A 72,089-nucleotide genomic window follows, 5' to 3' on the forward strand; every position below is an offset into this window, starting at 1 on the left:
GCTATCTTGACTCCTGCTCTATCTTTCTTAATAGAAAGTGTCAACATCTATTATACCAAATAGATTACATTTCTCAGCTTATTGTGTGAATCCCTTTTCTATAATTTAAACTATAAAGGCAGGGATTTGGGTTGTTTGTGCTCCCTGGATCTTCAGTACCCATGATGGTGTCTGGTACACTGCAAGCACTCAATAAACACACGCATTAAATGAATGGAAGCACTTCCATGGATTCCTTTTTCCTGAATTCACTTTTACCCTAGCAGACACAAGCTAAAGTTGCCTTCAAGTCTAAACCAAAGTAATGACTACTGTAAATCCCCTACATACGAACAAGCTCCATTTCAAAAGTGCATTCGTAAGTCCAATCTGTTCATAAGTCCAACAAAGTTAGCCTAGGTACCCAACTAACACAGTCACCTATATAGTACTGTATTATAATAGGTTTGTAATAATTTTCACACAAATAATACATAACACACAAACACAAAAAATAAAGAAAACATTTTTAATCATACAGTCCCTTGAAAAGGACAGTGGTCCAGTACAACAGCCAGCATACAGGGGCTGGCATCAAGTGAATAGGCAAGAAGAATTACTTACTGTAGGATGGAGAAGAGGTAGAAGCTCAAGGGTCATCACCAGTAGAAGATGAAGGGCAAGCCACAGTTTCACCCACACCTGGCATTGCTGGCACAGGTTCTGGTTCTTTATGGGTTTAGTTCTATCTGCCCTCTGGAAAAAGTGACCCAGTGATGTTTGGGCAGAAGCTCTTTTTTGTCATCATAGATGACACAGTAGCACTGGAATGTGTTCTGAGCAGGTGCTGCAAACATTGTGTACCATTCTGTGTTCAGATTCTGTGCCACCGAAATTAACAGTGCCTCCGCAAATAAAGAAAGTTTACCCTTGTCATTTCCACGTAGTGAATCTCTTTGACTCTTCAGTCGCTTTTTCTTCCTTTTGTCCTTGTTTAGCTTCTCTCTGGGCCTCGAATGTCATCCTTATCACCTGGTGCTTCTTAGCAGTACCAGCTCCTCACCGCTGCTTTAACACTTGCTTCCAGACATGCTGGACTTGAAATAAAGATACTGTACTGTCCTCTATACAGTAAGCACACAAAAGCACAGCCACTCGTAGAGGATGGACACATGTGAAAATGTACACCAGACATGTGAATAACTTATGTGGATTGGACATGAAAACCGTGTTTGAATCTTGGTAGGTTCGCGTGTAGGGGACTTATTGTACTGAAGTCTCAGAGACAAATGACTTTACTTTGAAACAAAGTATCGAAGTTATCAGCTGGCCTCTGTAAGTTATTTTATTTATGCCCTTATAATGACTGTAATATATCACCAGAAAAATTGTAAGATTACAACTAACATGTCACAGGCTTTCTTGGTCAGCTCAAGGTGCCATAATACAATACTAGAGATGGGATTACTTTAACAACAGGAGCTTACTTTCTCACGGTCCTAGAGGCTAGAAGTCTAAGATCAAGGTGCCAGAATAAGCAGGTGCTAGTGAGAGCTCTCACTTGCTTACAGATAGTCAGCCATCTTCTTGCTGTGTTCTCACATAGTAGGTAGACAGCAAGCTCTCTGGTGTCTCTCCTTATAAGTACACTGATACCATCATGAGTTTCTGACCATCCTGACCTAATCTAAAATCTTAAAGGTCCCATCACCAAACACCATCACTTCCTGGGCTTCAACAAATGAATTTTCAACAAATGAATCTTCCCTGGTGGCTCAGAGGGTAAAGCATCTGCCTGCAAGGTGGGAGACCTGGGTTCAATCCCTGGGTTGGGAAGATCCCCTGGAGAAGGAAATGGCAACCCACTCCAGAACTCTTGCCTGGAGAATTCCATGGACAGAAGAGCCTGGTAGGCTACAGTCCATGGGGTCGCAAAGAGTCAGACACGACTGAGCAACTTCACTTTCACACAACTCAGTTCCTAGCATTTACACACATAGAGTAAGGAAGATGGTGCAAAACATTTCCTAACTTCTTTCATCAAATTGTCCTTCACAGTTGGCTTCAGACGAGTGTCCTTTTCTCTTTTCCTTCCATTTCTTCTGTCTTTCCATTCCCCAGGTGCCACACAAAGTTACTTTGTTTTTGTTTTCTAATCAACTATCCTGTTCCCATACATTTTGGCTTCTTTCTCTAAAGTTAAGATTATTAAGATCTTTATGGTTTCATCTATTTATTTATGGTGACATGAATCCATACACTTCTTAGATTTTCACTATCTTTGCAGTGATAGACCCTTAAACAAAGGCTTTGGGGACTCATGTTGACCACGTCTAACAGCTGAACATAATGAATTTTCAAGCTAAATTGACAGTCATATTTTACTCAATTTTATTTTACAAATTTTACTCATCTTGTTAAGAGAGAATGAATGTGGGAGATAGGGGACAGAACAATTTATCCTGATAAATGGTTTTGATTTCCTATTCATAGACCTTAAATCAAAAAGTAAGAACATAAAAAATGTAATTGAAGTCACTAAAAATAAGAATCTATGAAGAAAAAAAGAAACGAGGACAAGTTAGAAAACCTCTGAGTCAACAGTAAGAGTACTGACATTCACATTGTAGATGTCCCAGAAGAGAGAAAGGGTCAGAGAACATATTTGAAAATACAATATCTAAAAACTTACCTAATCTGGGAAAGCAAATAGACATATAAGTACAAGGAGCATAGAGAGTCCCAACTAGAATCAACCCAAAGAGTAACCACAAAAAGAGATGCTGTAATTAAAATGGCAAAAATTTTAAGATAAGGAGAGAATAGTGAAAGCAACAAGGGAAAAGCAACAAGGAAAACCCTATGAGGTTATCAGGTGCCTTTTTTCAGCAGAAATCCTGCAGAGCAGATGGGATAGGCATGATAATTTAAAGAGACAAAAGGGAAAAATCCTACCAGCAATAATACTCTTCCTGACAAGGCTTTCATTTAATGGAGAGATCAAAAGATTTACAGACAAGCAAAAGCTAAAAGAATTCAGCACCACCATCCAGCCTTACAAGAAATGTTAAAAGGGACTTCACTAAGAAGTCAGGACTAGAAATATGAAAATTACAGAAAGAAAAATCATGAACATGTAGAGCTAAAGAATATGCCTCTAAACAAACAATGGATCACTGGAGAAACCAAATATGGAATAAAAATAACTGAACACAACTGAAAACATAAACATAATGATCCAAAATATATGGAATGCTCCAAAGTAGTTCTAGGAGGGAAGTTTAAAGCAATACAAGCCAACTCAGGCAACAAAACAAAACAAAATCTCAGATAAACAACCTACCCTAGCACCTAAAGAAACTAGAAAAGAAGAAAAAAAAAAAACCTCAAAGTTAGTAGAAGGAAAGAAATTATAAAGAACAGAGTTGAAATCAATGAAATAGAGATTAATAAAGTAATAGAAGAAATCAAGAAATCTAAGAAGTGTTTCTTTGAAAAATAAACATTTAGCAAGCCTCATCAAGAAAAAGGAGCTCAAATTAATAAAATCAGAAATGAAAAAGGAGAAGTTACAACCAACATCACAGAAATATAAAGGCTCATAAAAGATTACCAGCCATATGCCAATAAAATGGACAACCTAGAAGAAATAAACAATTCTTACAAGAAATTAACAATTCCTAGAAATGGACAATCTCCCAACTCAGCCAGAAAAAAAATAACGATAAAAAAAAACAGAAAATATGAAGAGACCAATTATCAGTAATGAAATTGAATTGGTAATAAGAAAAACTCCTAGCAAATGAAACTGAAGGACCAGATGGCTTTGTGTATGAATGCTATCATGCATTTAAAGAATAGTGAACAATAATCCAAGTACTATTCCAAAAAGCTGAACAGGAAGAAACCATTGCAAACTGATTTTATAAGTCCACTATCACCCTGATACTAAAGCCAATTAAAGATATTACAAATAAAGATATAAAGATAAAGATATATCTTTATATAAAGATATAGAGAGGCAAGAATATACAGAGGAAAAGATAGCCTCTAAATAATGTTATTGGAAAAAACTGGACACCTACATGCAAAAGAATTAAGTTGGAATTCTCTCTCACAAGATACACAAAAACAAAGACAAAATGGATTGAGACATAAATGTAAGATCAGAAACCATATGTCTTAGAAGAACACCTAGGCAGTATGTACTTTGACATCACCCTTAGTAATATTTTTTGTATGTCTCCTTAGGCAAAGGAAAAACCAAAATCAGCATATGGGACTATATCAAATTAAAAAGTTTGGTTCAGAAAAGCAGATCATCAACAAAGCAAAAAAGATCACATATTGAATAGGAGAAGCTATTGACAAATTATACATCTGATAAGGAGTTAATATCTAAAATAAACAAAGAACTCCTACATCTTAATATGAATTTTTTTTTAAATGGGCAGTGGATCTGAATAAATGTTTTCCAAAGACGCAGATGACCAATAGACACATGAAAAGATGCCCAGCATCACTAATCATCAGGGAAATGCAAATCAAAGCCACAGAAAAATTTTATCTCATACCTGTCAGAATAGCTATTATGTAAAGATGATAGTCTTTTGTTGTTTTCCTGACACGTGTTGGAGAGGATGTGGGAAAACAGGGAAAACTCAAGCACTGTTGAGGAAATGTATTTTGGTGTAGCCACTACGGGAAGGAAAACTGTATGGATATTTCTCAAAAAATTAAAAATAGGACTACTGTACAATTCAGCAATTCTAATCCTTGATATTTGCCTGAAGAAAATGAAAATGCTAATTAAAAAAGGATATACATCCCTACATTCATTGAAGCATTATTTACAAAAGCTAAGACATGAAAGCAACCTAAGAGCCCATCAATAAATGAATGGATAAAGAAGATGAGGTATATGTATGTATAAATGAATCTTAACTTTAAAAAATGAGTGAAATTTTTCATTTGCAACAATATACATTGACCTGGAGAGTATTATCTTAAGTGCAATAAATCAGACAGTGAAACGCAAATATTATGAGACTTCACTTACATATGAAATCCACAATACAAAATAAATGAACAAACGTAACAAAACAGAAACAGAGTTATAGGTACAGAGAGTTAAAGGTCTGAGGGGAGAGGAGTAGGGGGAGAAGCAGGTGAGGGAGATTAAGAAATGCAAACTTCCAGTTGCAGAATAAAAGAAGTGCCAGTATCAAATGTAAAATGAGGAAGACATAGTAATTATGTACTATCTCTGTATGGTGAGATATTTTAACTAGACTTCTTGAAGCGATCATTTTCAAATGCATAGAAATATTGAACACTTCATTTTGTTACAGGAACTAACCTAGTGTTGTACACCAATTATATTCCAAAAACAAATAAACAAACTCATAGAAAAAGAGATCATATTTGTGGTTACCAGAGGTTGGGGCTGGGGAGAGGGGGAGTTAGATAAAATCAGCCAAAAGGTACAAACTTCCATTTATAAGATAAATAAGTAATATGGATGTAATGTATAATATACTAAAAATAATTAACATTACTATATGTTACATATGAATGTTGTTAAAAGTAAATCCTAAGAGTTCTTATTATAAGTACAAACTTCCAGTTATAAGATAAATAAGTAATATGGATGTAATGTATAGTATACTAAAAATAATTAACACTACTATATATTATATATGAAAGTTGTTAAAAGTAAATCCTAAGAGTTCTTATTACAAGGAAATTTTTTTTTCTCTTTCTTTACCTTTGTATCTATATAAGATGAACATTCACTAAACTTATGATAATTATTCAATGATGTATGTAAGCCAAGTCATTATGCTATACACCTGAAACTTATATAGTGCTCTATGTCAATTATACCTCAATAAAGCTGGAAGAAAAATAAATTAGAACACATGGCCCCAGTTCTATTTACCCAATCTCTCTATGGAAATCTATAAAATCATATACAGTCATTTAGCTTTCTTTCCCTGCTCTTCATTTCTACCTTGGCAAGATACAATCATAAATTTCACATTATTTTATAACAACGGACCTGTTCCAAAGAATTGGAAAAAGTAACAATAAGTTGGAAGACTATTATGTGAGTTTGAATTTTTAGGTTCTTATCAGTCTTGCTTATCTAAGATAGAAATAGTTTTGTTTTTATTGCTACCAGAGACTAATTCATGAAGCAAGTAACTCAGTTTTTACAAAATTTGCTATTGCTTTGATTTAGTCATTAAGCAGGGATTATAGGAAAAAAGAAAAAGACCATCAGATAATTGTATTGTGTTTCCTAAGATGACTACATTTTAAATTTTTTATGTCATTTTTGAGGTCCACATCAAGTCAAAATTTTCTATTCATAATAACATCTATTTTAAATGAAAAGTATGAGTAATGAATACTACAAAATGAGTTTCTTAGGAGGCCTATCTTTGCACTGTAACCTGGAGTCTGTTATTGCTAAAATTGCTTAATACTATATTAAGAGAAGAGTAGAATTTAAGGTAATTCAAAAAATTAAACATAATTCAAAAAAGTATTTTCAGATAGCGTGTTAGCATTAGGGTTTCTAACTAATTGTTGATTGTGAGAATGGGATTTAAATTTATAACACAAGATAAAGGTTCTTGGGAATTCATTATTTTTTATTAAAAAATAAAAATAATATATAAGGGAACAGGATGAAACAGAAATCACACACAGAAATTATACATAATTATTATGTAAAATTAGTCTATTTTTTTCCTCCAAGTTTTCCACTGGTGTCAAACTGTTTTAATAATACGTTGCTAAATATATCAGTAACAGATCATTAACAACTCTAAATATAGAAACAAAAACAAAGACCATTCCTCCTTTTTTCCTTCATTAGTAAACTCTCCTGTTGATAAATCATAGTTAAAATAGTTGAAATTAAGACGTTTTGTTTATAAAGATGGCTGATCATTGTAAATATCTCTAGAGTTAAGACCCATTATAAGAATTAGAGACCATAGTTCCACCTAGTATCTTTCATTGTTTAGAAGGATTGATTTCCCAGTTGTTTTTTCAGTTCAGTTTAATTCAGTCACTCAGTCGTGTCCGATTCTTTGTGACCCCATAGACTGCAGCACGCCAGGCCTCCTTGTCCATCACCAACTCCCAGAGTCTACCCAAACCCATGTCCATTGAGTCGGTGATGCCATCCAACCATCTCATGCTCTGTCGTCCCCTTCTCCTCCTGCCCCCAATCTTTCCCAGCATCAGGGTCTTTTCCAATGAGTCAGTTCTTCCCATCAGGTGGCCAAAGTATTGGAGTTTCAGCTTCAGTATCAGTCCTTCCAATGAACATCCAGGACTGATTTCCTCTGGGATGGACTGGCTGGATCTCCTTGAAGTCCAAGGGACTCTCAAGAGTCTTCTCCAATACCACAGTTCAAAAGCATCAATTCTTCAGTGCTCAGCTTTCTTCACAGTCCAACTCTCACATCCATACATGACCACTGGAAAAACCATAGCTTTGACTAGACAGACCTTTGTTGCTAAAGTAATGTCTCTGCTTTTTAATATGCTGTCTAGGTTGGTCATAACTTGCCTTCCAAGGAGTAAGCATCTTTCAATTTCATGGCCTGCAATCACCATCTGCAGTGATTTTGGAGCCCCCAAAAATAAAGTCTTACACTGTTTCCACTGTCTCCCCATTTATTTGCCATGAAGTGATGGGACCGGATGCCATGATCTTCGTTTTCTGAATGTTGAGCTTTAAGCCAACTTTTTCAGTCTCCTCTTTCACTTTCATCAAGAGGCTTTTTAATTCCTCTTCACTTTCTGCCATAAGGGTGGTGTCATCTGCATATGTGACGTTATTGATATTTCTCCCAGCAATCCTGATACCAGCTTGTGCTTCCTCCAGCCCAGCGTTTCTCATGATGTACTCTGCATGTAAGTTAAATGAGCAGGGTGACAATATACAGCCTTGACATACTCCTTTTCCTATTTGGAACCAGTCTGTTGTTTCATGTCCAGTTCTAACTGTTGCTTTCTGACCCACATACAGATTTCTCAAGAGACAGGTCAGATGGTCTGGTATTCCCATCTCTTTCAAAATTTTCCACAGTCTGTGGTGATCCACATGGTCAAAGGTTTGGGCATAGTCAGTAAAGCAGAAATAGATGTTTTTCTAGAACTCTCTTGCTTTTTCAATGATCCAGAGGATGTTGGCAATTTGATCTCTGGTTCCTCTGCCTTTTCTAAAACCAGTTTGAACATCGGGAAGTTCATGGTTCATGTATTGTTGAAACCTGGCTTGGAGAATTTTGAGCATTACTCTGCTAGTGTGTGAGATGAGTACCATTGTGCAGTAGTTTGAACATTCTTTGGCATTGCCTTTCTTTGGGATTGGAATGAAAACTGGCCATTTCCAGTCCTGTGGCCATTGCTGAGTTTTCCAAATGTGTTGGCATATTGAGTGCAGCACTTTCACAGCATCATCTTTCAGATTTTCAAATAGCTCAACTGGAATTCCATCACCTCCACTATCTTTGTTCGTAGTGATGCTTCCTAAAGCCCACTTGACTTCACATTCTTGGATGTCTGGATCTAGGCAAGTGATCACACCATCGTGATTATCTGGGTCATGAAAATCTGTTTTGTACAGTTCTTCTGTGTATTCTTGCACCTCTTCTGCTTCTGTTAGGTCCATATGATTTCTGCCCTTTATCGAGCCCATCTTTGCATTAAATGTTCCTTTGGTATTTCTAATTTTCTTGAAGAGATCTCTAATCTTTCCCATTCTATTGTTTTCTTCTATTTCTTTGCACTGGTATTTGTTTTTTTTTTTTGGGGGGGGGCACTGAAAAAAATCTAAATGTTAAATAATTAAAAATGCTGCTTGAAACTTTCAGCATCTTTATTCATCCTAGGTTTTCATTGCAATTCAAGAATCATTGTAAGATTGATGAAAAGGGGTAAATGGCTGAATGGTACAGTAAATGTCATTGAGTTTATTCCACTTGGGGGTTTTAAGGTAATTAATCTTACATGGTTAATATCCACAGAGGAGTTGGACTGGTAAGTTTGGAGCTAAATGGGTAATAGAAGATGCAAAGATTTGGGAATCCAAAGGATAATTTGTTATGAAAATCACAATTTATCAAAAGTATTTGATTTGTTCCTAAAGCAACAGAGCCTAGTGGAATTCTTTGTTATAGATGATTTCTTTTTTTTCTCCTCTTCTCATTCTTTGAATTTATGGTGTTAGCCCATAATTAAATGTGCCTAAAATAAGCATAAAGGAAAACCTGACAGCATAACACAATAAGTAAAGGCTGTGAGAGAAATGCAAGAAAGAACAGAGTTGATCATTTCTCTCCCGAGAACAGGAGTGGTAGTAATATGCTCTGTACTACACATAGAGTCATCATAAGCCCCCAGAGTATACCAGTCTCTCCCTCTGCTTATTTTGCTCTCCTAATTACTAGGTAATCCCCTAATTACCTAGTTACTTCTTAGTTTATTGATGCCTTTGGCACTTACTCTATGATTTCCCCTTCTTTTACCCATACTTATAGTACTTTTTTTTTGCAACAATATAGATACAATTTCTGGATATTCTTGCCATCATCTCTGGTACTCACTTCCTTTGAAAAAAACCTACTCTTGCCACCACCACCAACTGCACCATTTCTGAAATCTCTATTCCAAGATTTTCTTCCTGCTTATTAACTGTATAAGTCTGACTACACACACACACACAAAGCTAACCTCATTAGATTCTCCAATCCATTGATTCCATCATTTGTTTTTCCACCAATAAGAAGAATTTTAATGTCAGAAGTTAACAGAGTAATAAAATTCAGGCTAATGGACTCATAAGTTATAAATTCTGGAAAATAAGTTAAATGACAAAAGAGTAGAGAAGGAGGGAGAATATTAAAAAATACATGCTTCTTAATTACTTTCTAGGGAATAGCAATCCCTAACTGGTACTTCTGAAAACATCTAAACAACATCAAAGAAAGTCTGATCATATAAATCTCATTTTAAATAGAGAAAATTACTTTCAAACACAATCTTGGAAGATGTAAAGGGAAAACATAGTGCAGATATGATTTTATGAGTAAAAAATAAAATAAGAATTAATGAAATATGTGGAGCTTCAATTTCAGTTTCATACTAAGATACAGGGGCAGTTTAGCTATCAATATTATCCTACTACAATCTGTTCTGATTAGCAGAAGAATAATTTTTGCAATCATGGCCACTTGTATCTACTTTTTAAATTATCATCCAACTGTAAGATTCACAGTCCTTTGAATCTCTGTCAGACAAAATTAACAGCTCTTTTGTTCAATCCACATTGTTAAATAGTTTGAAACTATTCTCATCATTTGGGATGGAACGGCAGTTAATTTTGCTAATGGGAGGCAAGAAGTGATGAATAATATAAGAAGTCATTGGTCATCCTAAGTGCTAATTCCAAAGGATGTAAATCTAGGTTCATTACAAATATTTTAGACAGATTAAGGCACTTTGATGAGCATTTGGTGGTATCAAGTCACAGAATGCAATGCCTGGGAACCTCTGTATTCAAATTATGAAGCTGTGCCATGAGACAAGCATTAAATCTAATGAAGCGCTATCTAATGAGGCTCTAGTTTGGATAGTCTTATATTTTATAGTTGACTGACTTGGCTCTGGGATTCCTTGCCATAGTGACTGGGTCACATTAATGACAGTTAACATTAATGACAGGACAAAAGCTATTATTATCACTCTTCAAGAGAAAATGTTAATGAACTTGAAGAGAAATCAGTGCACTGGAGAACTAATATCAAGTTGAAGGGAATTTAAACCACCTTTTAAATACAATCAGTTGGTCTCTATTTTTATAGTTTTGCCTTTTGTGCAAATTAAAAGCTGAAATTCATTTCTCAGATCAAGAATTATTAAAAAAGCAAATGTAGGCATGTCAATGATTTTTTAGCCTCCATCACAGAGAATTTAGACTAAGCATACATAGAAATGCTTCTCTCTTGACCCTAAAATATAGATTAGTTAATACAAATTTTTACACATTAGAAACCGAAGGGCTGGTCAATAGTTCATTGAGAATCTCCAAGTCATACTCTTGAAAGTGTAGTCATGTTGAAATAGAACACTTCCCTAGGGCTTTCTGACCTATAAATACATGTTGTTCAATTGAATTTAAGCAGATCAAGCACTGCATTTGTAGGAAGTGGCAAAAGCATTAGAAATACATTACACATTTTGTCCTCTATGAATTCATGCCACCACAAAGAAAAGGGTAAAAGAAAAATAGGTAAGAGATTTAGATAGGAAAATTTTGATGTTTATTTTAAACAATAAAACCATATACTTTTTAAAGAAACAAAATACTTTACTGCATCTACTTCAACATTTACCAAATGTGGGCTCATTTTAAATTTCTTCTTTCTACATGTAAGAAATCCAAGAGTCTTGAACAAATGTAGTAGAAAGCTTCTAACATGGCTTCATTTTAAATTTCTTCTTTCTGTATGTAAGAAATTCAAGAGTCTTAATCGAGTGTGGTAGAACGCTTCTAACAAGGCCTCTTACGATCCCCACTTCCTTGTATTCACAGATTTATGTAACCCTTTCCTGTAGAATATAAGCAAGACTTAGTAATTCTCTTCCTTATTTTAAAAATTAATTAATTATTGATTTGACCATGCCAAGTCTCAGTTGTGTCATGAGGGGTCATTCATCGAGGTACAGACTCTCTTGCTGCCCCTTGGCACGTGGGATCTTGGTTCTCAGACCAGGGATGGGACCTGCATTCCTTGCATTGCAAAGCAAATTCTTAACCACTGGACCACCAGGGAGATCGAAGTAATTCTTTTCTAATGAATAAGATATAGAAAACATAGATGTCACTTCCAAGAAGAAGTTATAAAATGATAGTGGCTTCCATTTTGCATTCCTCTCTTACATTCTTGTTTATTTGCTTTGATGTAGGTTACCTGTCATATTATAAGCTCACCTATAGGGAGACCCATGTAACAAGGGCTTTTGAAAGCCCTCTAGCCAACAGCAAGGAGGAATAGAGGCCCTTCGCCAAACGATCCTATATGAGGAACTAAATCCTGCCAACTACCACATGAAGGAGCTTAAAAATAGATTCTATCTCAGCCGGTCATTCAGATGAAAGCACAGCTCTGGTTAACAACTGAATTATGGGACTCTGAACCAGAAGTACTCAGCTAAGCTGTACTCAGATTCCTAATGCACAGAAACTATGAAATAATAATCTGTTGTTTTGGGCCCTTAAATTTGGAGTAATTTGCTATATGACAACAAATGACTAACAGAACAAACAAACAAAAATCTACTTGAAAGAGATTGTCATTTGTCCCAAGATATAGACTTTGATTTCAGCTACATGTCAAAGTAAATTAAAACGTTTAAAGTAAAATGCAATATGTTTTCCAAATTCCTTGAAAAAAGATTAGAAAATGAGTACCCATTAAAAATTCATCTTTAGTTAGTTAAACAGAATAATTCATAAAGGATTTATAACAATATAAGAAATCATATCCTTATAGCATTAAATGATATCTCTCACATCTTTAATCAGATTTGATAGGATTGCTTGAAGCTCAATATGTCTCTGAAAAGCAAGCAAAGATGCTTGCATTTTTTTTTGAAATATTACTTTGATTTTAATTTGTAAATGTGTTGAACTTTCTATTTTTATTACTGTGATATAGTATTCTGTAATACTTTTGCAAATACATAGTTATCATTTATGTAGCCCAACAAAGGTCCATCTAGTCAAAGCTGTGGTTTTTCCAGTGGTCATGTATGGATGTGAGAGTTGGATCATAATGAAAGCTGAGAGCCAATGAATTGATGCTTTTGAACTCTGGTGTTGGAGAAGACTCTTGAGAGTCCCTTGGACTTCAAGGAGATCCAACCAGTCCATCCTAAAGGAGATCAGTCCTGAGTGTTCACTGGAAGGGCTGATGTTGAAGCTGAAACTCCAATACTTTGGCCACCTGATGCAAAGAACTGACTCATTGGAAAAGACCTTGATGCTGGGAAAGATTAAAGGCAGGAGAAGACGGGGATGACAGAGGATAAGATGGTCCGCCTCAACGGACATGAGTTTGGGTGGACTCTGGGAGTTGGTGATGGACAGGGAGACCTGGCCTGCTGTGGTCCATGACATCACAAAAAGTCAGACACGATTGAGCAACTGAACTGAACTGAGCCATATATTTCATAAACATGAAAATTATGTCAAATATATATTTAAACTCTTTATAATAGATTTTTTAGAGGTTAAAAAGTAATGATTCTGAGGTTAATGCCTTACTTTGCAGTCCACATATATTACCCAGTGCTAGAACTTTTACATTTACAAACAAAGAGATTGATTCAGTATATTGTAATTATGATATTTTAATGTGTTATTTTTTAAAATTACATACTACCATATTTTTGTGTAAAAATCTAATTCATATCAACATTTCTGGAAACCTGAAAACTATAAACCATTTAAGTTTACAGAATTATATTAAAACTGGCAATTTCTTGAAAGCAAGAAGAAAAATGCTTCCATCAAATAATGATGAGGCACAAAGATATTTTATAACTTTTTCCCTAATGATGAAGAACTGATAATAAAGAACACCAAAAAGAATACAGGTAACAGAAGATGACATGTTTTAGAGACAAAAATCAGAGAATCAAAAAATCTTTTTAGAAAATCTTTAGGTAAAATTTGTCCTAACAGTCTTACATATTTCAAATATTTCAAAGTATATTGCCATTGATAAATTCAGGAAATGTAATTGGTAAGAGCTGTGCCCCATATCTGCATAGTAGAATATATATTTCATATGTTCTTTATTTCCATTTGAAAGTATACCTTTTGTGAGCAACTGAGAGATAGACTGACTTAAGCTGATCATCTAGAGCCTTTACATGGTTGACAGGATCTGTCTCTCCTTCACATGAGTGAATCCAACTGCTATGTGACATTTCATAATGGAGTGAAATGGTTCAACTCATTCAAGGGATAAACTGAGTTACCCAAAGTAAAATTAAAAGGTCCAGTAACTGGACTTCTTCCTATGGTGATATCTCTCATGACTTAAAAAATAAAAGACTATATAATAATGCTATGTGTGTATAACAAATGGGTCACAGTGCTAAATAGTAATAAAATCACTAGTTCTTTAAAAATATTTCTCAGGACTACACAGGTGTCTATCTCCTTTATTAGCACATTTTAACTTAGTCTTCCAAAGACAAACTATCATGCTTTCTAATAAAAACATCTTTTGCATCTGCTGCCAGAAGTAGAGTACTAAGTTAGAAAGATGTCTTCAAGTTCTGATGAAAAGTGAAAGTGAAGTCACTCACTCGTGTCCGACTCTTTGCCACCCCCTGGTGTGTATCCTATCAGGCTCCTCCTTCCATGGGATTTTCCAGGTAGGAATACTGGAGTGGGTTGCCATTTCCTTCTCCAGGTGATCTTCCCAACCCAGGTATTGAACCCAGGTCTCCCGCATTGCGGGCAGACTCTTTACTGTCTGAGCCACCAGGGGATCGCTAAGTTCAGATAAGTAAACACTGAAAATTATAAGAAAAAGTAATGTAGCTTATATAAATCCTAATAGATTATATTAACCAGTCTCAAAGTTTGATTCTGGAGTTCCCAGAGGACCCCAAGACAACTTTAGAGAATTTATAAGGTTAATAGTTCTAAAGGTAAATATAAAAATGCATATTTCTTATTTTTAGTCACTCTACAGTGTAGTGGATTGTTTATGTAAACAAATAGTAACAATATACTGAGTATTTTAAGAATGCATACAGCTAAAATGTATGAACAAAATGTGTTTTTGGTTTCCTATTATGCACATAATTTTTAAGAAATACATGTTATTTTAAAAACCATAAAAGAAAATCACAAAAAGTGAGAGGAAGGAATAGAGAGCAAATGGTTATAAGGTGCTTAGACTACATGTAAAGTTGTATTATCATTTGAAGATTGATTACAATTAGTTACATTTCTATTGTGCACTTTAGAGCAGCCACTAAAATGGAAACACAACTTTTTTAAAGAAGTGCTAATAAAAAGAAAATAGTAGACCTAAACTGGAATCATAAGGAATACTTAAATAATTCAACTGCAAGCAAGAAAAAAATTTAAGATGAGAGGAACAAATAACAAACAAAACAAATAGCAACTAGAAAAAAAGAATGTAGACTTTAATCCAACTTTAATCCAAATATTTAATCAATATTTACATTAAATATAAATACTCTGAACATGTCAATTAAAGACAGACTGGATAAAAAGTAAGACAAGTATCTGTGATCTATTAAGAATCTCATTTTAAATAGAAAGCAATAAATACATTAAAAGGATGAAAAGAAATATATTATGAAAACAGTAATCAAAAGAAAACCTAGGTGGTTATATTAACATCAAAGTAAACTTCAAGAAGGATGGCATCACTGAGTCAATGGACATGAACTTGGGCGAACTCTGGGAGATGGTGAGAGACAGGGAGGCCAGGTGTGCTTCAGTCCATAGGGTTGCAAAGAGTCGGATACAACTTAGCGATTGAACAACAACAACAAATTTCAAAAAAAGAGTATTATTGAAAATAAAAGGAGACATTTTTTAATGGTAAAGTGATAATACACCAAAAAGCCATAATAATCCTAAACATATATGTATAAAACAATAGAAATTCAAAATACATAAATCAAAAACTGATAGAACTAAAAATAGAAATGGACAAGTCTACAATTATGGCTGGAGATTTTAACACTTCTTTCTCAGTAATAGATAAAGCAAATAGAAAATCAATACAACATAGAGGGCCAGGCCAACATCATCAACCTATATTTCTAACTGATACTTATTGACATGTGTAGAATAATTCACATAACAACAATAGAATATATAATCTTTTCAGGTTCACATGGAATATTCACCAAGATAAACTGTAATCTGTACTATAAATCAATCTACATTAAAAAATAAGTCAGTATATTTTTCCATGTAATAGACTAAAGAAGAAAATCATATAAAAATGAGTTAAAGAAAAAGTTTAACCACATTCAACTTACAAGCAGGATAACAATTCTCAGAAAAATCAGTATTGGAAAAGAATTTTCTTAACTGTGAAAAGGCATCTACAAAAAGATCCTACAGTAATATCGTACTTGGTAAGAGAATGAAAGCTCTCTCTTTAAGTTCAGGGATAACGCCAGAAAGTTCAGTCTCACTACTCCTATTATTGAACAAAGACTGGAGGCCCTAGCCAGTACAAGACAATAAAACTTTTAAAAGATAAGTCAGGTCTGGGGGGAGGGGGTGGATAAAATTGTGTCTGTTGGCAAGATAATTATCCACATAGAAAAAATTTCAGATGTAAGAAGGAACTGTGAGTAAAAACATATACATAAAATGGAAATACATCTAAAAATAGTTATTTATTTAAAAAAAGAGTAATCAAATGTAATATGTACTTCCAGTTATTTAGCCACATTATCCTCTGTGTTCAGATCACTCTTAGTTAAGCCTTTTAATGAAAACTCTATCACATGCTTTGTAGTCGAGTGTAAAATTTCTTGATGGCATGGATCGCATGCTTTTCATCTCTTATCCCTAATGCTTAGTACACTGCATGATAAAAGATATAATAAATTCTATGTCACAGAAAATGAGAAATTAGTAGAATAGACAGTTAGCTGGATTCAAGGATTGTAAACAACCCTAATGTGTGAGGCTGAAAAATATAGATAAAACGCTAAAAGAATCATAATTGTGAAGCCTAATGAGAGTTTATAAGAGTTAAAAGTAATATTAGGATTTTCACTTCACTTTGTGGTGAGAGGAAACTACTGATTAACTTTTGTTGCTGTTGTTCGGTCGCTAAGTCGTGTGCAGCTCTCTGTGACCCCGTGGACTACAGCATTACAGGCTCCTCTGTCCTCCTCTGTCTCCCGGAGTTTGAGACTTTGAAATTAAATATTTATGGTAAAATTTCAAGAGTAGTAATGTAGATTATAATAAGAGGGTACATAAATTTTTATCTAGTTGAGGGAAACATACAAGTATAAAAATAGTCTATCCTATAAGAAGAGGGAAGAAAACAGACATAGATAACTGATATACATAGAGAGCATGAAACAATATGGTAAACATGATCCATATATATAATATAGATAGGTAAAATTCACCAGTTAAAATACAAAGATTTCCAGATAGAATATTCGTGTGTTGCAAGCATGCATGCTAAGGCACATCAGTCATGTCTGACTCTTTGCAAACCTATAGACTTTTACCTGCCAGGCTCCTCTCTCTGTCAATGGGATTCTCCAGGCAAGAATACTGGAATGGGTTTCCACACTCTTCTCCTGGGGATCATCCCAAACCAGGAATCGAACCCAGGTCTCTTACATTGCAGGAAAATTCTTTACCAACTGGGCCACCAAGGAAATATTTATACCTAGATATGGCTTTCAAGAGACAAGTGAAATGTTAAGAAACTAAAACAGTGGAAACCAAAAGACTAGAAAAAGCAAACGAACTGAACAACCAAGAGATATGCCAATATTTTGAGAGAACAGTTTGCTACTACAAACATTTTAGCAAATGTACTTGTCAATAGAAACAAAACTTTAAAAACAAATTTGATTTCAACTTTACAAAGCAACATTTTTTGAAATCATTATACATGATCAATTTAACAGAAAAAATAATCTTTATCTTTTTGAGCATAGAACTTTACACAGATCCAACTGTATGCTAAGAAGTAGAATAAAGATTTGACTTACATTTTGTAATCACAACTATGTAAAAATATTTGTCTGTTTAACAAGATGAAAATTTCCCCACCATTTGGCTTTTGAAAACACCTGTGTTAACAAATTCCTTTTCTAGCAAGGCTCTTCTTCAGTTGTGACTGACACCTGTTTTCACTTCTCCATTTTCTGTTTAAGGCTAAATTGAAACATTTGTTTTAGCCTCCCTACCCCACACTGGTCATCCTGCCAAAATTATTTTCAAAGTGTATCTTTGTGTAATTAAACAGGTAACAATTCTTTATGGAATTATGGGATATGCTATAATCAAATTCTGTGTGATGTCAGCTACAAATAATTATTTTGTCCATTTTTACAAGTAATTGATTTTTACCACTAATTTTTCATATTCTTGCCTGGGGAATCCCATGGACAGAGGACCAATTTAATAAATCCTTCAATAAAGTCACGCTTAGTTCACAATTTAAAAATTCATGGCCCATGTATGCAGATAATGCAGTTGAACCAAAATTACTTCAAAATATTTACATAAAAGACAAAAGAGGATCCAAACACAGCTGTATTTTATTACACTCTTTGAAATTATTTGCTTTATCATGAAAACATTCTAACTTACCCTTATTTTCATAAGTCTAGTAAGACACAATTCTGCATAGCTATCAGTCATCAGGGCCCTAGTCCATGATACTGCAATGTAGGCCAAACTGATTCTTATCTAAAGTCAGAGTCTGGGCCAAAGAAAGCCATATTCTGTACAACATGTTTAAAAGTGTGAGCATGGACATGGTCAACAGAGGAATCGCACTGGCCGCAGTCTATTTCCATTATGCAAAATATTCTGTGTGAAGATATTATTTTACAAATAGAGTAAAAGACCACTAGTAGAAATAAGCATTTATTAGTTATAGGGGAAACAAGCAAACTTCCCTTACCACTGTCATCTGTAAAAGTCAAGGACTTTAAATTTGATGGGAATGTTTATAAATCCAAAAAATTAGAACCACAGAGAAACAAGCAGGAAAGTCTTTTGAATGAGAAGACAGTTGTCAGGAAGCATTTAACCAGAGGCCTCCCGTGTGCTGTTTGGGATCTGGGAACCCTCTGGCCCTTGTTGATTCTTGAATATTCAGTAATTAAGAGGAGAGGCGCGCCTTTCCCGGGGCTGAGGAATCCAGGCATTTCTCATTACGGTGATAAGTACCCTCTTCTTTTTATGAGCCATATGGTAAAAGGTGATTGTTTGCAACTCTGTCTTTGATAGGGATGTCTTATGTTTTGTAAGTCTGGAATTTTAATCTTTACCTTTGCTGAGAATAACCACCTTATAAGACAGTATATATGCCCACGCCATGTTGATTTAAAACACCTTTGCTCCATCAGAGCTTGGGTCCCCGTCTCTTTCTTTCTTTCTGTTGTTTCTCTCTCTCTCTCTCTCTCTCTCTTTCTCTCTTTCTCTCTCTCTTTCTCTCTCTCTCTCTCTCTCTCTCTACCTAATTCCTCGGAGCACGGAGGCCCGCTGAGCTCACTTTCTTGCCCGAGCTTCTAAGCCCCTCTCCAGACGCGCGCTGCGCCTTCACCCACTCAGAGGGCGCCCGGTGCCTCCGCGCAGCAGCGCCGCCCTGAGAACAGAGCTCTATTGACTTTCCGCATAAACCAAGGGATATCAGCCTCCTTCTCTCTTTTACTCTCCGGACCACCAGGTTCCGGTCCATTAAAGGACCAATAAGCGCTATCAGCCTCTTTCTCTCTCTTACTCTCCAGGCTGTTATAGCCATGCTTTCTGGGAAACAAACTCACTCAGAAGCACAATGCAGATAGTGGAGTGCAGTTTATTACAGCGGCGGGCCCAAGGCAGAGTCTCCTCTTAGCCAAGGACCCCGACCAGCATTTGGGAAAATCTTTTATACCCCATGTGTATGTGTCCAACCACCACCCCAATTTCCTTGAGACTTACATAAACAAAGGAAGGGTAAATACAACTACAATAACCCCATCATTCACATGTTATGTGTTCAAACAGTTAATAATCAATAAGCCCGCAATTACATTCCAAACAGTTAATAATCAATAAGCCCGTGGTCACATTCAAACCAGTTAATAATCGATAGGCCTGTGATTACATCCTGATAGATACGGGAAAAAATTTATGACCTGTCCAGAGACAGGGGTGATTACGGTATGTTTCCTCTTAGGCCATGAGTAACCTGGATGTGATCTTTAAGATTGCCCTGCTCAGAAAGGGTCTTATCCTCCCATTGTCATTCCCATAGGTGCTAAGCACAGAGTTCAGAGTCCACTGGAGAGGTGGCCGCGCATGACCAGCATGGACAGGCCTGAGATGGAGTCCAGGCCTTATGAATTCCTTCTTCAGGGCCACCAGGTTCCGGTCCATTAAAGGACCAACAAGCGCTATCAGCCTCTTTCTCTCTCTTACTTTCTTATCATCGACTCCAGACCACCAGGTTCCGGTCCATTAAAGGACCAACAGACAGTAACTATTTACATAATGATTTATGGAGTATTGGCCATGGCCTATGCCAGGTCCTTCATGAGCATTTTTGAAATCTTCACTACAAACTAGTGAGGTGGAAGTTGTTATCCTCTTGCTGCTGCTGAAGACTATGCCTCCAAAAGCTTAAGTATCTTGCCAAAAATTCACCTGGTTGATAGAGCCAGAATTCAAGCATGCCAGATGTTAGAGCCAGTATTAGCTCCTCTAAACTACGCTCTCTCCATCCATACTATGGATGACGATGGTAACAACCGCCACCGCCACAGTAATAACCAATCTTCAAAGGCCACTTACTATTAACTACTGTCCTGAATTTTTAAATGTACAATTCCAATAATTCCTAACTGTTTTATTGGCCCCTCAAAACTGCCAGAAAGATCACTTCAGTTCAATACAGTTCAAAGGCTCTAATTCCTAGAGTAGTCATCTCCAAACATTTTGGTTGCACAACCATCACATCTTCAAACAACTTTTAAAAATGCCCCCAACACGGTAAATTTGTTTACATAGAAGTCAGACATATATCTAATGAAGCATACTTTAAAATAAAAATTAAAGGATGATGTTACATAGCAGTTTTAATATAGTACAAATTGTGATGGAATATATGAAGCAACCACATGTATTTTCACACATGTGTGTGTTAGCAACTCAGTCGTGTCCAACTCTTTGTGACCCCATTCTCTGGGCAAGAATATTGGAGTGGGTTGCCATTTCCTTCTCCAACTCCCACACATAATAGATTTCTATTTTAGATGATCAAATCCAAACTCCTCCACATGGGAGGTACTCTGCACATTCCACTTGAACTAAATTATTGTAGTTTCCCAAGTACATTCAGTGGCTTCACACCTAAGTTTACTGCTCACATATGTTGTGCCCGGAATGGCTTTCTCGCACATGACAAAAGTCCACTCATCTTTCACCCCGTTACAGAATTACTGCATTTACACTTATTTATGTGTCTGCCTCCTCCTACTTCACTGAGAGCTCTCTGGTGGGGTGAATTGAAAGTAGGTCTCTTTGGGTCTCTAATATCCAGTGCAGTGCTTAGCATGTCATAAGCAATCACTTGTGAATGAATGAGTGAATAAAATCCATTTATTCTTTCACTGTGTAAACTCTGATTTTTTGATCATGCTATATGTTCTTGAAAAATTAGTAGACCAGGAAAAAATAAAAATGGAATCTAAAATTACCTCTCCCTCCATGGGCTGGAAATATATAAATACAGCTGATTTGTGCAGAACAGAAATAGAATCACAGGATCAAAGAATTTTACTCCCAAAAGGGGCTTAATCCAACTTAGAGCTGAGGTCAAAAACAGGTCAAGGAAGATAATGGAGTTAGACAGACCAAGAACAGAGAAGCCGCTACATTGAACAAGAGAAGCAACTGAAAAGTATTTTGAGGCAGGTGTGTGTGTGTGTGTATGTGAGAGAGAGAGAGAGGGAATGGTTTTCTTTTTGTCACCAATGAAAATCATTAAAACTATTCACTACTACTTAGTATTATTGGATAGCATTTGCATATTCTGTTTTTTCTTCTTGTTTATCTGAAAGAGTATAAGTGCTGTACCCTGATTTCCCTCTATTATTCATTACACTTTCCCCATTGTTATTTTTAACACAGTCTTCTCAGTATCACTGCAATTTCTTGGAATATTAAATGTAATATGCAAACAAAGGTCATGTGATTTATGAAGTACCTTTCAAAAGCTGTCTCAAGGAAACATTCAGTGTTTATATAATTGATTATAAAACATATTTCTAAAGGACCTCCTTGTGAAGTTATTTGTCCTTCTAGAAAAAAAACTGAGTAAAAAAGTATCTAGGGCTGATATCTAGAAACTGCTTTAAAATAACCTTTCCCTTTGAAATTAAAAAGTAAATTCTGTCCAGAGTATCTCATCCCTATGAGGAGAAACAAAGTAATTGCGTTTCTTATATATGTGCAAGTAGATGTATTTAGTTTAAAGAAATCCTAATCATAGTACTTTGCAAATGGCAAAAAATATTCTTTGTAATTGCAAAGTGGTATTAAAAGATTATTTATTTATTAACTCTAAACTTTTTCTTAATAATTTATAAATAGTTTAAGATTTTCATTGATTGAGTCAATATTTTTAATAGTGTATACTAAGTATAGGCTTCTCATTGCCTATGTGAAAGTAAATAATCAAACAAAAAATAGGATTCAAAGCAATTTCACTGTCAGTTTTGCATATTAGCTAACATAAATGGTGCTTATAAAAGTTGAAACAATACATTTCCTCACTTTGCTGTTCTTCCTACCACTAAGATAGTGTTCAGTCATTATGTGAAAGAGAATCTCAATGAAAGCCTTCCTTATCTCTGCCTATGATACAATCCCTACTACAGAGTCTAAGACACACCAGTTTATATAACTTTTAGATTTTAATTGGTTTATATGTTTAATTAAAGTTCCAGTGAATTTTACATACACAAAAAGTATATAAACCAAATCCCCATGTAAACATCAGGCCATAAAATAAGAAACAGAAGAATGTATTACATGGAATGCACCAGCTGCATCCAGGATGAAGAACAGTAGGACAGAGGAAAGATTTTGGGGATGATACTGATAAACAGGGTCAACAGTTTCTTATTAGCCTGTGATATATAAAGAAAAATCATTCCCCTTGGTACAGGTATGGTTACATTCATAGGAAGCATGCAAATTTAGAACAGGAAATGGTCAAGAGTCTTAGAAAACTCTTGATCTGAAAAATAAACTAATTACTATTCAGTCTTACAAGGTACATCAAGCAGGCACCAAAGGTGTTTCCTCTGAAGCTAAGTTACACCAAACTCCATAGGAAGAAACATTTTCTCACAGCATGTTTCCCAAGCAAGTACATAAACTGTGATATGAATTCATCTTTCATTTAAGCTAAAAACCAACTAACTGTAACTAATATTTAGTCATTTGGTACTCTTTCAGGCATTCTCATTAATCACCACTGTAATCTTACCAGGTAGGTACCATTTTCATTTTTATTTTACAACTGAGTTAATACAGACATGGAGAACATATAAATTGAGCAAGTTTATATTATCAGCAACTAAAGGAGCCAAGCTTTGACCAGTAGATACAAAAGTTCCCTAAAAAAGAAATCAAAATTGTATTCTAATGATTTACCAAAGTTATTAGATAAATTAAAGATTTAAGGCATTCTTAGTCTTGTCTCTTAAATAATTAAAGGAAGCTATTTTCTATACCAGTTCATGCAAATACACTTGTCCTGAATCCCACACATTCTTAATTGTTATAGCCCCTTTAAGAAGAGCATTTTTTTTCAATTTATTTTTATTAGTTGGAGGCTAATTACTTTACAATATTGTAGTGCTTTTTGCCATACTTTGACATGAATCAGCCATGGATTTACATGTGTTCCCCATCCTGATCCCCCCTCCCACCTCCCTCTCCATCCCATCCCTCTGGGTCTTCCCAGTGCACCAGCCCTGAGCACTTGTCTCATGCACCCAACCTGGGCTGGAGATCTGTTTCACCCTTGATAGTACACTTGTTTCAGTGCTGTTCTCTCAGAACATCCCACCCTCGCCTTCTCCCACAGAGTCTAAAAGTCTGTTTAAGAAGAGCATTTTAAACACAAAGAGAAAGACTTCATTGTATTTTGTATTATCTGATACTTCTACCTAAAATTTAAAGTTCAATTATATCATATTTGAAAATATGTGTGCTAAATTTTAAGTTATACTATATTCTTAAGGAGTGATTCCTTATAAAAATAGTCATTTTAATAATAATTAAAAGGATAACTTATCACATACATAACTATTCTACATTATTAAACAGCATTTAACATATCAAATGTAAACTGACACATATACACAATCACATACACACCCTGTTTGTTCATTTTATATTATGAACGAATCCCAAACTAATAATAGTTAATATGATACATTTTTTAAAAATTCTGCCTACTAGTAGCAACCAGCCAAGTGTATAGATCAAAAACAATTAATTCCTTTTTTTTCTTTCAAATCTTTTACTCCCTTAACTTGAGCAACAGCTTCTCTATGGTTCCAAAACTCTAGAAAGTTGACGTAAGTGGAATTTGGAGGGGAAAAAAAAAATCACAAAGTCACTTCAAAGGTATCAACAGACTCCAGAAAGCAAGTAAGTTTCTTTTCATATGACTCAAGGTAAATTTCTACACAGAAGTCATTGAATTTAAGAGAGTTTGCAAAGACTTTTTACCACTCAATGTTTTATCATGTGGCATCTTGTGTTCTCAAAGAAAGCACTGCTAATATCTTTACCACCCCAGGAAAACATTCCAGAAAGATGAAATATTGGAAGGTTTTCTTTACATTCTTCTCTCTAAGCTTCTGCATCTGCCATTGTCAAGAGTTTCTCTAAATTGATGTCAAGATGGCCCTGATATACTAATCAGGAAAAAAGTCCCCATTCCTACATGAACAAAGCCAAATGAACTATCTCAAATTACCATTTCTTAGCAACTTCTTGGTACACATACGTCTAGGACTTCGAAGGATGACAGTTGACTTGTTTCCTTATCCATATGCTCTTTTGTTCCCTGTCTCTATCTGCTCTGTTCCTTGCCCTTTAATCTTTGGCTTGTATGTGCTTTATTCTTTGCTCCTTCTTTCTCAAGTCAAATTTATGTCAGCTTGAAATATACTATGTTTAGGAATAAGAATGAAAATAAATAATAAATGAATAAACAAGCAAAAAAAAAGCACTGAGGTAACCAACCATGGAGCAAAGTGGAGAAGCTTCATTCCTTTCCTTTCAGTTCCACTGGAAATTCATTAAGAACCTGAAGGCCTGAATCTGTGTAATACTTTCATATGTGGTAGTGCATTTCTGTCTTTTGCTTGGAAATAATCATAGTTAGAAAGATGGTTCTCAGAACATCTAAAAAGATGACTAGAAGCATATGCTTTATCTTATTTTGAAATATTCACTGGAACATTTTTACATTGGCAATTCTTTGGCCCAGTGATTAGAAAATAATTCTAATAATTATATCAGAAAATAATTCTAATTAGTGTTTAATTGCTCTTACTCAAACCTAAAGAACTAATATATTTAACACACAACCATTAAGAAAACATTTAGGGGAAATATTTTTAATCTTCCCTTTTCCAGAAGTCCTGCTCATGAAAAAATGAAAGGCCCACATTGGTAAAATACAGTCTAAAAAAGATGGTAGTAAATATTTATCAAATGTACCAAGAATATAGCATTGTCTATCTTTGTGGGTATATGTTGACTATATTTTTAAAATATTATAAGTATTTATAAATGTACATCTTAAATGATGCCCAAGATAGTGTCTATGTATCTGCTAACTTAACATGGCTAAAGTGGAATTAGAAAGAAAAACTATCCAATATTTGGGTCTGCTGAAGGGCAAGACAGAGAGAGCAGAGATACTTTGTTTCACCAGAATCATTAACAAGTCTCTGCATATGAAGACATGTCCCAAAGACAAGTTAGGGCAATTGAGCTAAGTAGGATGAGGGAAACTAAGCTGAAGGAGAGAAGCCTGGTCTTAAGCAATCTTGCCAAAGGTAAACACCAAAAACTAGAAAGGGGTAAAAGGGTGAACAGTAAGGAATGCAGGACACTGCAGAGTTGCTTTACAATAACCTACCAGGAAATCACAGCCAGTGAAAAACTCCCAGTAGCAAACAGACAAAGGATTTTTAGAATAAGATAATTTGCAGAGACACAACATAAAATGCCTTCTCGTTATTGTTCACAGTTGCTCAGTCATGTCTGACCCTGTGACCCCATGGATTGCAGCACGCCAGTCTTCCCTGTCCTTCACCATCTCTCAGAGTTTGCTCAAACTCATGTCCATTAAGTCGGTGATGCCATCGAACCATCTCATCCTCAAGAAGAATCTGACTTTGAAGGTCAGCGGGGTTTGATCACAGAACTTCCACAGGACTGGGGAAACAAAGACCCTTGGAGGGCACAAACAAAACCTTGTGTGCACCAGGACTCAGGAGAAGGGGGCAGTGACCCCAATAGAGACTGAGCTAGACTAGCCTGTGAGTGCTGGGGAGTCTAAGGTGGAGGCGCGCTTCAGCAGGGGCCTGCTGCAGGGTCAGGGGCCCTGGCAGGAGTGTTCCTGGGAGGTGTAGCATATTGACATAAGTCCTCTTGGAGAAGGTCATCATTAGGCCCAGCACAGAAGCTATAGCCCTTGCATAGAGAATACCAGACTCCAGGACTGGGCTGCCTTAGGCCAAACCACAGAGAGGGAGCGCAGTCCCATCCATCAGCAGAAAATTGGATTAAAGATTTGCTGAGCATGGCCGTGCCCACAGAGCAAGACCCAGCTTTCCCCACAGCCAGTCCCTCCCATCAGAAAGCTTGCACAAACTTCTTCTCCTCCTCCACAGAGGGAAGACAGAAAGAAAGTCACAATCACAGAAAACTAACCAAAATGAGCGCATGGATCACAGCCTGTATGAGCCATGCCATGTCAGGCCACCCAACACGGACGAATCATGGTGGAGAGTTCTGACGAAATGTGGTCCACTGGGGCAGGCAATGGCAAACCACATCGGCATTCTTGCCTTGAGAACCTCGTGAACAGTATGAAAAGACAAAAAGGATATGACACTGAAAGATGAACACTCCAGGTCGGTAGGTGTCCAATATGTTACTGGAGAAGACTGGAGAAATAGCTCCAGAAAGAATGAAGAGGCTGAGCCGAAGCAGAAATGATGCTCAGCTGTGGACATATCTGGTGGTGAAAGTAAAGTCGGATGCTGTGAAATCCTTTCTATTCCCCTAAAATCTCAGTAAAGCCTATTATATGTACCAATTATTTATCTGGGTGGTTTGTAGAAAATTAAGGGTAAGAAATTATCTTAGGTATGGGGACAGTTTAGTGTGATATAAACAAGGGAACAGAAATGAAAATAAGAGGTCAGTATAAGTAGGAACTCAGAGCCAGAAGGAACCACAGACTGTATCCCCCAGAAACCCACAGAAACTTAGAGAAAGTCTGTGTTGTATGCAGCCTAGACATTCCTGATTTTTGCTTATATCTCAACCAACTGAGTGAATTCAGCTAACATCCAGTTGACAAAAAAAAAAAAAAAAACTAAAGAGTTATCTTTTAAACGGAGGGGATGTAAAGTTTAAAAGAAACCATGGAAATAGTTTGAATGTCCACATGTTTTTAAAAGTCAGTGTTCCCTGAAGGGACAGAGTTAACTGGAAACCACTTGCTATCCTTCTCTAACCTCGAGCTCCAAAGAGAAAATTCGGCTGTTTCCAACTTGAATCAGAAAGGTTTTATTATGAATATCATTTGAAATATTTTCACAGGTCCTACAGCATTTAAACTTTCCATAAAAGTGGGAACTGTGAGCTCTGAGGACTGGAGTCTGAGTGCCTTATTTCCAAGGCAATGCAATGCCTCAGGTTTGAGAGTCTGCTAGTTGTCAGGACCCTAGTGCTAACATATCACAGGTAATAAAGTAAATATTACATGTTGCCACAGAAAACTGATATGGGTCCCCACAAAACATAAAGGTGTCCAAAGCACGACTTTTGCTGTGGTTGTCATTGTTACTTTACTTTATTAGGACTCCAAAGAACCAGGTCAATATTAGAAGATTGGATATCAGCCCAATCATTACATTTTGTTGACAGCTTAGCTGTGCCAGAACTTGAATCTCAGTTCTTCACATTTAGCAGACAGAATGGATTTCTGTTTCCAATAAACTCTTGACAAAAAGAATCTATGAAGTTTATGGAAGTCTCTGCAGTGTGAGGAGAAAAATATGAGAGTACCTGACAAACTGCAGGCCCTCTGAACGTGTTCTACATGCTGGATTTCATTAAGCTTTCTGAATAAAGCAAGAATATGAAAGGTACACAATTTAGGAATACTGATGAAGAGTTATTCTTGCTGCAAATTTTAATTTTTAGATAGTGTTTATGTTTCCAACTTAATACTTTTCTTTAAGAACTATATAAGCTCACAACCAAAGCATGTATTATCAATGAATGTATTGACCTTATTGCAGAGATGCACTAAAATTTTTATAACTGCACACTGACCATATTTCAATATATGGCTTTATGAGACTAAATGAGAGGCATCACAAAGCTGTATATCTTTAGAAGCATTTTTATGTTTTACAACTGAGGATAAATGAATTATGTGCTAACAAAGTTCTGATTTAATGTTGCATCCTGAAAATATTTTATTCACTATTCTCTCCTGTTTATATTGCTTAAGCTTTTAACTCCCAGACTTCTATACTTACAGAGACATCTTATGTCTCAAAACATTACCCTTTAGATGTGAGAGGTAACAAAAATGTCTTCTGAATTGCACTAGGTCTGCTTATCATCATTAAACTGATTTACCCAAGGAAGTTCCACTTGGGACAGGAAATAAAATATGGGTTCCATTTTGAATGACAGTCATCAGAAGCACTGACTCCTTCATATTATTCCCTTTTGGAGAGTGAAACAGGATCACATTCATACTTTAAAAGACTATTTGTAAAATCTTTTCCCCATTGACTTTTTATCAAAATTTGTTTTCTAAAATAAGAAAATGACATTCAAAGTGATATTGTTCTCCAAATGGTTTGGGCTTCTTAGAATGTATGATCATAAATCTGAAATTTTACAAGACTGTGTTAGTTGAAAGAAATTCAGAGATTCTTAGAAATGGGATACAGACATAGCAAACTCTAAAGGATATGAAACATACAGTACCAATCTTAAACTGAGATTCTTCCTCACTTGGTTTCTGCTGAAGGCCTCAAAGGGCAAGTACAAAATAATAGGCAATAGTTCAAACTAGATTTGAGACACCATCTAAGCAAGACTTGTAAAGGAGACATATTATTTTTCTTGGGCCGCCATAACAGTGCCGCAAACTGGAAGGTTTAAACAATAAATATAAACTTATTTTTTTGCAATTCTGAAAGCAAGTTTCCAAGAACAAGGTGTTGGTAGGATTGGTTTCTTCTGAGGTCATTCTCCTCAACTTGTAACTGGTGTATACAAAGAACTCTTAAACTTTAATAATAAAAAGACAGAAAAATAAACATGTAAAGTCACTTTAGAAAAGTCCAAAGTACATATATATATATATATATATATATACACACCAAAAATATTAATACATGAGAGGATATGCAACATAATTGGTTATCAGAGAAAAATGCAAATTAAAATCACAGTATAATACTAATGGTTAAAATTAATTCTTAAAAATTAAAACTACTCTCCACCTGATCCAGACATTACAATCCTAGCTATTTAACCAAAAGATACAAAACATATGTCCACACAACAATTGCACAAAGTGTTTATAGCAATTTACTTGTAACAACCAAAAAATTGAAATCCGTGAACAGAGGATTGGGTATATCCAATTCTATGGAATACTACTCAGCAATGGAAAAAAACAACATAGAAGAACCTCAAAGACATTATGCTGAGTAAAATGAGTCAGATTTTTTTTTCTTAGTGTATTACATTTATGTAAAAGTATAAAATTAAAATATAGATTCAAAAAAACAATTTGGAGATTATCTAGGACTGGATGGATCGCCAAGGAGCACAAGCATACCTTAGATTGCAATGAAAATGCTCGTCACCTTGAGGATATGAGTATGTATTTAAACTGATCAATTTGTATACTTTAAATACAAGATCAATTTTTGTTATTCATGATAGCTGTGGTCTGTAATATTGTTGGAAACACTGAGAGAATATGCATCTGTTGCTCCTAGGGAAATGCACAGTTAGGTTCCTATGAGCCTCTCTGCTTAACAACATTTTCATCAGTCAAAATGCCACTTGCATTATACAAGTTAACTTGCCAATATTCTTGTAAAATAAGCCTGTCTCATCAGCATTGAAAACCTATTCTCTCACATAACATGCTTCCTGTGTAAAACTTAGTGGGTACTTCTAAAAATTCTTCTGCAGTCTCTTGATCTTCAGAACTTGCACACAAATTTAACATTTTTCACGTGTGTTAAATATCTAACCCCATGATGGAGACACTCCTCCTGCGGGTATCACATCAGCAAATTGAAACTTCAGTTTCATTGCCCTGTTAATGCCCCCTCTTTAGGCCAGAAACTCAGTATCACCAGTCAGTCAGTCGGCAAACAACCAAGCCTACTTGAGGTTCTATACTTACTTTCTTGTTCCTTAATCTATGCAAATAAGGTCAGATATGAAACCCAAATGAATTCATTGAACCCCAGTACTTTCTGATTTCTGCTTGTGTAACCGCAGAACCAGTCCAAATCTGATCCTATCCTGCTTATAACAAGATACCAATTTTATAGAGATCACAGAACAAAAGCACAAATCTTGTAGCCCACGCATGCGCAGAGGAAAAAACCTTAACTTCTAATATTCTGAACCAAAGTTTCTTCCCTGCCACGGAACCAACGGACTGGAAGATGACCTGGATGTGACCAGAACCGGAACACCGGAGCTCTTTCCTAAAGCAAGGGTCCACTGTCCAGGAAGATCGGGTGCTGAAGCCCTTTTACCACGGCTTACCATAGGTGGGGACTTCCCTGGTAGCTCAGACGGTAAAGAATCTGCCTGCAAGCAGGAGACCTGGCTAGGATCCCTGGGTTTGGTGCATGCCCTGGAGAAGACCCTTATTCTTGCCTGGAGACTTCTATGGACAGAGAAGCCTGGCGGGCTACAGTGTATGGGGTCACAAAGAGTCAAAACAACTGAAAGACTAACATTTTCTTCTCTTCTCGCTAACCAACCTCGCAAGAAAAATAGCTCTTTTCTCAAAAGCCAGTGCCACAGTCCTGGCTTCTATGCAGGTCCTCCCATGAGGGACATAACGCTTGCCTCTTTCTAGAAAAGCTTGCAGCCCTTTCCCCTTACTGTGCAGTTCTCCGAACTCTTCAGAGTGGAAACCGGTGCTTCATGAAGTGTTAAAATTTATATCACCTGAGTTGTTTTCTTTAATCGTTTAAACACATGATACCACCTTTTAAACGTGGGAGTCAGCCAGCACTAGTTAAGGAGGGATTAACATTTCCTGACCTTTCGGTAATATAAACATACATTTCTTTGGCTTTCAGCTGCGCTGTAATTCTCTCCACTATGCTTTTTAAAAAATCAGTCATCATCTCATGAATCCACAAGTTTAGCCACTTTTCCATGTTTTTCATAGCTTCATTTATAAAGGTTACTTTAGGACTTACCAGGGAAGCCTCACTCCCGGATTGGCAAATTTTCTCTTCCTTTTCTGGATGTGCCATACTGTTGATTCACCAACATTGAACTCAGAGCTAGAAGCACTAAAACTCAAGCCTGAATGAAGTTTATCTAAACCGTATCTCTTCTTCATTAGGTGCATCACAGTCTTTTTATACTTGTAAATACCAGATAACACTTCAGCACTAGGCTGGGGATATCGTTTTAAACAGCAAAAGTGAACGTGTCAGTCACTTCAGTTCTGTCCAACTCTTTGCAACTCATGGGCTGTAGCTCGCCAGGCTCCTCTGCCCATGGGATTCTCCAGGCAAGGATACTGCAGTGGGTTGCCATTCCCTCCTCTGGGGGGTCTTCCTGACCCAGGGATCGGACCCACGTCTCTTGCATTGCAGGCAGATTCTTTACTGTCTGAGCCAACATGGAAGCCAAATCACCAACAAAAAGCACAGAAAGAATACGAACAATGTGCCACTGTCTGCATCACTAAAAGGGCACTTGTTTACAATCTGAGAAGTGAAATGGGAAGGCAGGGCAAATTTTTAATGTTTTGCTGTTCTGATCATATAAAGAATCTGCCTACAATACAAGAGACCAGGGTTCAATCCCCGAGTCAGGAATATCCCCTGGAGAAGGAAATGGCAACCCACTCCAGTATTCTTGCCTGGAAAATCCCATGGACAGAGGAGCCTCACAGCCTATAGCCCATGGGGTTGCAAGGAGTGTACACGACTGAACAGCTAAATATGCACATGTCTGTGAAGGACTGAAAAAGCACCATGAGTATTGATTTCAGGGTTACAAATACATTTCAGCAAGCAGGCTTACGCACAAATATGAGATGTGCACATTAGAATCAACTGTGTGCAATTCGCTGGACTTCAATTATACTTCAAAAGTCTGTGATGAGGAGTGTTGGTGCATGTTCAACTGAATGAATGAGGGAATTTGAGTAACTGCAGAACAAAGCCTTCAGTTATGCAGGTATACAACAGCTAGCCTGAGGCTCTTGGAAAATACGTTGTCCTCTCTGCCGATTTCTTTTACACCACTCCCGGGACAAAACCGGGAACACATGAAACTGATTATAGTACACTCTGCCAGCTTTGTGAAGTTGATACTTTCCTGCAGTCACATGCACACTTCAGGAACAAAGCGTATGGAAAGAAATAGAGATGGTCTCATGTGGTTCTCCATCCAGCACAGTTTCTACAGGTGTTCCCTAGTTCTGGAGAAGGAACCAGAACGTTTTCTCCATAGATGTTTTTACAGGTCTACTCATTCCCAAGTTTCCAACTGCCACTGTGAACTGAAGGAAGTCTGCACATTTTTCTTCTGGTTTAAATGAGCACATTAGGGTGTCGCTGGAAAGACTTTGGGGCAGGGAATTTAAAGACTAGAGCTCAGCCAGTTCTGTCCTTGAGATTTCCCAGGCAAGAATTCTGGAGTGGGTTGCCATTTCCTTCTCCAGGGCATCTTCCCCACTCAGGGATTGATGGAGAAGAATTGAAGGATTGAACCCAGGTCTCCTGCATTTATGACAGACTCTTTACCGTCTGAGCCACCACACACCAAGCAGTAACTTAAAAAAAAATTTAGGGTCTCCAAACAAACAACCAATATTGTCATTATTTCTTGAATGTGTCACTGGCCTTTTACTGTTGCTAAGCTACTCATTTTAACATTCTTTCTCCACATTTCATTTTAAATTATGCATCACTTTTATTCATAGATCATATTTTTCTAAATATAAAATCATTTATCTGTGATTAGTTGTTTCAACCTAACAGTTGTTTCATTTGCTTAGCTGTTTTAATGAATTTAAAATACCTCAGCTTTTACTCCTGATGATTTTCAATTCAGAAAAAAATAACTATACACCTCACAAATAGGCTGGATATTGAATATACATTTTTATAACCTTGAATGTCTTAGCTTCTGTGCTCTTTTTGACACTATTTTCTCTGTTTCTGCCTCTCTGAGCGTGTGTATTTCAGCCTATCATTCTCCATTCCATTCACTCTCATTTTCTTCTGATTACTGTTATTCTGTGTCACTCTTCATCTTTGCAAGTCTTTTTCTTAAGCTGTCTTTCAATTTTTGTCATTGCCTATAGCTGATTCTTTTCCTTCCATTTTTCTCTTATTCATTCTGCTGTCATGGAGGACAGCATAGTGCAGAGCTTAAGAGTGTGGTTTTTAGACCCAGACTTCTGAGACCTCAGGACTGATTTTGCTGCTTATTAGCTATAACAGGTAAATAACCTAAAGTTTCTGGGGTTCAGTTTTCTCATCTGTGAAATGGAGATAATGATAGCATCCTCACACAGTTTCTATTAGTTTTATTAGACCCTATTATCCTGGAAAATCATTTTTGAAAATACTAGAGCACAGTAATCGCTACCTCTATTTGGTAAATAAATTAAATAGTAAGTGTAATTTATTATCAAAAAAATTACCCTGACAAGGGGACAGTGATATTGAATTAAGCGGGAACAATGACACAAACAGGCTATGTGGGTGAGAGGTGGTGAAAAGGAAAGATTTGGGGCAGGGAATATCAGTGACTAGGGATGAAAACATCTTTACATAGAACTGGGGACTTTATAGTCTTTCTGTTATGAATTAAGATGAAGAACAGCCTATACTCTTACAAGAAATGGTAAGAAGCCAGGAAGCTTTTGAGAAGACTTAGAGGTGCATGATTGAGGGAATATGGGAAAGGAGGATTCTAGGGGTGAAAATAAGAAAAAGTGGCTTTAACAACTCAGATAATTAAGGATAAAGTTGTTGGGATAGGAAGAAAGGAGAGATGAAGTTAGCCTTGGCTCCATCAGGCTCAGCATGGGGGCCTATGGGATAATGTTTTGAATAAAGCAGAGGCAATGCCAAGCTCTCTTTGACTACACACTGGGGTCTTCTCACTGATATCAGTATTAGTGCCAGTATTTAGTCTATTGATCCAAATGATAACTTCCACTACCACACACACTAATGGGGGGCTAGGATTTCAGCATATCATTTTTGGGAGACACTATTCAGTCCAACTCCTTGTGATGCTATGGGCTGTGGTTCCCCAGGCTCTCTGTCCCTGGGATTCTCCAGGCAAGAATACTGGCGTGGATTGCCATGCCCACCTCCCGGGGATCTTCCCAACCCAGGAATTGAACCTGTGTCTCTTAGGTCTCCTGCATTGGCAGGCAGGTTCTTTACCATGAGTTTCACCTGGAGAGTCCATATTTGACTCTAAATAAGATTCTTTTCCCACTGTGTCATAACACCAGTCAAATGGTGATGAGGGACAGAGCGTTACACACACAGAGAACAACAAGTACGAATCACTTGAACTTGGACAGAAAGCATGAAAACATGCTTTCTGTAGCTGGAAAAGAGAGACTCAAAACAGCAGTACCGTGTGAGATTTCCCAGGGCAGAGGGCATAGGGCAGTGAGAGTCAGGGTAAGTAGTTTGCAATGGGGAGTCACCCACCTGTTTCAAGAAGGAAAAAGAAATGATTTTATTTGTATTTTTAAAAGATCACTCCAAATTTTAGATCTTGAATGGGCTGCAAGAGTGGGGTATAAAAATTTATATAAAGAAAAAACTTATAAAGCAAAAGACACTATAAATAATCAAAAGAAAACACAGTAAATAAAATTTAAGTGGAAGGTTAGGAAAAATATTGACAGCATATATAATACACAGAGTTAGTATACTGTATGTATGAAAGTCATAAAATCAACATGAACAAGATGAATAGTCTAATGGAAATAATCAAGGATGGAAAATGAGCAATTCATAGATAAAATATACTTATTGACAATTATGTATGAAAACAGGTTGAAGTCTACTAGAATTTGAGAAAACAGAAGCAATGAATTGAAAAATTTCATCAAATATTTTTTAAAGTTTTATAATGATATAATTATATGTTTACTTGTATTAATAAGGGTGAAATGAAATAGATATTAGCAAGCAATACTATTGGGAATGTGAGTAGATATAAGAATCATGAATACTTCAAAACTGAAAACTCACTTGTTCTGTACCTACCCTACAGAATATATTCCCAAAGGGGCATGTACATTGATGTCCCTTATACTGTTATTATTTTATATAGTATATATGTTACATACATTAAAACATATTCAAACAATAGTGTGTACTTTCTATGGGTACATAGACATAGAAATACATAGAAAAATATATGAAAATTTAAAAAAACTAAATTGATTATAATAACTATCTCTAGTTGAGTGGCTGAACTTTTAAAATTGGTATATCAAAGGAGAATTTAACCATATTTTATTGTTTCAATTTTTTTAGAACAAGAAAATGCATTCCTCATAGACACAGTGCAATACAGTAGTTAGAAGTACAGACTCTGGAGCCAGACTGCCTGCTTTAAATTTCAACTCTATTAATTACATATGTGTGCTCTTGGGTGCGTTACTTAACCTTTTTGCTCCTATTCTTTTCATTTGTAAAATGGATATAAAGATTGAGCCTACTTATACCTCATTTTGGATATATTTGATGCCTGAGTTAAAATATCATGTGTATATATATATACACACATATATATATACATATGTGTGTGTGGTTATATGTGTACACATACATACATATGTGGGTCTGTGTATAAAGAGTTCAGTACCAGCCCTAATACATATTAATGTAATTCCTATAACTTGAGTAATTTTAAATATTTTAAAAGTTCATATGAACCCAAGAAAAAGATTACTGCCATTTGTGGGAAATACATGCAGAACAATAAGTACAAATCTACATTTTTTTGTATATTTCAGAAGAGTTACCTCTTATTGTTTGAATGATAAGAGAAACTTTAACAGATGGGAGATTTTAAATCTCAGATATAGATAAGTGTATGTGAAAAAACACGCATCAGTGAAGAAAATATCTCTGGTTGGATTAAGGAGTTCACCTAAGGATGCTGCGAGGAAAGAGCATGAAGCATGAAAGGCTTTGAGTTTGGTGCTCAGAGGTTTGAACTTTATCTCTGTAGCAAAGAAGAGTCCCTGATGCTTTGTGAGCAGAGGAATGATATGGTATGTTAGCAGTTTTAGGTTAACTGTTCTATTCTTAGTACATAGGATTGACCAAAGCAAGCATTGCCTGTCATGGCTATAGCAAGTTTATATGGTAATGGGGACATAAACTAGAATGATTAGAAAAGGAAATAAAAGTAAGATAGTAAGATTCTTAACAATACCTGAGAATCAGTTGCTTTTCAGCAATATGTCACCTTACACCAAATTAGAGTTGCCAGATTTATAAAATAAAAACATAGGAAACCCAGTTAAATTTGAACTTCAGATAAATAGCAAACAATTATTTAATGTAAGTATCTCCTTAATATTGCCTTTATTGTTTCCCTGAAGTTCAAATTTAACTGGATAGCCTACACTTTTATCTAGCACTCCTAACCCCAATAAGCATATTTTATCTTTATAGTCATTGTAAGACATTAGTTTAACTCCTTTGACTTTTCATTCAATGGCATGAAAAGACAAAAGTGTTTACGTGGCAATCACAACTTCTCTTTCAGTGGGACTGTGGAGATGTCTTCTAGTGGGACCCCTCCATGTTTAAGGCAACAGAGCCCAAAGTCCTGGGAACTGAACACAAAAAGCATATGAGTCGGTTATCAATGACAGGAGACGGCCCCACTCCCGCTCCACGCCAGCCACTGGGTCTGAGCACATGGTTCTTCTTTTCAACTGCATCCCAACATTGCACTTTGTTATCACCTAGCTAGAACTGTCACTGGCGTCTTTAATAGGTTCCTCTTCCCCATTAAATCATTCATCCTTTACAATGGCTGACTTGGTACATAATAAAACCAGATAAAACCAGTAAATCCTCCATGTTAAGCCATTTACCATTACTTTTGGGCTTCCCTAGTAGCTCAGATGGTAAAGAGTCCGCCTGCGATGCGGAAGACCTAGGGTCAAGCCCTGAGTTGGGAAGATCCCCTGGAGGGGGACGTGGCAACCCACTCCAGCATTCTTGCCTGGACAATCCCATGGACAGAGGAGCCTTCCACGCTACAGTCCATGGAGTCGCGCAGAGTCGGACACAACTGAGTAGCTCATACTTTCACTACTTTCACTTTCATCATTACTTTTGCTATAAAAATATTACTTAGCGAAACACGACAGTAGACATAGCATTTGGAAAGTCTATAAATGGTGGTGCTAGTAGAAGCTAGCGCAAGGATAAGGCAAATCCATTTGCAGACTGTTATTCTGAAACGGACAAATCATTGTCTTTTTCAAAATAGAAAGGGTCAAAAGTAATGAACTTGACATCTGGAGACTGGCTGGTCTCCTCAGGAAATTATGGCATATCAGGAACTCAGCATTAGCCTCCACCATTGGCAAATTGGTCATTTATTAGTTATTATAGCAAATTTGGTAAGTGGATGTGTATTTGTGGATGTGTATTTTATTTACCTACAGCTCTCTCCACTTCCTATCATCATAGAACTTTTGTTAATGAACCCACTGAGCAAGCACAAGGATTACTGAAGAAAGAGATTGCTTGACATTTGCTGAATGAGTCATCTTGTCTACCTGAATAATGTGTGCCTCTATCTAGATGCCCTCTGGAGAGCATCTCTATGCAATAGCATTATCTTTACACTCAGAATTTCATCCATGTATCTCTTCTCCATACTTGTTTTGGAAAAAATTCTCAAGCCAGTCAGCCTTACCCCAAAACAAATTTAAACCCATACTTCTGGTCATTGTTCCTTCAACACAAACTGAACATACAGATAAATATTCAGTCCCTAGGAGTATTTCCATTTTTCCTATACCCAAGTATTTCATGGCCATCTGTGTGGGATAATGACCAACAGAGTTCTGATAATATGGATCATCATTCATTACAGGTTTCATTCAATCAACCAAAAAGACAGTAAGATTCACTACTAGTTCTTTCACCTAAAACCTTTCATCAAAGTCAGTGATACTCAAAACTGCCAAAAAAATTCTATGAAGAGTGAACCTATATAATTAAGCTCAGCCCAATCCAATATTATGCTCTTTTCTCTTTGCTTAAATAACTGCACTATCCTTCCTCTACATATACTCTTGGAATTCACTGATACAAACATAAAATTCTACAACTATTTAGGTTTGAAAATTATCTTCCCCTGTGTGTGCTTGGTCATGTCCAGCTCTTTGCCAGCCCCTGAAGGAGACAGGCTCCTCTATCCATGGAATTTTGCACGCAAGAATACTGGGATGGGTTGCCATTTCCTACTCCAGGGGATCTCCCTGACCCAGTGATTGCTCCTGTGTCTCTTGTGTCTCCTGTATTAGCAGGCAGATTCTTAACCACTGCTCCACCAGGGAAGGCCTTATGTTCCCCTGAATCATTCATTAGGCTAGTCTCCCATTAGGTGTGCTCAGACCCTTTTCTGTAGATTTGGAAGCCCAGAGGATTGGTGGAGTGTCTTAAAGAGACACTTGAAAGTTGCTTGCCTTAGGTAAAAGTATTACAGGCTTTTTCTGGTGACAAGAGAGATTCAATGAAATTTGAACAGTTAAGGATATTGGAATATATACATCATTCCTATCTTAATACTCAAGAGTTCCACCCTTCTTCAACCAATTCCCTAACATATGAGATTTGGCTAGCCAGGTGAACTTAATTGTGCTGTGATTCTGTTTCTCACCAGGTAAATTTGAGTTAGATTCTAAATGCCATTAGCCCTAGCATTATAAAAGATAAGAAATTATTTTAGAATACCCATAAAGACTTTCTGGTTCTCTAACTGTGCCATGACTTGACAATCTAAAGCTTTAAATTTCCTTTCCCTTTTCTGTAGTTTCTCTGGTTCAGTAAAAATCTGCTGTCCCTCCCCACTTCCCATAATGATTATGTATTTCTAAGTGTAACTCTAGTTGCTATAATAGAAATACTCCCATATTCTCAGTGACTTAAAATGATAAGAAGTGTGTGTGTTTTCTCATCTAACTCCTGTGAATGTTTACAGTTAGAGAGTTTTCCATGTAGTCATTCAATTGACTCAGGCCCTTCTTTTATATCCCTTGGAACCCTCTAACAATTCTAACAATGTACCCAATAGACTGAGAAAGAAAAGGCAAGGACATTTATGCGAGAGATCTCTACGGGATTTCTGCAGGAGATTTCTGTTCCAGGAAATAGCTTACACCCATTCCATGAACCAGAGTTTCATCATTCATTCCTTGCAGCTAACTCGAGGAAGATTGAAGAACTTAGTGTAGCTATGTTTCCAGGAGAAAACTGTTCTGATAATACAAACTTGCTAATACTCTCTATCCTCTTATTCTTATTAATATGTAAGCATCAGATAAATATTCCTTTATAAATAATACTCTTATTCTCACACATAGAACTCACCCATCTTTTCCCAATATCTCATTCATTCATGAATTCAATTGAATGTCAAAAACTGCAAAATTATGCACACTTTTTTGTCATCAGGTTCAGATGCATCTCCCCATGCTCCAGCAATCTAGGAACCATACTATAATGTGTGGAGTGGTGAAGCAGGAAAAGAAGATTCTAATAAAATCTCCTCTTTGGAACACAAGGGAATGGATGACAAGCAGTCACTGGTCCATAAAAAGTATGAAATTCTGCTTGGTGGTCATTGTGAAGGCCCCTTTCTTGGGGATAGGAAATAATATTCTTATTCATATTCTAAATCTTTCTGGGGAAAATTGTTCTCTGAGAACTCTATTTTTACCCTCTTTCAAGTACTTCCTTGTTGAATATCCATTATTACCTAGCTAAATATGAGAAATATCTGCCTTCCTTGGGAGCTGGACAAATTTTGCATTGACTTTTGGTTCCAGGGCTTTTTGGTTTTGATTTTTCAAAGATTACCAAATATCAGATTGACAAATAAGTTCACTCGGGTTTTTCCATATGATGCAACAGAAAAATCTAAATGAACATTTGGCCAACCTAATATTAACAAACTCTATTTGTTTCTAGTTAGTTTCTTCTTCCCAGAAACTATACACAAAGTTATTTCATAGACTATATCTTAAAGCTTGCCTATTTCATTCCTTCTCAAAGAACTGGTGATGTTATTGGGCCACCTGAAATAATAGAGTTTTATAAGGAAAAAAAAACATTTTTAATCTGATACCTACCACATAAGTGAAATTCACATTCTTTTTTTTTTTTCTATGTACAGTATATAAAAGTTTTATTAGACTGCAGAATGTTGTTTCATGGAAATTAAGATAAACATGTTTCACACAAGACATTTTGCCATGAAGTGAAGTGAAGTTGCTCAGTCGTGTCCAACTCTTTGCGACCCCATGGACTGTAGCCTACTAGGCTCCTCGGTCCATGGGATTTTCCAGGCAAGAGTACTGGAGTGGGTTGCCATTTCCTTCTCCGAAATTCACATTCTTAATACACCCCACAGGGTGGGAGAAAATATTTGCAGGTAATGTGACCAACAAGGGATTAGTTAGTCCCCAAAATTTATACACAGTTCATGATGCTTAACAGCATCAAAACAAACACCCCAGTTAAGAAATGGGCTAGAGGACCTAAATAGACATTTATCCAAAGAAGACATATAGATGGCCAACAAACACATGAAAAGAGGCTCAACATCGCTCATTATTAGAGAAATGCAAATGAAAACTACAATGAGATTTTACCTGACACCAGCTTGAATGACTGTCATCAAAAAAATCAAACAATAAATGCTGGAGGGGGTGTAGAGAGAAGTGAACCCTCCTGCAATGTTGGTGGGAATGTAAACTGGCATAGCCACTTTGGAGTGCCTATTAAATTAAAAACAGAGCTACCATACGACCCTGCAATCCCACTCCTGGGCATACATCCAGAGAAAAACATGATCCAAAAGGATGCATGTGCCCCAGTGTCCACTGCAGCACTGTTTACAATAGTGAAGACATGGAAGCAGCCTGAATGTCTATTGACAGAGGAATGAATAAAGATATGGTACATATGTATAATGGAATATTACTCAGCCATTAAAATAATGAAATAATGCCATTTGCAGCAACATGGAGCTAGAGATTGTCATACTGTGGAGTAAGTTAGAGAAGGAGAAATATCGTGTGACATCTTTTATACATGGAATCTAAAAAGAAATGATACAGATGAATGACTGCTGCTACAAAACAGAAAGAAACTCACAGATTTAGACAACAAACTTCTTGTCAGTGGGAGGGGTGGGGGAAAAGTATGGTTAAGGAGTTTGGGATGAACATGTACATTCTGCTATATTTAAAATGGATTTGCGACTCCATGGACTATACAGTCCACGGAATTCTTCAGGTCTCACCTGTGGGAGACCACGGGGTTGTGTAGTCCATGGGGTTGCAAAGAGTCGGACACGACTGAGCAACTTTCACTTTCAACCAACAGGGACCTACTGCACAGCACATGGAACTCTGCTCCATGTTATGTGGCAGCCTGGATGGGAGGGGGTTTGGGAGAGAATGGATACGTGTATATTTGTGGCTGAGTCACTTCACTGTTCACCTGAGACTAACACAACTGTTAATTGGCTATCAGTTCAGTTCAGTCGCTCAGTCATGTCTGAGTCTTTGCAACCCCATGATTCGCAGCAGGCCAGGCCTCCCTGTCCATCACCAACTCCCAGAGTTTACTCAAACACATGTCCATCGAGTCAGTGATGCCATCCAGCCATCTCATCCTCTGTCGTCCGCTTCTCCTCCTGCCCCCAATCCCTCCCAGGATCAGGGTCTTTTCCAATGAGTCAACTCTTCATCGTGAGGTGGCCAAGGTATTGGAGTTTCAGCTTCAGCATCAGTCCTTCCAATGAACACCCAGGACTGATCTCCTTTAGGATGGACTGGTTGGATCTCCTTGTAGTCCAGGGGACTCTCAAGACTCTTCTCCAACACCACAGTTCAATACAAAACAAAAAGCTTAAAAAATAGTCTTAACTATCTCTGTCTCTTGGTTACTATACTTTTTATAACTTTACAATCAAATACTTTTAGTATTTCATTTGAGAAGCAGTTAAGTTTTCCAATCTTACAAGGCATTTGAGCTCTGAACTTTCCCTATTACCTTTGATCTCTTCTTTGATCTCTACCAGTTAATTCTTGCTTGAGTTAACCTGTTTCTTGCAACACCAGGCGAAATGTCACCGGTAGCAGCCAGCACACACTGTCACTCGCTCTCAGACTCCCCCTAAAAGGACTTGGAATTATGACAAGCAGCAATTTTATGTTGCTATTTGCTCTAGCAAATTTAATGTCTTGCCATAGCATGACGGCTCTACAGTCCTCTGGCTACTACAGATTTTTCATTGCTGCTCATCACCTCTTTGCTAAATAAACTTCACTTATTTTAGTTCTATTGTTATGGCAGCACCCAAATTATGGCACCAATTTCTGAATTTACTCAGGGTTTGGTCAAAAAACATTCATTACTTCAGACATGTAAAGTAGGAAGGAAATTAACAGAGATGTGACAGTTTTAAAAATTACCACGACTTCTTTGACATTCTTCCCACTGAGAGAGGGGTCCACAGTCCTTTCACATGAACCTGAATCAGCTTGTATCTCCTTCAACTACAGAGAACATAACATGTGGCCTCCATATAACCTCCAAGTCAAGATCGTAATAATCTGTAAAGTTGATGCCCAGTTCACTTGGGATAGTCCCTGTGAGGGAAGCCAGATGCCAGGTAAGAAAACTAACTATACCAAGAGTACTGCGTTGGACAGGCCAGCTGACAAACCATCACATCAACTGCAGGCCATCAAATCAGCCTTATCAGAATCTACTTTATTTGAATTTCTCCATCAAACTGCAACCATATGAGTCCCCAAGCAAAGACTTTCCAGACATATGCCCCCAAATATGTGATATACAAAACTATGAGAAAAGTAAAATGTTTTTTCAAAGCTGCCATGCTTAGGGATAATTTTTACTCAGAAGTAGTAACCAGAAAAGGTAGAATTAGGCATTTATGAAATTTCTGGAAAGGATTTCTAATTCTACACCTGAAAAATTAACTCCCACAGAGATTTCTCTCCCACCACTAGGAAACTACAAGACCTGATAAAATACATGAAACTTCTGTTTGCAGGCATTGGAAAATAGGCAACAGAAGACTGTAATCCCTGTGAAAAGGGTAACTTATGAGGTGGGCTCTATGATTACCCAAGATTACCGCATGGTAGCAGTTTTCAGGTTATAACTTGGCTTGTGGCATTTTATGTCTCCCCTGGCAACCTGTAAAAGTTACATTTGTTACTCAATATTACTTAAGCATAATATTGCCAGTCTTTTTTCATTTTAGCTATTGTTGTGGTTATGCAGTGTTATCTCAGTGTAGCTTTAAATTTCTTTCTCCCCAAGATTATTTTGAGCATTTCAAAATATTCAATGAAATATTAAGCAACCATTAAAATAAACAATCAATAATATCTCCCTCTTTTCAGCATAAAAGAGTCTGAATTCTAACTTAAGTAAGGTGGTTCTTTGGAAAAACTCTAGTCCACCATCTCCTCCATCTGCCAGCTTTCCAAATAAATTCACTATTCCTTGTCCCAACAAGTCATCTCTCAATATATTGACCTGTCATGTGGCAAGCCATATGAGCTTGGCCTCAGTAACACTTTCTCTAGAATGCAGATTCAAAACTCAGTTTTCTTCTCTGCACCATGTAATTTACTCCTATGGATTGATGTTTTTCATAACATCTTCTTTATTTTTTTCACTTTTTGTGATTTTGGCAAAGACAAAAATTCTTACCTTCTATTCTTTCCCAGCTAGAATAATGTAGATGTATATTTCAATGCACATCTTTCAAAGTTACCCACACAAGCCTCAGAAATTCTTTAAAAAATGTAAAACCTGTGTGTCTGTGCATGTTTAATAGCCATAGCTTCCAATCAAACCTCTTTAGGACTAAGTTTTTAGTCATTGAGAGTAGAAGAGAAAATTGCCTGAGGAATTCAGTGCTATGAAGCATTCTTTTACAATTTATTATTTTAATAGTGGCACATGCAGAAAATTGAGGATAATGCAAGCTAAATTATTCCCCACTTTTTAAATATGAATTGAAAGTGTGACAAAGTTCAATGACAGCTTTCATGAAAAGAAATAATAAATTTCATCATATCATAGTAGACACTCCTACCTTAGACATTTTACATCCAAGAGATGATAAATCTTGATACCTTCACAAATGTGGAAATGTGACTACAGGCTGCCAGCTTTTGTTCAAACTATTTCCAAGCAAAACTATATTTATATATCTATATATCCATTTCAACATAGCTACCATTTTAACCTATACAAAACTTGTTCTGAGCTACTTTTTCATGAAGTATAAAATTCTTGGGACCTGAAGTCACTTATTTCAGGGGTGACAATGAGTTGAAGCCCAAAAATGACCCCAGACCCAGTTGACTAAGTACTTCCCTCATGATAGGCTCCAGTGTATCAGTACATAGAGTTCAAATGTGTTTTTCCAAATAATAAGTTTTTATGTTACACAAACTTTTATGGTTATGGGATAATTACTGAAATCTCACATGTTAAATCTACAAATGGCAAAGGGCTATTTGAAAGAGTGATTCAAGCTTCTATAATGTATGTGATTTGTGCTATAATTATGTGATTATAAATAATCACAAAAAATGAAATCACAGATAAATAAATCAAACTGCTGAAACAATATTTAGGAACTAAAAAGTAAATTATTTTTCCAATCAAAAAGAACTGGAAAATATTAGGGAAGAGGAAAATCTATATTTTATCTTCTTTCTTGGTTCCCAAGATCATCAAGAATTAGGTCCTACTGTATAAAACTTGAAAAACTTTAAGGAACAAACCTGAATAGTTTTAAATGCTTTAAGGAACAAACCTGAATGAATACCTTCTCCAACTTCTGAACTAATCTATTGATTTGAGATTTTTAGGAAAGAGAATTGAGACATGAACTTTTCAGAATTTAAGCCAATTTGACACACACAGATGAGCCATCCGATTTTGTGATTCTTGTTCAACAAAGAAGAATCATCTGTCCTCAAGCCAGCTATAAGATGTGATCTGCATGTAGCTTCATCCAGATTGACTCTGATGATAATAACACTCTCTCATGGTAAACACCATTCTAAGCTGCCTCGTCTGTCATTGTTAACACTTCTATCAGACACTTTGTCATAGAAAAAAAGACTTACTGAGCTTCTAGCTCACACAAATACTGTTGGGACCTAGAAAATGGTTTCACAGTTACATAGCATCTCAAAGGGGAATAAAGGCATTCATAAGAAATAAAAACTCTTTCCCATCCCACCTCCATCTCTGTGTGCATCAGTTCTGTGAAGTTTGGCTAAGGTAGTCCTGATACTGTTGTCTAATGGCTCGAAGTAAAGTACTCCTATAATTTCTTCCAAAACGCAGCTTCTTAAATGAAGCATTATATAATACAGGAGTAATCGAGGCTTTTGAAAGTAATTTGGGATTTAGGTCAAGAAAGAGCAAAATAAAGATTTGAAAACTACGTACTCCTCATATATATTTTTAGCTTCAACTTTCTGGTCATGAATCTTTATTTTGATTTTAAAAGAAAAACATATGTTGAGGATATATTCATGCAAAGATGGGCTCAATAAAGGACAGAAACAGTAGGGACCTCTAACAGAAACAGAAGATATTAAGAAGAGGTGGCAAGAATACACAGAAGAACTGTACAAAAAAGATCTTCACGACCCAGATAATCACAATGGTGTGATCACTCACCTAGAGCCAGACATCCTGGAATGTGAAGTTAAGTGGGCCTTAGGAAGCATCACTGCAAACAAAGCTAGTGGAGGTGATGGAATTCCAGTTGAGCTATTTCAAATCCTGAAAGATGATGCTGTGAAAGTGCTGCACTCAATATGCCAGCAAATTTGAAAAACTCAGCAGTGGCCACAGGACTGGAAAAGGTCAGTTTTCATTCCAATCCCTAAGAAAGGCAATGCCAAAGAATGCTCAAACTACCACACAATTGCACTCAACTCAGACACTTGTAAAGTAATGCTCAAAATTCTCCAAGCCAGGCTTCAGCAATATGTGAATTGTGAACTTCCAGATGTTCAAGCTGGTTTTAGAAAAGGCAGTGGAACCAGAGATCAAATTGCCAACATCCTCTGGATTATTGAAAAAGCAAGAGAGTTCTAGAAAAACATCTATTTCTGCTTTATTGACTATGCCAAAGCCTTTGACTGTGTGGATCACAATAAACTGGAAAATTCTGAAAGAGATGTGAATACCAGACCACCTAATTTGCTTCTTGAGAAACCTGTATGTGGGTCAGGAAGCAACAGTTAGAACTGGACATAGAACAACAGACTGGTTCCAAATAGGAAAAGGAGTATGTCAAAGCTATATATTGTCACCCTGCTTATTTAACTTATATGCAGAGTACATCATGAGAAACGCTGGGCTGGAGGAAGCACAAGCTGGAATCAAGATTGCCAGGAGAAATATCAATCACTTCACATATGCAGATGACACCACCCTTATGGCAGAAAGTGAAGAACAAAAGAGTCTCTTGATAAAAGTGAAAGAGGAGAGTGAAAAAGTTGGCTTAAAGTGTAAGAGGAGAGTGAAAAAGTTGGCTTAAAGCTCAACATTCAGAAAACCAAGATCATGGCATACGGTCCCATCACTTCATGGCAAATAGATGAGGAAACAGTGGAAACAGTGGCTGACTTTTTGTTTTTCTGGGCTCCAAAATCACTGCAGATGGTGACTGCAGCCATGAAATTAAAAGATGCTTACTCCTTGGAAGGAAAGTTATGACCAACCTAGACAGCATATTAAAAAGCAGAGACATTACTTTGTCAACAAGTGTCCGTCTAGTCAAGGCTATGATTTTTCCAGTGATCGTGTATGGATATGAGAGTTGGACTACAAAGAAAGCTGAGCACCGAAGAATTGATGCTTTTGAACTGTGGTGTTGGAGAAGACTCTTGAGAGTCCCTTGGATTGCAGGGAGATCCAACCAGTCCATGCTAAAGGAGATCAGCCCTGAGTGTTCATTGGAAGGACTGATGTTGAAGCTGAAATTCCAATACTTTAGCCAGAGCTGACTCATTTGAAAAGACCCTGATGCTGGGAAAGATTGAGAGCAGGAGGAGAAGGGGATGACAGAGGATGAGATGGTTGGATGGCACCACCGACTCAATGGACATGGGCTTAGGTGGACTCCGGGAGTTGGGATGGACAGGGAGGCCTGGCGTGCTGCGATTCATGGGGTCACAAAGAGTTGGACACGACTGTGTGACTGAACTAAACTGATACATATATATATATATATATATATATATGGAGAACTGAGTTTTATGTGGCCTCCTACTACAGTTTGAAATATAGTCTTTAGTGCAGAATTCAGTGCATAAAATAATTGCACTCAATAGACATTTCATTAATTTCATCCCCAAGATTACTGCCTATCCTTACATCTCATTTTATTTAAATAAAGGATGAATGAAAATTCCTGACCTCTATATTTCAGTTGGAAAAAGAATGGTTAGTGGCTGCTGTATGAAATAATTCAACTCCCCAAGTTACGAACGTATCATTAAGTCGTGATTTACGTATGAAACAGTCAAATTTGCCACCCTGTTACTGAGAAGTTTGGCTATTCCCAACCCCATGTGAAAATTCAAATCACTGGAAAAGTTCTCAAAATTGTAGATTTCATGGCTCAAACTCAAACATCTTAAGAATATCCCAGAATGAGGTATTATCATTTGTGTTACCCTATAATGTGCCCCAAAGCATTTCTGATGTTCAGAACCACTTGACTGGAAGTTATTAGACATCAGTTTGAAGAACTAATAACTATGGGTTTTCCATAATAATAAGCATCAATTGTTGATATATTATTTTATGATTAATCATTTTACTATGAACAAATAATTCAATATGCTTAAATAAAAACCATTTAATTTCTTATTTATGAATCATGCTTGCATCAAAATCTTATTAAGGTGAATTTTAAATAGATGTAAACTTATAAGCTATAGTCTCTAAAATGGGAGATGGAAAGTACCAGCTCAATGTTTATGAGAACATATTCTATGAATGATAAGAAATCCATTTAAAATTGAAAATATTACTCTAAGCTGGTGTCTTTTGGAGCACTAATTCTTATTTTAATCAAATGCATTAATGTTTATAGCTTTGCAGAAAAGGATATTCTGTGTTATATATGTGTATGTGTTTTTGTAGCATTTCATGGAGTCTAAATGACCTCAAAACAGGCATTGTGCTGTCATCTCCTTATAAATTTTCAGAATATTTAAAAAGAAAGAGGTGTTTCTTTTACAAATCTTAAGCTGCAGAACTGTATCTCTGCATTTTAGGCCCAGTGCAGACAAGCATGTTGTTATTCATCTGTGTATCTAGGAACATGTATCAAGCACAATCAAGAACTGCTCTTTGTGCTAGAGATATGGTGATAAACAAGTCAGAGCCCACCTCTGCCCTAACAGAGTTTACCATCTCATAAAGAAGACAGACATTAAACAAGAAACTATTAGTGAAATACATCCCACCAAGTGAAAAAGCCAAGCGTGAGCAGGGAAGCTATCTCTGCACAGTTGATGTCAGGGCAGAAACTGAAAAGGTGAGTAAGAGTTATCTGGTTAACTGGGCAAAGAGAACTGAAGGCCAAAAAAGAAAAGATGCAGCTGTGGTTAGAGAATTGTCTAGCCTGCTATTTTGTTGAACTATTCTTAAACATTAGGTGATGATGTAAGTGATGATGCCCTCTGAAGGCAGACAACTATAGTTTGAAATCTCACTACTATCAAGCATGTAGTCAAAGATTCTGCCACCATATCTTTGAGCAGGTTAATTAATTTCTAAAAAATTTCCTCATGTATTAAATGAAGTTTATAATGAGTTGTAATGAAGATGAAAGGACCAAATAACAGCTAAGTAATTGTAAAAAAAATACTACTTGCTTAACATAGCAAGTATTAAATATAACCTTATCTTATTTAATATGTAAATTCCTAACTAAAGAATCAGGTTCCAGCTCCAGGGGTCTGTTACACAGCACAGCATTGTAAGGTACTACGGATGGGCTCCTGCAAAAAAGCTTTATAAACATAATTGCTATTCAGGATTTGGCACAGGAGAAAATTAGATGGGGAAACTGAAAATATCAGAATATTTATTTCCATGTTCAAAAATCTTGGAGAGCATTTACTGGGAAAGGAAAAGCCTCCTGTGAATTTTAGATGTTGGAAAAGGAAAAGCTGCCTGTGTATTTCAGAAAGTAAAGATGGATTTAAATGTAGGAGGCAGCCAGACAGGCAGCAGGACTGCAAATGAAATTAACTTGGATAAATGACTGAGAGAGTGCCAGCAAAAATTATCTTAACTGTTCTTATGCACAGGGTATCACTGGGATACATATTGAAATTAGATTTGAAAGTGATTGAAATATTTTATAAGCTTCAAAGGTACTTGCAGGTAACTAGCTCAAGCAATAATTTTTTAATCAAGCCTCATGATGAAGGAAGTAAACTGAAATTCAGAGGTCAGAATGACATTTATGGTCTTGAGATATTTAGGTCTCTAAAACTGGCTAAATGGACACTGACAGAAGTAGAACTCGAGTAGAAGGGTACCAATATCCAATACATTACACAGTTCTTATATCCCTAGCTAATCATTAGGGGCAAATAGACAATCCTGATAGAAACTCTAGTTTCTTAAATTAATAGCTTTCAGGATAATTAGATGTAGATTAATAAATAGGGCATAAGATTTAACACACCCAAAATTTTAAAAAATTTTAAAAAGATAAATAGGTTCTCATCTATTCTTCCACTACCCACGCATTTATTCAAAGATATGTATTTATCGGGCATCTACTCTGCGTCAAACACTGTATTAAATATTAGGATTTGTTATCGGTTGAATTGTGAAAATCCCAAACCTCATTGGTTGAAGCCTTAATCCACAATATACCTCAGAATGTGACTTTGCTTGGAAATAGAAACAGTGGCTGACTTTATTTTGGGTGGCTCCAAAATCATTGCAGATGGTGATTGCAGCCATGAAATTAAAAGACGCTTACTCCTTGGAAGGAAAGTTATGACTAACCTAGATAGCATATTGAAAAGCAGAGACATTACTTTGCCAACAAAGGTCTGTCTAGTCAAGGCTATGGTTTTTCCACTAGTCATGTATGGATGTGAGAGTTGGACTGTGAAGAAAGCTGAGTGCCAAAGAATTGATGCTTTTGAACTGTGGTGTTGGAGAAGACTCAAGAATCCCTTGGACTGCAAGGAAATCCAACCAGTCCATCCTGAAGGAGATCAGTCCTGGGTGTTCATTGGAAGGACTGATGCTGAAGCTTAAACTCCAATACTTTGGCCACCTCATGCGAAGAGCTGACTCATTTGAAAAAACCCTGATGCTGGGAAAGATTGAAAGCAGGAGGAGAAGGGGATGACAGATGGTTGGATGGCATCACCAACTCAATGGACATGGGTTTGGGTGGACTCTGAGAGTTGGTGATGGACAGGGAGGCCTGGCGTGCTGCAGTTCATGGGGTTGCAGAGTCGGACACAACTGAGCAACTGAACTGAACTGAGTTATTAGGAAAGTGAAAGTGTTAGTCGTTCAGTCATGTCCAGCTCTTTGCGAACCCATGGACTGTAGCCCTCCATGCTCCTCTGTCCATGTAATTTTCCAGGTGAGAATACTGGAGCAGGTTACCATTTCCATCTCTAGGGAATCTTCCTGACCTAGAGATCAAACCCGAGTCTTCTGGATTGCAGGCAGATTCTTTACCATCTGAGCCACCAGGGGAGCCCAATAGTTATTATGGATGTAGTTAATGATGACTGAATCATTCTGGAGTAGGGTAGGCCCCTAATCTAATGTAGCTATTATCCTTATAAAGAGGAGAAATTTAGACACAGATACATAGACACACACACAAACTGAGAACACTTTGTGAGAATGAGAGCAGAGGCTGGGCGATGCTTCTTTGTGCCAAGGACACCAAAGAGTTCCAGTTAACCACCATGGAAGAAGTATGGAATGGAGTAGATTCTTCCTCACAGCCCTTGCAAAGTACTATCCCTGTTAGCACCTTGATCTTGGATTCGTGGTCTCCAGAGCTGTGATGCGACTCATTTCTGTTGTGTAAGCCAGCCAGCTTGTAGTACTTGGTTACAGCAGCCCTAGAAAACTGCCACAGGACTGGATGGAGCAGGGAATCTCCCACTCTCGTGATGCCTCCATCGCAGTGACTGGCAGTAAATCAGAAAACTTTTCTGTGTCTCAGCCTCAAAGGAAGTTGCATCAACATGATTATAGATTTGTGAGTAAAGGAATAAAACAAAAATATGCCAATCCAAAAGAATCTGTTTATTAGTCAGAGACATAATTCATCTTTGATTGGTCCTGGGTTGTCTCCACTTTATCTTCCAGAGAAATGAATGCCCCACCCTTCTCCATGCCTTGGTTGCTGAACTTTAGACACTCCATCAGCAGGAGACTTTTCCCCTTTTTCCAGGGGCATTCAAACCAGCATGAGGCACCAGAGTGAGAGAAGAGATCAGGAAGGTACCCACTAGCTTCTTACCATTGGCCTGCCGTGTTAGCAATGGCCAGAGTCCTCTCCACTTGGTCATCAGTCAGCCAAGTGTCTCCTCTTGGTGAGTTCCAAAAACACTGCTTCCTATTTTCCCCTTAAAACTAGGTTTGGCAACAGCTGGTCCTGGTGACTGCTGCATACTAATTGTTGATAATACCTAGAGTTTTATCCTTTCTTGATGTTACCTTTAACCTTGCCCTCACTTTTTTGTTACTCTCTTTTTTATACTTTTTTATATTCTTTTTTACTTTTTTATACTCTCTTAATGATATCCTTCAATATGTCAATGACTTTTTTTGCCAGAACCATTTCCCCAGGAATATTCCCAGGAAATAACCTCTAAAATTTGAATTTTAAGATCACTGTCCCACCTGTTTAATGAGCAGACAGATCATCTCTTTGCTAGGGAGCAACAAGACAATGGTACTTCGCGGTTGCAGCGGCACCATGCCTATTCAAATTGTCATTGCAAGAGGGAGGGCAGTGCTAAGAGACTTTGGGAGATCAATTTTCAGTGGTATTTTGTTGCTATGTTGATATTGTTGATGTAAAAATTTTAAATATGCTTGTTTCATCTAACTGACACACAAACACACACAAAAATTAACTCAAAGCTTAGAATCACTTTTCAAAGTGCAGAAAGCTGTTCTGAAGCTTTTCTCTCATAGCTGAAGTACAGACATGACTGTAGATCAGATACAAAGCCTGATTATAAGTGCTACAGTGATGCAATGCCAGCTAAATGCATGATCACTTCAGACCTCTCATGCTAACTTTAAAGACACCAGTTAGAAAGAAGTAAAACCTTGAAAACTGGGGTGGGGAGTTTTGGTCAGTATGTCTGCTTGTCTACTTACTGTGGAGAACTGGAAGGTGAGATGGATGACCTGATGTAAAATCTACATTAATTCATAGTCAATAGATAAAAGGTTAGTTGTTGAGCAGGTATTGGAAAAAACAAGAAATAGATGACAAGGGAATCTGGAAGAGAGGATTGTGAATAAACATTTCAGAATGAGCACAGAGTGTGAAAATATTCATGGACCACATAAATTCTCTCCAGTGAAGTGAAGGCATTCACCAATCAAGTGAAAAAAAAATACCTGTTTTGTGGATATAAGTCAGCTTTTAGCCTTGGTCACTAAATTGCTTGTTTAATGGGCCTATTTACAAAGTGGCCATAGCAGCAGGACTGGAGGCTATGCATGGGCTCAATAACACGGACAACATAGACTTCCCTTCACTAAGACTGATCCAGTCACAACAGCCGCTGAGTATCTGTCATGTAAACAACAGAAGTAAATGCTAGGTCCCTGCTCTGACCATTTCCTGGGGAGCTATCCATTCACCAGATGAAAGATGATTACTTTGGAGCCTTTTTATCACAAAGTCTGTTCTCATGGGAATCTAGTCATATTCCAAAAACAGGTTTTTTTTGTGTGTGTCTGCAAAACTCCACCTGGTATTGCTATGCAGGTACTAACAAAATGCCTTATTCATCGCTTTGCATGCTAACTATCTTAAAAAAAAAAATCAGTTTTGCTGAGGGGACACATTTTACAGTGAAAGAAATATAGCAAAGTGCTCCTTTCAATGTGTTCTCTGGGCTAATCATATTCCCCAGAGAGTAGTTGGTTGATAAAGTGGTGGAAAAGCCACAGTGGTGGATTAGTGCACAAGAATGGCACTTGGTAAGTAAAGATCACATGCAAATTTGTAGTGCTATTTATAGGATGCAGAATATGCTTCAAGCCAGTAGACAACAAATAGTGTTATCTCTTCTATAGATAGAATGCAGGGTCTGTGGAATGAGGAGTGGATCTGAGAATAGCTCTTCCTACTATTCCACCTAACTGGGCACTAGAAGTGAGCTGAGTATGATTGGAAAGTTGACGCTTCCAAACACTAGAAGGGAACACAGTTCAGATTCCACTCAAACAGAAACCAAGACTGACCTCAGGCTCTCTTGGGCTTCTCGTTCTAGTGAACCGACCAGCAAAGAATGGGGTCAGAGTACTGATTTGAATAATTAATTCAATTTCCAAGGAGAAATTTGATTGCTTCCAACTATTGGGACAAAGAGAGTTTTGAAAACCGGGCAACTCACAGTGGCACCTGTTAACACAGTCATTCTTCTCTTAATTGCCAATGGGAAATTGGGACACCGCCAACTAGTCAGGGCCACCGGAGACTTGGGTTCCATAGGAGTGAAGATTTGGGTCACCTCATCAAGAAAAAGAGCCTCACTAATTGATGTTGGCAAGGACTAAAGGGAACATGAAACTGGAAAACAAAGAATGAAGTTATAATGTCAACAAGCCTTGTAACCTAAACATTATAATCAGTTACAGAAGTGGCACTATGATCAGCTATGCTTTATATTAATCATTTTCCCCCTTTTCATCCATCCCTGATATTGGTATTTACTTTCTGTGAAGGACACTGATGCTCAATAATGTTACAATTAAAATTCCTGATGAAATTCTAGCTATAATAATATCTCCCCAAGGTGATAATGTAGTTAGTAAGATTTTATGTTTTTTCTATGTTTGAGGATTTTTTTATTCCTTGTATTTCAGATTGTATATCTAAATGAAGAATAGGAATGAATGCTAATTGGAAAATCAGGGTGGGCTCTATTGAACATTCTGCATTCTGGATCTTTTCTTTCCTTGATCTTTGCCCCAGAACTATATCACTTTGTCTCTCTTGCCCTCTGACACCTTATTGGTTTCAACCAATAGGAGGCTCTCCCAGGAGAAAAGAAGACAAGATCGTCAAGTACAGCTTTCTGCCACACCTCAATTCCCTCCCTCCCAGCCCATCATTCTGACAGTGACTATTCCCCTATGTGTGTCCACTACTGGGCAGGCTGTCTTCCAAGCCCCATCTATCACTAGGTTCTGGTGGGTAGTCTCTCTATCATTACCCCCAGTGGGTACTGGAGTATCGTGGCTTTCCATTGTGGTGGGTCCCTGAATGCTTAACCATCCCTTTTCGCTTCTCTTAATTCTGCCTACATTTTCATAATTCGTTCCCCTTCTTTTGATTCATATCAGTTAACACTTTGAGTGTGTCTTCTGTCTTTTACTAGCACACTGACTGACTAAATTTAAGACTAATAAATGTCTTTTGTGATTCCCTAACACAGATTAAAACTTACTTGTCCAGGAATAGAAATTACCTTTAAAAAAAAAAATCAAGATTCCATCAGACAGTTCTTTGAAATATGTTTGTTTGACCAGCAGTGTTGATAGCAGAACCAAAAGATTCTGAAGGAGTATTCCCTGAAAACAGGTGCTTTAAGGATAGCGATATTCTCAGTAGTATGTTCTATAACTAAAATACTAAATATTTGGAAAGCTGCTATATTCATATCAAACCAATTGCATTAAAATCTACATTCGGTATGTATGTTAAAGTAGAGTGACTTGGTGAAAGTAACAATTACAAAGGAAACAAAATGTAGTATATTGAAATAAATAACAAGGAATCTTCCCATTTATAGCTTTGAAAAACTATTAGACTTTTTAAACCAAGATAACAGCTGTCAGTTACTTGGCCAACTGATACATTTTTGTTGTTGCTGTTGTTTGTGGCTATGCTACTTTAGAAAAATGATCTATTTTATGATATCTGAAATATTCTGTTGAATTCTGTTCTTTAAGAACCCACACGACTTATTCAAAAAACTAAGTGAAATTGGGCCAGGTTTTACTTCTTTTTTTGGACACAAGAATGTGAAAAAGAAAGCCTCAGAGAATAATAATACAGAATCAATGACTGCCACATATCAACTCTTATTGGCCATTGTTGCCTTTGCCACCTACCCAATCTTTTTATTGATAAACAGTTTTATGATTCACATTTAACCTCCCAGTTTTGCTCTTTGGAGGCTGAACACAACACTGTTGAAACATACTCTTTGAATTTAATAAGAAAATGATCGATTTTAATGCTATCTCAGGAGAAAGATGTATAATGTTCAACACACCCTATGGTAAAAAGTAGGAGGCAGGTTTTTGTAGCTATTCATTGCAATTGAGAAACCCTCCTATTTCTTCCCATATTCCAGACTAAGTCACTGTAGCAAACGTCTACTTTAGACAACTCTGGTTTTCTGTTTCAGCAAAGACGGGCTTCAAAGAAATTTCCCTTTGAAATCTGTGATAAAAGACTGCTCAAAGAAAACTGAATCCATCATAAAATGACTTGTATTTTCTTTTTTTAAAAAAATGGGTAAAGAAAGCAGAGCTCTTACTCGCGATACATTTTTAATAGTATTTTGAGTAGCTTCACTATTTTTTTCCTGTGGGAATACATCAGATTCAGACATGCTCTAAAAGAAAATTCTTCTATCTAAATAATAGGTAGTAAATATAATAAATGAATTTAACTGGAATAGCATGAAAGCATTAAAATCAGTGCCAATTTTTCAAAGGATCTTTCTTAGAAAAAAATTTCCAAGAATCAAAACTCCAAAGCTATTATTTTCAGCATTATTACATCAAGAATGACTCAAAATGAAAAATTTAGTTTCTATTGTGAACCTTAGATCCTATCTCGCAAATCCATTCCCCAGTCCTCACTCTAACCCATTCCTACCTTTGTCTTTATGGTCCACCCTCCTTAGGTCCAAATCAAAGCACGTGCAAATACGTGCCAGACGTCAGTATATAATTGGCATGTGGGTGACACTGATGGCAGTGGTGAGAACAAAGCATCATATCCTCACATAGTGAGCATGTGACTGGACCAACAAATAACCCGCTATGGGCCAAACTTGAAATTCAGACCCTACAAAGAAGAATACTGATTAATCAATGCTTGAAACCAACATAGAGAATTCCCTTTTGATTCTGAATTTGCAATTATTTATAGAAAATTAAGTAGGATTTGAGAGCAAGCAACTCATGTATTTCAGAGAGAACATAATTTTACAATCCAGTGGTTCCAAAATTATAAATGTTTGTCTTATTTTATTGAAGAATGCAAAATCACATATTTGACAATGTATATCAAATATAAACAAAACTATAAGAAAGTGTTCACAAAGAAACTAATGGAACAGATTATAAAATCTAGAAATTGACTCACACATATATGGTTACCTGACTTACAACAAAGTACCACTTCATTTCAGACTGAAAGGACAGTCTTTCAATATATTGTGCTGGTCCACTAGGTACCTATAAAGGAAAAAATAAAACTGACCTTTACCTCAAACAATATATAAAAGTAATTTGAGGTAGATCATAATCCTAGATGTGAAAAACAAAAAGCTTCTAGAAGAAAACATAACGGGATATCTTTTTAACCTTAAATAGGCATCATTTCTTAAATAGGACACCAAACCACTAACTATACAAGACAAAATGTTGAATTAAAAAGTTCTGTCATCAAAAACACAAGAGAATGAAAAGGCAAGCTACGGACTGAGAAAATATATCCCCTATATTTAGGTACAGCCAAGGACTTGAGCTCCGAGTCCTAAAATCTAACTTTTTAAGTGAACAGAACTTAAAGGGAACATCATTGGAAATGAAAATGAAAATAAGCATATTAAAAGATGTCAGCATCATTAGTCATCATAGAAATGTAAACTGAAATCACAATAAGACATTACATCCCCACACAAATGGTTAAAATTATACATCTGTTCTAATTTAGTTGCTAAGTCTCGTCTGACTCTTTGGCAACCCCATGAAATGTAGCCCACCAGGCTCCTTTATCCATGGGATTTCCCAGGCAAGAATACTGGAGTAGGTTGCCATTTCCTTCCCCAGGAGGATATGTATTTTTTATTTTATTTACAATACCAGCATTGACAAATATCAAGTGTCAATGAGGATATGACACAACTGAAGCACTCATACATTTCTGATGGATTGTAAATTGCTACAAACACTTGGAAAAACAGTTTGACAGTGTCTATGACAATCACACACACAAGCGCACATTGTATAACTGCAAATTTAAATATATCTCAAGAAGAAATGGGTGCTTTAACAAGGAAAAGACATGTACAAGACTATAATGAATGTTCATAGCAGAGTTATTTACAAAAATCCAAAAGCTGGAAACTATCCAAATGCCAAACAACTGTAGAAGGAACAAATTAAAATCTTCAACAAAAAAAAAGAACAACAACAAAAAAAAGGCAAAAAAACAAAAAAAAATGAACTACTGCAACAGACAAAAACGTGAATACATCTCACACTCATAAGTGAACCAAAGAAAGCAGAAATAACCGCATGTACTATGTTTAATTAACATGAAATTCAAGGTAGGCAAAGCCAATCTACAGAGACTAAAATAGCAGCTATCTTTGTACACCAACTGAGGGGAAGAATAAGGGCACATACTTGGTGTTAGAAACATCTATTTTGATCTGAGTGGTGTTCTACTTGGTTTTATACATGTATAGAACTGCAAACATTCATGATACAGCAGATTTGATTAGCAGATAATAGAGCAGAATTGATATCTACTGAGTTCTGACTGTGTATTATTATTTCATCTAATTTTCACAACCATTTTTGAAGGATACATTATTTCTCCTTTAGAGATGATAAATTGGGCATTTAAACAGGTGAAATAGTATAGCTAAATCACAGAAGAGAGTAGTGAGTTGGCATTCAAATTCAGATCTCTGAGATTCCAAGATCCCACATAACTTTTTTCTATTTTTTTGTTCTGTTTAATTTTTGATTGGAAGATAATTGCTTTACAATGTTGTGTTCATTTATACTATGCAACAATGTGAATCAGCAGTAAGTATACATATTACCTGGCTTCCCTGGTAGCTCAGCTAGTAAAGAATCCACCTGCAATGCAGGAGACCCTGGTTCCATTGCTGGATCCAGAAGGTCCTCTGGAGGAGGGTGTGGCAACCCACTCCAATATTCTTACCTGGAGACTCCCCATGGACAGAGCAGCCTGGGGAGCTACAGTCCATGGGGTTGCAGAGAGTCTGACACAACTCAAGGACTCAGCACAGCACAGCACACATGTATTAACACTCCCTCCTGACGCTCCCTCCCACCACCCCCCATCCCACCCTCCAGGCTCTTACAGAGAATCTGGTTGAGCTCCCTGCGGTATACTGCCACTTCCCACTAGCTATCCATTTTACATATGGTAATGTATGTCTCACTGCCACTCTCTCCATTCTTCCCACCCTCTCCTTCCCCTACTGTGCCGCAAAGCCTGTTCTCTGTGTCCAGAGACCTTTTAAAAATACATCACAGTGACAGCTCTATGAACAGCCTCATGTTCCTAGTTCCAAGTCTACTTCGGAGGCCCACAGGGACTCCTTGCTATGCTGGGCTGTGCTTAATCACTCAGTTGTGTCCAGCTCTTTTTGACCCCATGAAATAAGACAAAACTCATTTCCTAAGACCTTGCAACTCTGCATTTCTTTTTACATGCAATAGATACTAAAATTATCACATCTTATCACAAATTATCACATCTTATCACAAATTGTCACATCTTCATTGAACTTAAGATATATTGAAAATATATTTTTCAGTATTGTAGTTCAAAAGCTTCCTTGAATAAACTAGGGTGAACTAAGGGTGAAAAACATAAAGATGGAGAAACTGTGACAAAACTCTAAAACTAAGACTTTTTTATCTGTAAAGAATATTATTTTCCCAGGTGGCTCAGTGGTAAAGAATCCACCTGCCAATGAAGGAAGCACAGGAGACAAGGTTCAATCCCTGGGGCAGGAAGATTCCCAGAGGAGAAAATGGCAACCCACTCCGGTGTTCTTGCCTGGAGAATCCCATGGACAGAGGAGCCTGGTGGGCTAGAGTCCATGGGGTCACAAAGAGTTGGACATGACTCAGCAACCAGCATGCACACATGCAATTTTATTTTAAAATGTGGTAAGTACATTTCCCCTTTTCTATATCTAATATGAATACTCTATTTATGAAAATTAATTAAAATAACTCAGATACAAATTTGAAATATAAGAAAGTAATCCTATAGTTTTATTATATTATGAATAAAACCTGCAAATTTGTGAAATATTTAGGCCTGATCTTTTAAGTTCTTAAGAAAATACTTTTTAAAAAATAAAACATTAATGATAAATTAGAATAAAGAGTCAGCACGCAGATTCTTTACCACCATGCCACCTGGGAAGCCCCTAATATTAATTCAATAATGTATGATAGGTATACAAACCCTGGACTTTTTCCTATGGTTTTTACAAGACCTAAATTAGGTTAGGGCTTCAAACCTCCTTATTGATTTTCATAATTCCTATGAAAGCTACCTCATAGTTTGTCCAAGAGAGGACGTTACACTTTTAGTTCCTAGCCATGCGTCTAGTAGTCCATCTAAACAAGGTTACTTGATGTTCCTTATTATTGCATGGTATTCTGATCAAATGATTTATGAAGTCATAATATCCAAATCAAGTCCTGCCTCATCCTCTTTCTGTTCTACTGTTGTTACTGTTATTGTTTAGTAGCTAAGTTATGTCTAACTCTTTTTCAACCCTATGGACGGTAGACCACCAGGCTCCTCTCTCCATGGTATTTCTCAGGCAAGAATACTGGAAGGACCCTTCTGTTCTATTACCTTGGTCAAATTAGAGCTACTCCAAATTTTTTTTAATCAAAAATTGGGAATATCTCCTTCACATTTTAGTGTAGCACAATTACAAACTGAACTCATACAACTCAGATTCATAGAGAAAATGCAACTTCATTAGTTTTGGCTACCAACAACATAGTCTTCCTCCTAAACTTGAATTCACTGTAATGTGGAAGATGGCTAATCACTGAAGATTTCCTTCGGATTAACTAGGATTCTTAGGAAAATGTGCTATGTCTCTCAAATGCCTCAGTCTTCCTTCTCCTTTCTCAATTCCTTTTCATGGGAGCTTCTCCTTCATGTGGAAGGAGAGATTTGACTTAAACAACTTCACATTAAAAGATTGACTCAGGATTCTTAGGCTTCCCTGGTATCTAAGACCACAGTTCTTATCCACCTGATGGCATCCAATACTGATATAGCTCATAATCTGACTTTGAATTGGTAGAACTCGGTGCTGCATCCTGGCTAATTAAGCCTCAACTAGACCCTTCTAGTGGCTTCAGTGGTACAATGCAAGAGATGCAAGAGACATAGGTTTGATCCCTGGGTTAGAAAGATCCTCTAAAGTAGGAAATGGCAACCTGCTCCAGTATTCCTGTCTGGAAAATTCCATGGACAGAGGAGCCTGGCAGGCTACAGTCCCTTGGGTCACAGAGTTGGACACTACTGAGTGCACACACACACAGACACACACATGCACCTTTCTAGTACTTTCAACTCCTACGGGATCTCCCCATGACTCATGAATACGGTTCTCTAGCGAGTAAAACTTCAAAAAGAGTCACTTTCCCCCTGCTATGATATTCCCTCTGGAAACACATCTTGTTTGGTCCAGGTCATTTGAGAACCCAGGGCAGCACGGCTGACTATGCCGCAGGTTGTACACGATGGTTTGCAAGGAATGCCCTGCCCTGAGATTTTAATGAGAGCCTTTGGTGAAAGCTCCCACTGGCTCCCATTCAGTGCTATTTTACTTACTAAAACACCTCTGCCTTCCCCTTCCTCTTTGCTCTTCCAAATACCCACTGAGTCAGCATGAAAAATTTTATTTTTCTTCCTCCATACCAAATGTCCCTTCTTCAACAGAGGTAAGTCTTATAGTTTGGTTACTCTGGGAGAAAGAGCATCTTCACTACATTATGGAAGAAACTTGATGGTTTTAAGTCCTTTTTCGGTCTTGAGGTATTCTGCTGCTGCTGCTGCTAAGTCACTTCAGTCGTGTCCGACTCCGTGAGACCCCATAAACGGCAGCCCACCAGGCTCCCCCGTCCCTGGGGTTCTCCAGGCAAGAACACTGGAGTGGGCTGCCATTTCCTTCTCCAATGCATGAAAGTGAAAAGTGAAAGTGAAGTCGCTCAGTCATGTCCAGCTCTTAGCGACCCCATGGACTGCAGCCCACCAGGCTCCTCTGTCCATGGGATTTTCCAGGCAAGAGTACTGGAGTGGGGTGCCATTGCCTTCTCCGCTTGAGGTGTTCAGTGCATAACAGATGAATTTGGAAATTCCTTTTGTATTCAAACACTGCCTTTGTTGCAAAATCTTTTGTTGCACACGCAAACTTGAAACTTGCCTCAGTTCTCCACTTTATATTCCATGATAACAAGTGTCCCTATCAATCTAGGCATCTGAAACCCTGGAAAGTCAGAACCAAGGTCACGTACTTAAAAAGACCAAAGAAAAAAGAACTTTCAGAATTTCCCAAATGCACCTTATTTCTATCTTCCATAAACTTATCATCAAGATTCTCCTAGTTAAAACAGATTCCCCTCTATTTCTGCATTTTTATATTCCAAACTCCTTTTGGAAGTTTAGCTCTTCCATGATCCCTGTAACCTCTATCATATTTTTTGTTTGCTTGTTTTGCTTTTATGGTATTTATCATTGTGTCTCTTAAATTATTGTAATGGTTATATCTGCATTTTCCTCTCTTGTTAGATCCTATGTTCCCTGTAGGCATAAGTTATATAGTCTGATGTAATTGGAAGACATGTTTCATTCCTTTATGATATCAGGCTAGTTACTTAAACTATCTATACACAAGGCCATTTTATCCATAAAGTAATAATAATAATAATATCATAAACTTGTACAATTGTTGTGAAAAATACCAACACTGTATGTGAAGAGGCCCTGCATAGTGTCAATTAACTGATTGCACTCAATAAACAATAATAAAATCAATAATTTGAACACACTGTTCTTAGGATAGTCCAGTCCACAAAACGATATCCAATTTTTTTCCTATTAATATCCAGAAATGATCCTAAACTATGAAACAAAGCTTCTAATATTGAGAATGGAGTAAAAGAAACTATGATGAGTGACAAAATTATTATTTATATTAAAAACAGTACAAAGAATCTTAATTACAACACCTAAAAATTTATACTTTTATATGGGACATCATAAGGTATGCAGTTTATTTTTTGTTTCAAAAGTCCATTTATTATTTCAAGAGCCATGACAAAAATAAACCTTAGCCTGTGTACTACTTACCACAGAGCATTTTTTCATACAAATATCTTGCTTTTTGCTTTTTGCAGTAATTGTTAGGACAAGTAGGTTAGATTAAAAAATCTGAAATTCAGAGAAATGGAGGCACTTGCTCAAGGTCAGTAACTGACTAGCATTCAGTAATGGAACACTTCCTACAATACAGGAGACCCAGGTTTGATTCCTGGGTTGGGAAGATCCCCTGGAGAAGGAAATAGCAGCCCACTCCAGTATTCTTGCCTGGAAAATCCCATGGACAGAGGAGCCTGGCAGGCTACAGTCCATGAGGTTGCAAGAGTCAGGCACAACTTTCGCAAGAGTCAGACATGACTTAATGACTAAACCACCAGTGATTTGAACAAGAGTCAACTCCTCCCAGTTTCTTGCCTTAGTTCTTGCCCCATCAGTCAAGAACAGCAAAACTGCAAAGTTAGCATTTCACCAGTGAGAATGTCATTCTGCTTTAGTTAGACTGCTTGAAATATTTTTCTATTTTGGTCACATATTAGCAATAATGATAATAGCAATACTACCTATTTACTATGCAGAACTTGCCAGAAGTAAATTTCCTGTTGTTCTGAAAATCTGGATATATGCCCACACCATAAATAACTGCTGATCCACAATTCCATTTGTTACTCTCACAAAAAACATTAAGCTCTTGTCATCTGAAAATAGATCTTGACATCACCATGCTTTAGTCACTAAAGTCACTAAGGCCATTCACTCTTCACTGCCCCAGGCCCAGGCCAGTAATCTGCTTCTCTTCTGCTGCCCAAATGTTAACTTCTGCAACATTCAGTTCAGTTCAGTTCAGTCGCTCAGTCGTGTCCGACTCTTTGTGACCCCGTGAATCGCAGCATGCCAGGCCTCCCTGTCCATCACCAACTCTCGGAGTTTACTCAAACTCATGTCCATCGAGTTGGTGATGTCATCCAGCCATCTCATCCCCTGTCGTCCCCTTCTCCTCCTTCCCCAATCCCTCCCAGCATCAGAGTCTTTTCCAGAGAGTCAACTCTTCGCATGAGGTGGCCAAAGTATTGGAGTTTCAGCTTCAACATCAGTCCTTCCAATGAACACCCAGGACTGATCTCCTTTAGGATGGACTTGTTGGATCTCCTTGCAGTCCAAGGGACTCTCAAGAGTGTTCTCCAACACCACAGTTCAAAAGCATCAATTCTTCGGTGCTCAGCTTTCTTTATAGTCCAACTCTCACATCCATACATGACCACTGGAAAAACCATAGCCTTGACCAAACGGACCTTTGTCGGCAACATTACACAAGGTTAAAAGTTGCATCCTGTCTCCCTAAACCCTCAAACACTTGAAATACCATTCAGAGGTCATTAAATGTCTTGCTGTAGATCATGTTTTCTGTTTCTCTTTTCTCCTTTTTCTTTCTCTGTTTCCCTTCCTCTCTCCTGCCCTCCCTTCTTTCTTCTTGTCCTTCCTTCTTCTTTCTCTTCACAAAATGTGCAGCATTGTAAGCAAACACCAGTCATTATATCAACAGAGTTGGAAAAATCACAGGGCTTAACTATGAGACCTATCAATTATTTTACATTTAGACTTTTTTTTTAGCTTACAAAGTTTCTTTTCTTTTCTCTTCTCTTTTCCTTCATTCTTTCTTTCCTTCCTTTTTTTTCTTTTTCAAATTAAATGTGGGAAGCACAAAAGATTTTAAAACAATACCCTAAACCCTAAACCTGCAACTCCTTAAAACTTTATAAGATTGAGTTAAAGACTGCCTTCCAAAGCAACTTGAACAAATAGAACCAGCTAGAATTCAACCCACCAAAAGTAAATTCTATCCCTTTATATGCCATATGGGAATAGTCTCTCACAAAAGATTGTTTGATATATTCTACTTAAATTGTAAGATTCTACATGCCATAACATAAAGTTTCCAGAGGGAAAATATCTTACTCTAAAATGCAATAGTAACAAAACAGAGATTTATGCATTAGTCAGAAGAGTGATTACAATAAACCAATCAATCTTTGATCTACTTTTCCCACTGGTCATTTAAAATACAGCTTTGATGACATTGAGTGAATTTGCTGTAGGTCAGAACAGCTTCTCAAAGGGTTCTCTTTCTTCTCCAGAGAAAATCACTGACTCATGTTGTGAAATAATCAGTCTAAACTCAATGCATTTTGCAAAAAAGAATTCAAACTTTTGAAATGTCTCTACAGTTTTCTAGAGTCAGGGTTTACATGACATTCTACCACCATAGACTCTTTAATAAAATTTTGAGACCTCTTTGCTAATATTCATTAGCATCTGAATATATCCATTCAATGAATACAATTGACCCTTGAACAAAGTGAGGATTAGGGGCACCAACCCCCTCATGCTATAAAAAAAATTGAAGTAAAATTTTTGACCCCCTGAAATCTTAACTACTAGTAGCCTAATGTTCACCAGAAGCCTCACCAATAACAAACAGTTGATACACTATCATATGTAAAATAGCTTGCAAGGTAGTGGAAGTTGCTATATAACATAGGGAGCTCAGCTTCCTACTCTGTGATGAGCTTGAGGGCTGGAATGGGAGTTTGGGAGGGAGGCTTAAGAGGAAAGGGATATATGTGTATATATATGACTGATTCATGATGTTGTACAGCAGAAAGTTTTAATAACACATTACAAAACAATTATATTCCAATAAAAAAGAAATTAAATGGAAAAAAGAATTTTATATGCATTATATAGTATACTGTTACAATAAAGCAAGCTAGAGAAAAGAAAACATCATTATGAAAATCATAAGAAAGAGAAAATTCATTTATAAAAGTGTACTGCATTTATCAATTCTATAAGTTTATATCCTCTGTTTAAGAGATCAACTGTCTTGTCAGTACCTTCATGAATACTGTCTTATATGATAAAAAACACTACAGATGTTATATGTATTACTAACACTAGTCATAAGAAAAAGAAAGGATAATGTGAAAAATAAATGTATATTTATTTACAGGTATAATGAAATTAAAATATACTTACTCCTTGGAAGGAAAGTTATGACCAACCTAGACAGCATATTAAAAAGCAGAGACATTACTTTGCCAACAAAGGTTCATCTATCCAAAGCTATGGTATTTCCAGTGGTCATGTATGGATGTGAGAGTTGGACTACAAAGAAAGTTGAGCACCGAAGAATTGATGCTTTTGAACTGTGGTGTTGGAGAAGACTCTTGAGCGTCCCTTGGACTACAAGGAGATCCGACCAGTCCATCCTAAAGGAGACCAGTCCTGGGTGTTCATTGGAAGGACTGATGTTGAAGCTGAAACTCCAATACTTTGGCCACCTGATGCGAAAAGCTGACTCATTGAAAAAGACCCTGATGCTGGGAAAAATTGAGGGCAGGAGGAGAAGGGGACGACAGAGGATGAGATGGTTGGATGGTATCACTGACTCAGTGGACATGGGTTTGGGTGGACTCTGGGAGTTGGTGATAGACAGGGAGGCCTGGCGTGCTGCAGTCCACAGGATCACAAAAAGCCAGACATGACTGAGCCAGACATGAATGATTTATACACTGACAACAAACAAGCAGAAATACGATTGCTCTGTTAGCCTAGTGAAATTGATACAAAGGCTTTGTGGTTGCCTAACCTATACACTAATGAAGAAATTGTTATAAAATTGTTATGGCATATAGTGTCACAGTTATAGTAATAATCTATATTGGAAACATTGCTATATTCTTTAATAACCACTTACCTATGACAATAAAACAGTAAAGAACTAATGCGTTATTAATTTTATAATAAATATCAATTCAGTTCAGTCTCTCAGTCGTGTCTGACTCTTTGCGACCCCATGAACCACAGCACACCAGGCCTCCTTGTCCATCACCAACTCCCAGAGCTTACCCAAGCTCATGTCTACTAAGTTGGTGATACCATCCAACCATCTCATCCTCTGTCGTCCCCTTCTCCTCCTGCCCTCAATCTTTCCCAGCATCATTTACCTTTTGCCTATGTAAAGATGGACTAGATTCTAGATATATTTTATGCATGACATACCTAACTTAATCTTAATTATTTTTGGTATTTCTAGGCTACATGTTTCATCTGCAAGTTTTTTCAAATTGTCCCTAATCTCCAAAAACTCTCCAATATAATCATTGCAAATAATCAACTCGTACGTGACCCTTGTGGTTCAAAGGCATTTTATTCAAGGGTCAACTGTAGTTGTAGTTGTATGCCAGGCATTATACTGATAGCTTATCAAAATAGATAAAATCTTTATCTATTGCACCCATAAACAAGTATACACACACACCCCTATATATACACAAAGACTCCTCTGAACCTAATTTTATTATTCCTTTAGGGTTTTCGCAGATAGTGCAGGGGTAATGAATCTGCCTGCCAATGCAGGAAACACAGGTTTGATCCCTGGGTCAGGAAGATCCCCTGCAGTAGGAAATAGCAGCTCACTCCAGTGTTCTCTCCTGGAAAATTCCATGGACAGAGGAATCTTGTGAGCTACAGTCCATGTGGTCCCAAAGAGTTGGACACCACTGGGCAACTGAGAACACACACACATACCTTCCTCAAATTATCTATGGGCACTATAATACTGTGTAACACAATAAAGAAAACTCAGTGGTTTAAGATAGCAACTATTTATTATTGCTCATGAGTCTTTGGGTTAACTTGGCAATTCTGAGAGCTTAAAGAGGTTTACTCATGCATCTGCGTTCAAGTGTGTGCCAGTTGTTCTTGACTGAGTTAACTCACATACGGGTGTCAGCTGATTGAAGTCTAGCCTGGCACAGGGGGATGATGAGTGGTGCAGCTCCATTCCATAGATCTCATTCTCCAGAATGCTAGCTAGAGGATTTGATGGCGGTAGCAAGTCTCAACATGCAAATGCTTTTCATGCCTTTGTACATCCAACTCTTTACAACAAAAGGCCTTGATGATCCCACCTCTCCCTTTATACAGTCATTTTTGCAATGTGTCTGTTTACTTCACTCTTGAATCTAGTCTTGTGACTTTCTTTGACTGGCAAATGTGTTGACATGACATTGTTCAACTTCTGAGCCTACACTTCAAGAGACGATCTTCTGCTTTCAAGTTCTTGGAAAGTCATGTTACAGTGTGAAAAAACTCTATACGTGCTGGAGGATGACAATACCACATGGAGCAGAAACCAGTCACAGCAAGTGAGAAATCATAGGCAAGCCAACCCCTTTATCAAGCCCCCAAATGAATACATCCAATCTATCCCAGAAAAGACAGCAGAAAACCAACCAACTGAACTAAGCCCATACTGTTGACACACAGAAATAAAATGAATTTTGCTTCAAGTCACTATGTTTGGGAATGATTTTATATATAGCAACAGATGACTAAGACACTCTACTTGGATCATGTTTATCATATAATAATATCCCATTGGTCAAATCAAATCACATGACTATTTCCAAAGTCAAGAAGTAGGGCAAAATTTCTTCCCTAAAATAGGAAGAGTGAGAAATTAAGACCTTCAGTGCAATTGATAAACCCTATATATATTTAAATATAAGAACAATAATGATGAGGAATTTAAATGATTCACTCATCATTTAATAACAAAAAGGATTAACCCTAGCTCATTCAACTATAAAGTCTATACTCACTCTTTTCTACCACTGAAGCGGATAAAGTACAGCTTCTTGAGGCTGAAACTCTAGCTTCTCTAAGACCTATGCTGAAACTTTATTTTGCATTTTTTCCTCTTTTCCATAACTAAGAATAAATGGCTACCAGAAGGCTAAGAGCATTCAGATTTCAAGACCAAATATAAATTATAGCAGGTGCTCTCTAAGGCTCATCATACCAACAGCATTTTAAACTAAGCATCAGGTTGCCATTGTTATTAATGAGACCACCAACAAAGTGCTGCATTTCTGCTGACCTTATTCCAAATGTCTGATTTCTCACATCAGGTTCTTCAATTCATCTAGAGTTCTCTTCTGAAATTCCACTTCTAGTAATTGGTCTATTTCTTCATGGTTCTCTTTGCTTTCTTCCATCCCAGTAAGAGACTGGACATATTTACCCTGTTCAAATAACTAGCCCTATTGCCATTTTCAGAACTTTTGGAACTGTCTGCCTAGACTTCTAAGGGTCACTCAAGCTTCCACCATCTCATTCTTCTGAATAAGATGCCCTGTTGCTAATTGCCTTTTTACATTTCTGCTAAATCCTAAAACAGAATATTTTATTCTTCTTCATTTTTTTCTGTAGGACTTTGCAGTATCTTAAATCTTGTCAGTGTTTTATTAATGTATGTTGAATAAATGATAAGTAAATGTTTAAGTAAATACAACTTATTATTTGGAGAAACAGCTACACATTGTTACTTATTAGAGGAAGAACTTCTGCCATTATCTCCTCTCTGATACTAGTTTTTCACTGATAGGTTAGAAAGGAAATTAACAACTGGTGACTCTAACAACATAGAAACAGCTTCTATTACCTCCCAATGTGTCTGCAGTTATCTATGGACTGTCTGAAGTTACTGGGTACCATGGTGATCTGTATTTCTGTGGAGGCTAAGTGAAGAAATGGATATCTGATTCAGTAGTGTCAGGAAAATGAAATTGGATAAAAAGCAGTAATACTACATTGTACACAGAACACTGATTTCTCTCTCAGTAACTTTCAAAACAAACTACAGTTCTTTCTGGCCTTTGGTGAACATAAAATCAGTGGAAAAATATCAAAAAGACAGATGTCTAGAGTCTTTTAATAAAAGGAAGTCACTGTAGTTTTTATTCTTTTTATCCTTTTTTAATGCTATTCATATTTCATTTGCAGCAAAAAATACACTCAGTGACCACTGCAGAATAAATCTTATAGTTAATTTTATTTTACTTATTTTTTGACCATGCCTTGCAGCATGGAAGATCTTAGTTCCCTGGTTGAACCCACATCCCCTGCAGTGGAAGTGTGAAACCTTAACTACTGGACCACCAGGGAAGTCCCTGTGGCAGTTAATTTTACGTGTCCACCTTACCGATACATGTGGTGCCCAGGTGTTTGGCTATACATTATTCTGGGTGTGTCTGTGAAGGGGTATTTGGCTGAGATTAGCATTTGAACCCATAGGCAGATTGCCTTCATCAATATGGATAGGTCTAATTCAATTCACTGAAGGCCTGAATAGAATAAAAGACTTAGGAAGAAAGAATTTTTTTCTCTCTGCCTCACTGTCTTCCAGTTGGAACACTAGCAGGAAAAATTTCTACCTTCAAGTCTGGACTTAAGCTAGAACTTACACCATCCTTGTTCTCAGGCTTTAAAACTCATATTGGAACTATACTATCAGTTCTCTGGGGCCTAGACTTCTCAATTTCCATAATCGTGTGAGTCAATTCTTCACAGTAAATATTGGTTCAATTTCTCTGAAAATCTCTGCCTAACATGAAGTCCTTCCTCCGAGGAATGTAAACAGAGCCACAGAATAAGCTATGCACTCAGTGATGATTTCCAATCCCAGCAAGATTAAAAATAATAATCATTTATTATCATCATTTAACCCTCAATCTGCAACATCTGTCTTCTTAAAACATAAACTGTTCAGTAAATGTATAGAAGAACAAGGTTTTTAGCACAAGGAAAGGTGAAATCCACATTTTCCTATGTATGTTAGCAAGTTTTGAACAAGTAATTAAAATGAATAACGTGTATCCTTAAAGGTCTGATGGTTGCCATGGTACTAAGCAAAGACACAATTATCATTTCCCAGTGCTGAGGCAGCATTAGTAACAAAGGGATACCACGGCTCCTGATGCTGTGCCAGAGCAGCCTTTTGTTTTTATATTTACTATCAAAAGATGGAATTGGGACTAGAAAAGACGGAGAACTAGCAGCCTCCTTTCTCTACCTTCCTTTTTCCACTCAAGTTATTTGACAATCTTTCATGTAATTTTGTATGTGTATGTAGTTAGTTTTAAAAATTCATTAAAGAAATACATCAACAGGGGAAATCAAAGCCATATATATATATATATATATATATACACACACACACACACACACACACATGAATGTTCCAAAATCACACACCTGGATGATGGAAAGAATAAAAAAGTTCAATGGTAGGAAATTTTATGAGAACAGATTTTCAAGGATAGATTTCAATTTTTTTTTTTTTTTACTACTGTGAGTTTAAGAAAGTGCTTCATGCAATGAGTGACATGATCATCACAGATCTAACAAACAAATGTCACATTACCGAGATTAGAATTGTTGAAAACTTAAAACAGAAAGAGTGCCAGTATAGAAGCACACTCTGATTGAAAAGGTGGTTAATGATCCAGAGCCTTCAGCCCACAGGAAAATATCTGCATGATGCAATGAAGATCCCGTGTGCCATCACTAAGTCGTGATGCAGTCAAATAAATAAAAATTTTTTTTTTTTTTAAAAAGCATTTTTCTGTTTCTCTCTGAGTCACTGGTCTAACATATAGTTATAAACAAAAAAATGAGCAAGGGAATAAAAATGTTTTTAAAAAACCTGTGAAGCAGCAATCATATTAATTTCAGTAAACAGAACTTTGTAAATATAATTTTCCTTTTAAGATCTTATATTTCAACATCCTTTTGTTTAGTATGAATCTATCATTTGGCAGTAATTTTTATTTTAAAAAAGAATAATTTACATAATTGCAATCCCATCTACATAAAATAGATCCTAGAAAGTAGAAAGCATTTTATATAAACAAATCAATAC

This window comes from Odocoileus virginianus, chromosome 29 (assembly GCF_023699985.2).
Source record: "Odocoileus virginianus isolate 20LAN1187 ecotype Illinois chromosome 29, Ovbor_1.2, whole genome shotgun sequence".
Lineage (NCBI taxonomy): Eukaryota > Metazoa > Chordata > Mammalia > Artiodactyla > Cervidae > Odocoileus > Odocoileus virginianus.